This window comes from Anser cygnoides, chromosome Z (genome assembly GCF_040182565.1).
Source record: "Anser cygnoides isolate HZ-2024a breed goose chromosome Z, Taihu_goose_T2T_genome, whole genome shotgun sequence".
NCBI classification, from domain to species: Eukaryota; Metazoa; Chordata; class Aves; order Anseriformes; family Anatidae; genus Anser; species Anser cygnoides.
Genome location: NC_089912.1, coordinates 68464743 through 68536117, shown reverse-complemented (window position 1 = coordinate 68536117; position 71375 = coordinate 68464743). Strand labels below are relative to the sequence as shown.

The window sequence follows — 71375 nt, the reverse complement described above, 5'->3', positions numbered from 1 at the left end:
TCAACATTTTCAAAATGAAATCTTTCAGAATATTGCTTTAAAATAAATATATTTGTTTTTATGGTTCCATTTTTGTTTGTTTGTTTGTTTGTTTTGAGACAAAACAACATTATTATGTTCTGCTGTAACATCCTATAAAATATAGTGTTGTTTCAGTGACAGGATGAGGGGAAAAATCTTTTGCATTTTTTCAGCGAATAAATGGTTTGCCTGGAAAACTATTTTTCAAGTCTACTAAATGTTATTCCTTCCCGGAGACTGTCTATAACCTTCTGTCTCACCAAATAAATTTTGATTGACCACTGGAGTGAGAAATTGGCTAGCTGGTCTCTCTTCAGCTGTTGGTGAAGAATCTGGATGAGGTTTGAATAGTGATGGTTTGCAGTTTCGACAGGCTATTCTATACTAAGAACAATAAAAAAGCTGAAGGAAGGATTCACTGCAGCAAAGCAGTTAGGCAAAGGGGGATCATAGACACATGAAAACAAATTGTTTATGGGCAATAGGTTGGGGCTAGTTAGTTTTAACTTTCTGTTGTTTTACATGCTCTGTAGGAAAAACAGTCTCATGCTTTTATTTGAATTCCTATAAAATATTTTTGAGAATACTTGGAAAAAATGAAGAGCAGTAGCAGATCTCTGTCACATTCAATATGATTGATAAACAACTTCTTAAATAGAATTAACATGCAGTCGTGATTAGTACTCAATAAGTGAAAAACCCTTGATAAGATTAGCCTTTGACATCTTGTCTCGTCACGTACCACTAATTTATTTCATACCTTCTCATGCGTTACCACATTCCTGGTACAATGCTTAGTAACTTTGTACTGTGAAAATGATTTATAGACCCTGCAAGTCAGAACAGACATGTCACTAAGATACAGGCATAGCTGTGAGTGCTACAGTTTACTGAGCTCTTGTTACCTGTCCGTGTGCTGTAGATGAACACCTCCACAATGAACAAGACTTTGATATTGCACCTGTTCCTGCTGAGCCTGGTGGTTGGCAGCAGCCAAGGGTGCTACTGTGAACATTACCCATGGGGGCCGTGGTCCAGCTGTTCAAAAACCTGCAATTATGGCACACAGACAAGGCACAGGTAGGGCCAAATGGTCTTACTACTTTTATGGTTCTACTTCATGTCTTAAAAACAAAACAAAACAAAACAAAAAAAACACTTTGGGGGAGAATGGACTGTGTCTGAAGCTCCAGCTTCCATAATATATTGGGAAAGAAAAGTTGTTTTATCTAAATGTTTAACACATTAATGGATTTTAACTGCAAGACTTAAAAATTACAAAACTGCCTGTAGAATCCTACAGGGCCTCCAAATGTACCTACTACTGCCAAGACACATAGTGAGGTGAGATCAGCCAGGTCCTACGATGGCCTTGCCAGCAGTGGGCATTGGGCAACCAGCCCCTGTGAACAAACAGGGCAGGTGTCCAGTGCAGAGCAATGCTGTGGGAGGAGAGAGCTCCAGCATGGCAAGCCTACAGAAAGCTGCTCCTTGTACAAACAATTTTGCAATGACAGTTAAGTCGACTAAATATTCAGCAGCACCAAACTAGATGCAGTACAGGGGTATACTCTACACTTGCTGGAAATCCCCTCTTTCATTCCTGGCTTTTTCTGTTGCCATTCTCTTGACGGGATGAATTGAAGTTTTCTGCTCTGCAAATTTAAGGCATTGTTGAATTTTTTATTTCAATCAGCATTCCACAACTACCTATTGTCATTCAAGTTTTCATTGGGTTCAAAGCATTATCAGCCTTCATCCACAGTTCGAGAACATTTACATTCTGTTTCCTTCCTGGTGTAACTCTTTCAATTACATTTTTTAGGCAAATAAGAATGGATGAATATTATAACCAAAACTTCTGTGACCAGTTGTGCACGAAGATGGAATCTCGTGCTTGTAACCAGCAAACATGTCCTATCAACTGTCAGCTTGGAGACTTTGGACCTTGGTCAGAATGTGACCCATGCATTAAAAAACAAGTAGGTAGAAAATGCATTATGTGGGCTAATTACAAGAGATTATGCTTAAGAACCTTCTTTCTTTCAGATATTCGACTTCAAGGAAATTGGATCTGCAAAATGACAGTTTAAGTTAATATGGGTAATTGGTTACAAATTATAATAGTAGGAGCTGGAGGGAACAAGTTAAAATAAGTAGATCAAAATAGAAAGGAGTAACTCAGTAGTGTAAATCCATTTATGTGAAATTCCTTCAAAAGTGCCGTTGTCATTATTAAAGATGAGTTTCCTACATGAAGGATAAATTAAGATAAAGTTTACATGTCTGTTTAAGCAGGACCAAGTCATGGGATCTTTAACATAGCATAGCATCTTATATGTTCTAAAGATGAAAAATAACAGGATCAAATCATGCATTGAAAAGAGTTAACTGGCAAATCCTAACCAGTACGGGCTAGAAATGCTGTATCTTACACTGATGGTCAGGATCTGTCTGAGATTGCTGTTAAGAAATCCAGAGTACCATTTTTCCAAGCCTTATAGCCTACACAAAACCCAGGGGGGTGTGCTTAATATCTGTAGAACAAAATACTCCAGTGACCAACTCCCTGGGCCTGCGTTTATTCCCTGATGGTAGAGTTAGGAGTTAAGTGTGTCTTCCCTGGCAGAGAGGGAACGGGTGAAAGGGCAGGTTCAAGTAGGTTTGACCTAAAGAAACCAAGCCCTGTCAAATATAAGGTTATAGGGAGTGGAGCACATTTTGTTTGGGGTATTTATGTGGCTGGTGGATCTGAGCTTGAGGTTTACCACAAGAGTAGCTTTGAGTGTTCGTGCAGACATAGCCTACAGCTCTTCTGAAGGTCCTGCCCAGCTTCAGAAATCCACACCTGAAGAGCGATTGCAAAATGCCTGTTAGGTATCATAAGTATATCTTTACACATATATATACGTACCTTGATGTCAGTGGAGGACAAGAAAGACATAGTGTTGGATGTTCATAAAGAAGCAGTTCTAAATGTGAGATGTGGACCACCCTGTGGGGTTCCCATCCTGCAGCCAGGATGGAGAGTGACAGCAGAATGGGGAGAAATGGTGGGAAACAGCAAATAAACCGTAATTACTGAAAACAGATATTGCTCTCATTCAAACTGATTTTTGTGATCAGTATCCTCTTGTTAAATTGTTGAGTTTCTTACCTACACATATGTGAAAGAATTGTTCATTTTTATTAACTTTAAATATTGATGCAAAGTATTTGCTGCCTTTTTTTTATTTAAAAAAAAAGGGTGCTTTTATGAGCTAATCTGTTTTTTTCATCCAAACTATAAAGATCACTGCTTCTGACCTTTATAAATATAAACAGCCATCAGAATAGAGAATGTGACCTCAAGATGAATATGAAGACCAGTGTAAGCAGGCTCACAGTGAATGGGAGGGGTGAAGAGGTTAAAGCTCACACAAAGAATATAATGAGTGCTATAGATCCCAAATAGAGTGGTTATCTTGCTTTTAGATGGTCTGGTGCTGCTCCATGCACCCTCCATTCATAGTCACTGAGTTACTGCTATTTCTCGGAGGTCATTCTGCATTGATTAACTTCAGGGTCCATCTACAGAAACAGTCTGTAGATGTTAAGTCTGGTTATCAAACGTCTGATAAGTCTGGTTATCAAATGGGAAAAAAAAAAGGAACTGGTTATCAAATGGGGAAAAAAATCCTACCCTTTTTTAGGTAAACAACAGTTCAGTCAGATGCAGATCAGTTTCACCAGCAGTCCACTGAAGTGAAATGGAAGACGTATCTGTCATTATTTTTCTAGCAGCCATCAGCATCATTATTCTGCAAGTGGGGTTCTGATTTGGGGACAGAAAACCAAATGAGCTTGAGATTTTGCTCCCAGATAGAAACAATAGAAACTCAAGAACAGTTTCTATCCTGTCCAGTTCTCCCCAGACAAGAGGTCCCATGAGTGGAAGCCAAACCAGCTAGTTTTGGGATGGGGATACATGCCACTGTCATGGTACTTCTGTTTCAACAGAGACGATAAAAACATGAAAAAAATCTCCACTAGCCTGTTCACACCCACTTCCTACCATACCTCTTTGACTGAATGTGCTGGGATTGAACTTTTGATTCCTGCTGTGATGTAGCTCATGTTGTCGAAAGCTTCATTACTTGTGCTCTGCCATTGAGGCTCTTGGATTTCAGGTGCCTACTTGCCTTACCTGGGATGAGGATGTGGTAGGATGTAAGGGAAAGTCAACCAATGAATTTCTCCAGGTCTCTGATTTCAACAAAGCTTCAGCATCACAGAGACATGTGGCTCTGCCTGAGGGGCCAATCAGCTACAAAAGAGCTCAAATTTATTTTTTTTTTTTTTAAAAAAAAAGCTTTCATTTCTTCTGCCTTCCAAAAAAGTTTTCTTTTCTTCTGCCATCCAGTTTCGTGTTCGAACACTATTGCGACCATCTCAGTTTGGGGGTCAGGCCTGCTCTGAGCAACTGGTGGATTCCCGCCCCTGCTTTCCAGCCAAACTCTGCAACATAGTGGAGGTCAACTGCAAGAATAAATTCCAGTGTGAAAGTGGTAATGATGGCTTCATAGCTTAACTGCTGCATTGTTCAATAGTAAAAAAACACTGCTTGAGGTGAAAAAAGAAAAAAAAAAGAAAAAAAAAGAAAAAAAGAAAAAATAAAAAATAATAATAAAAAAAAAGGTCATGATTTTCCTTATGTATTCCCTGCACAAATTCCAGGGAAAGGGGCAGGGAGAAATCTTTACTAGAGTATTTACATATGTTAGTAGGAGCTTATGTTTGCAGTTTCTTCTGTAGCTAAAGGGAATAATTCAGGGTAGTGCAATCTTTAGCTTGGGTTGTCAGCAAAACCATGGCAGCTAGAAAGTATCACTTTTCCAATGAGATATTTTTTTTGCACATTTTTTTCTTACACAAACATATTCATACATTTTGTCTGAACCCAAAATTGCACTATTTCTGTTGAAACTGCAAAACATTTTGTTGGTGTTTCTTGCTTGCTTCAGTTTAAGTATACCTGACTAGGTTCTATAACTTTATCATCATATCCTTTTGCTAAAACTTAACTTAAGCCGTTGCGGCTTCAAAGCAAGTCAAACTGGCAGAATAGAAACTACTACATTTATAGGAGTAATCTAGACTTTATACTGCCTTGCTGTTAATTTCTGCTGCAAGTTTGCACCTTTACTAGGGAAAGAAACTGCCTTTCTTTGCATTCAGATGCAATGAATCTTTGCATAAGGATTATTGCTGCTGCTTTTTCTCTGATGCAGGTCGCTGCATTGCAAAAAAACTGGAATGCAATGGAGAAAATGACTGTGGGGACAACTCTGATGAAAGAAATTGTGGGAGGAAAAAGACTGTGTGTGGCAGAAGGTTTGAAAGCATCCCCAGTGTGCAGTTAATAGGCAATGGGTAAGCCAGCTTTGCTTTTCATAAACATGAAATTGTTGCTGAGTAATTTACATAAACTAGATAATACCCAGATTTGCATGTGAGAGTATCTCCAAACACATAATGTCTCAAATTAAAACTAGCAAGAGATTACAAAAATGCAACCAAACTGTCAGGCTAGGACTTGTCAGCTGCATTTGTCAGTCCTATTCTGCACTGCTGCTGAGGAGCCATCAGAGAATGTTGCTGTCTGAGGGACCTTACCTGCCCTCACAGCACCAGAACATCACGTGTTGGCAAATTCCAGCTCAGCTATGCCAAAGAACTTCAGAAATGTGGATGTTCCTCTACAGATGTGTGACTGTGCGTGACAAACCACTCACAACACAAACCATAACATCTTCCAGCCTACCAAAAAAAGCAGTTGGACACTTAAACACAGAATCACAGAATGGTTGGAAGGGACCTTAAAGATCATCTATTTCTAACCTCCTGTCATGGGCAGGGATGCCATGGACCATGTCCCAGGTCTTCTGGTTTTGAATGGACTTAGTGCACTCTGGAAGCATCGCTTGAAGCAGAACTGCTTGTTCATTTTTCTAGGCTATTTTTGACCTCTTTACCTGAGTAAGAGCAATTGTCTAGGGAAGTCTTACACTGACATTGGTGTTATCTGGAAGGTTAGGCACTACTGGAAAGAATAAAACAGAATTGCTACTGTAGCCTGGGTGTGTGTTTTTTTCAGGTGAAATCAGTGTGAATTAGAAATTTGTGTAGATAAATTTCATTCAAAACAGTAACATTGCCTTTACACTCACATCCTCTCATTCAAACATACAGTATCTTCAACATAGCTGTATTCCAATGAAGAATCCAAGTTTATGTCTTCCTGACATTGTTTAAGAGTTGTTTTTGTTTTGTTTTGTTTTTGTTTTTTAGATTTCACATTTTGTCAGGAGAGAGCCGAGGGGAAGTCCTTGGCAATTCATTCAATGGAGGAGAATGCAGAACTGTGAAGCGTAACGAGACAAGGATATTATATCGTATTCCTGCGAACCTGAAGGATGTCAGCTTTCAGGTACTCTCTAGCAGCAAATACTAGCTGAAAAACCCTTGTCATAATTGTAGTCCAAGTTAAGTGCTGAAGTCTTAAGAAGTACTGCATGTTTTAAGGCAAGATTTCTCAATGTGGTAAGGCCTGAACATGCTTATGGTGATGTGTGGAAATGGGATGAATTGAATGGTGTTGGGTGGCTTACTTGTGCCTTTCTGGTCTGCTTTTACCAACTGCGCTATATATTTGAGTGAACGTGATGGATTTAGGCTTCTCTCCTGCTTCTCATGGCCATGCCTCTGTTGTGACTTGATACCAAGGGTCTTGATCCCAACCCGGACATAACCCAGCCAGAGGTTTGATCAAGTCCAAAGCTCATTTCAGCATCACTGCTGTGTCCTTCTTGTACCAACAGCTCTCCCAGCTGCAGCTTCCCTTTCAGTCATCTGCAGCCTTGGGACAAGCTCTTCCTTGAGCTGTTTCAGCCCCTCCATCCTGCCTGTTGCCCTTCCAACCCTTCCAACAAGCAGTGAGAAGAGGAGGCAGATACAAAATTTGGCAGGCAGAAAGACAAGAAACACATGGTCTGGGAAGGGGTTTTGCAGGAAAAGCCAAGGACAAAAAGGTGCTGGCTTATATTTTTTCGAAAATCCCTGAATCTGATTTTTAGATAATATATTTTAGATTTTTAGACACGGGTATTTAGAAAATAATGTGAATAATGTGGTTAGTGCACAACATCTGGCTGCATACATATGACAGGCTGTCTGAAGCAAGTAGCTACTGCGTTGAGAAGGAAGAGATGCAGGACACGAAAAAAGGCTCAAGTAATGTGTGAAATCTGAACTGCTAATTTTTGTCACAAGTGCTGTCAGATTTTAGAATTACTTTAAAGGAAGCAATTTAACAAAGGAAATCCTTTTTATTCATTTTCTTCAGTGGAAAATTTAATGAGTTTGGCTATTCTTCTGTTTTGTTCAGTGATGATGAAAAATCACTACATGCAGAAATACTCAGTCAGGAAAGCAAGTCTTGTTTTGCTGTGGTTGTTTCACACTGATGTCCAATTAGACTTTACCACATGACTCCCTTACTCCTCCTTCTCAAAAGAAGGGGGGGGGGGGGGGGAAGGCTGAAAATATGATGGAAAAAAAAAAAAAAACTCATGGGTTAAGATAAGGATAATTTTTAAATAAAGTGAAAAGGAAGAGGGGGAAAAAAAAGAGAGAGAGAGAGAGAAAAAAAAGAAGAAAAGTCTAGGTGGAAGCAAAGAGAGAGAAAACAACTATTTGATGTTCAGCCATATACTGGGAAGCAGGGCTTCAATACACATAACGGTTGTTCAGGAGGACAGATGCTTTCTTAATGAGAGCCCACTCTTCTCGTTCTCCTTTCCCAGCTTTTATTGCTTTTTCTACAGCTTTTATTGCTGAGTGTGCCATCACACACTATGGAATGTCCCTTGGTCGGTTCAGGTCATCTGTCCTGGTGATGTCCCCTCCCCACCTCCTGCCCACCCCCAGCCTGCTGGCTCTGGGGTTTTGGGGAGGGTCTTCTCAGCAGCAGACACAACACTGGAGTGATACCAGTGCTGTTCTAGCTACAGGTGCAGAGCACAGCACTGTATGGGCTGCTGTAGGCAAACTGAAGTCCGCTGCAGCCAGACCTTGTACATTGGCCCACATCTCCTCAAAGTTGTGTGCTTTATGTTGTTATTAATGTCCATCAGCAAAAATGTTCAGTGTTTGTGACTCTCACTAGGTTTGCACCACTATTTCTGAACATTTAGAATAGTCTTTGGTATAGAAAGGTCACTGGTTCAGGTTTTCAACTCCGTTGCATTTTCATGCAAAAGCATGTGACTTCCTGAAGAACAGAACTGGATCAGGGGGATGGACATCAGTGCTCAGGGTCCTTTGCAGCCCTATTAGGTGAGCCTAAAAGGGAAAAATTTAATCTTTCTAACACCCACAGATCTTGGGAGGGATTTGCCCAAGTTTTGGGAAATCAGTTACTTTTGAACTGATGCTGAAGTCATCTTCGTGATACTGCTTTACACAACATTACCACTGAGACTTACCAAGTTTATCAGGCAGGTTCATCCCCTGTTCCCCTTCCCCTACCCCTAGCTCATCATTCAATATGGGTGCTCACACTGCAGGTATGCTCTAGAACTCCCCCCTGGATTAAATGTTTTCATTCATCTAGCAGGCAATGAAGAAGAAAGGAAAAAAAGGCACCAAGTTCTTTGTGCTGTACACACAAAAGCCATGGGAATGGGACTTACTCCTGGTATCAATGTAATGTGCAGCTCTGAGAGTCTTTGAAAAGTGTGATGAAATATTTGTTGAAAATTATTCCTAAGGTTCAGATCAGGGAAGCTGGGGAATTTTGTGAAAAATCTTTTGAAAGAAAGTGATCCACGCTTACCTTTTTTTTTTTTTCTTCCCTTATAATGTACCTATTCATAAATCTACTTATCCTTTAAGTATCTCACCTATTAACTCAATTTATTATTTTTTTTCCCTTTAAGGACAGCTTTTAGCTTATTGGCAAGTCTAAAAAACATCAGGCATGTTTCTTCCAGAAAATGTCAAGAATTCATTGTTTAGTAGGTTGGTTTGTTGCAAGTTGTTATTTGGGCAAATCCATTTTGCTTTACTGAATCTCCAGGTAACAAATGAAGAGGATGATGTAAAATCACATTTCTACAGAGATTTAACTCACCTGAGTGATGGTGATCAGCGAAGTAGTTCATCCTCTCATGAAGCTCGAAAAAGATTTAGCATCCCAATACTATTCTCAAGAAAGAAACGGGTTCAAGTCACATCATCTTCCTCCTTCAAGAAAGCCATAAAAGCCTCACAAGAAAAGGTAATTGAATGTTGCCTTCAATTTCTTCGTTTCTTTGAGTTTCCACCTGCATGTTTTAGAGAACTGAGCTACCAAAGGTCACTGTCCATTATCAAGGCACTGGCATTACATTTTACAAAACTGCTAGAATAAAACATAAGGAAGGTCAGAAAACAAAATACGTCAAAAAATAGTCTCAGAAATAACATATCAAGATAAAAGTTTCTAAGAATAGACAACCCTCTCCCATAAAATTCTGCCCCTTTAATGCAGAGGAACACTGTGGCATATTAGATGCACGTACTTATAGAGTTTAATGTCAGTAAAGGATCAAGTATTATTTTGTTTACAATTCTGCCTGGCAAAGGCCATAGAACAGACCACAATTAAGGTCTGTTGAAATCCAAGAGTTGTAATAAAATTAGAAGGCATCTTTTACAAAAATACCAGTCTAAATTTTCTTCCTATGACAGAAGCTTTATTGTGAACCTTGCTAACTTGTCCTAATTAGTAAACCTGACTGCTTAAAAAGTTCATTATTTCTAGTTTGAATTCATCTGTACTAAAGTTCTGGCTACTGGAAACCTGTTTGCTTTCATTCCCATGTAGACACCTATATACAGATCAAGCTGGTCTTTTGTAGAACTGGTAAGTTTATTTTGGTAGTGTCTTCTTATTGAAGAACCCATCAGAACTAGATGAGTTCAGAAATTATCAGATGTTCATTTCAATAAAACTTTCATGAGGAAGATTTCTTGAACTTACGTTGGTTTTGACTATTGCCATGCAATTTCAGAGACCCACATGAAATATCTGATAGCTTAGAGCTGTTGGCTCTAGACGTAACAGGTTAAAATCCCACCTTAGTATGTCCATGGCAAGAGTTTTATCTTGGGTACTCCTCATGTTCTCTACTGTATTATACAGGATACAGTATGTTTTTACCTCTGTTTTTACCTGTACCTGTCTGTATACAGTTTATTTATAGGTGTATATACCAGTAGATATCTATATGTATGTGAGACCAATTTATAAATTTACATTGTTCACTTAAATAGATTAAATAAACCACTTAAAAGGAGTGAGAACTTGGGCTTTGGGAGGTCAAATTCAGACCTATATTTTAAACCGTGTGTATATGGTCTTCACATGAGCATCCCAGGGTCTCAAGCCCAAGTGACTTGGAAGATCTTAAATTTTTCCATGTTAGAATGGATGAAATATGAAAACAGTGCTTTAAAATTTATATTTGTTTTCCATAATTCTTTTGCTAAGCTGACCTTTATAGGTCCTCTAGTATGCCACTTTGCCATGATCTCTCTGAGGTCTTCTGCTTATGTTAAGGTAACCATCTAGGGTGGTCCATCTTGCATATCTGTAGACAACAGCAGTTCTACAGAGATCTGCATCTCCCTCCTTTTGTATCAATGAAGAGAAACTGGGTGGATTTCTACATGAACGTGTGTTCACTGAATAGTGTCTTAATGGAGCTGTGGAGGGAGCCCAGGTGACCAGTTCTCACTCTTCTCTACTTCCTACTGTACAGAAAGACTTTTACAGTGAGGCTGGAATATCATGTTACATGCTTCACTATGAACTACTTTATTAATCTTGCCCTTCCTGCTGCATGTTGTTATTTTTATACATTATTTTCTTCACTTTTTTGTTACCGAATTCCTATGCTGTCTAATTTGTTGAACTCCATGTTGCTTCGAGATTGGGGAGAGAGCTCAGAAACTGGCACATCAGCACCTGCCTGATAGCATGTGCACTGCAGTCAGTCAAAGTCACCATGGACCTTGAACCAGGCTTTGTGCCCAGAGCCTTAGCTCAAGTTCCTAGTATTCTTGGCTGCAGTTAATTGAGTTGGATGGCTTGAACCACAATTCAAAAACTGAGGGCTGAAAGGTGTGAAGTCTTCTCCATCCTTGGGGATGTCAGGCATGGACAGGCATAATTCCATGGCAACTGTGCTTACAATACTTGGAATTAAACATCACTTAATTAGCCAGTATATTCTGGTGAAACTCTACTTTGTTAGAAATTTTCCAATTAATTAAAACTACTGATTTCAACACCAGCCCATCTCAGCTTGCGTTTGGCTGCTTTTTTTTTTTTTTTTTTTTTCATTGGAGTAGTTTTTATAGAATAAATGAACTATCTAAGTGTTTACACTTGATTTAGATCAGTTTTTTTGGCTGACCATCTCTGGAAATGATCAGCTCTGATCTACAGCACTATAGTTTGTATTAATAGCTGGTATTAATGGGTCAAGATAGCCACAGACACCAGAGGCTACCAGTACGTTTAGATGTGTGCCCAGAAATAACTGAAGACATTGGAATCCAGTTTCCTGAATTTCTTCTGTAAGTAAGAGCTTCCAAGTTTGTTCAAGTCTCGGGGATTTAATATAGAAATCATGGGATAAGGTAAATTGCTAGTAAGAAATGCGCTTAAGGTACTTTTAGTAGCAGAAAATATAAATGTGAGATGTATGTCAAGCAAAAATTCTTATTTGGTATGCAGAAGCATTTTATCCAACTGAGCATTTAGAATCAGTATTTGCCAAACTGGCCTGTAATTTTGTTCATCATAATTGAAATGCTAGCCACCATGGCTGAAAAATCAGGATCAGAACCCAAAGGAAGTCCTTTTTCTATAAATGGTATTACTACAAGGTATTTTAGGAGCTGAGTACAGCCTGGGGACTGTTACATACCCTATTTCTTCCATTCTTATTCTCACTGCAGCAAAAAGCTGAGCACCCTTAGCTTATCTTCCAGTGTGCAAATGAAAGCACTGAAATGAACAGTGCAGAGCTGTGCACAGCTGGGAGCTGAGATCCAGCTCATGTGTTTTGTTGATGAGTCCTGGCTGGATAAAGTCCTTATCTAGATGCTACCTTGTGTCTGCTAAGCCAAACCAGCTTGAAGACTGAAGGGGAGCAGAAACAATGTACCCACAGCAAAATTCAGCAGAAGAACTCATGCATCTTTTTTTTATAATGATTTTTTCTATCTGCATGTTACTCATTTGCTCCAGTTTCCTGTCACTCCTTTTGCTCTTGATCTCTTTGCTTCAGCTTTTTTTTTTTTTTAATTGGTCCTCTTTGCTACTTTATATATTTCTTCATTCAGTATTCTATTTCTCTCCTCTCTTTTTAGTTAAACTCCCACATTGACAACTTTTAGCATTGAAAAAAAAAAAAACAAAAAGGAATTAACTGTCTCTAAACATGACATTGCTCAATGTAAGAGGTTACATTTCCAGTTTCTGAACTTTTGCTTTTGCTTTTTTTCTTCTCATATCACTCTCCAGCCCTTGCCTGTTAACAGCCTGACACTTAAACTGAACGAGATCTTTATTCCTGTGGTTGTAGTTTTAGCAGACTGATAAATAGTGTCTGAGACTTCATGACAGTGAGGCACTACACAAAATACCTACTCAGGATTAGTTTCAAACAGCCCACAGATGTTTATAAGCTGCAGCCTTTCCTCCTAGCTTTATGGGTGTCTTACCAATTTCAGGTGTATTTGTTATAGCAGGAATCATTTTACTTTCTGTTTTTCTAGTCCTTAAGAATTCTTGTGTTGGAAGGTTATGTCTTCTAGTGCTTAGGAATTCTTATGTTGGAATCCAATATACTCCCACACCGTAAAGTAGTAATGAGCATTGTCTTCAAGAACTTCACAGGGCTCTTGGGAACTCAATGGCTATCTTGTGTTCATTTACTCATGATTAAAGCAGCACAACAGACAGGATGAAATAATTCTTTCAGTGTAGTTCAAGACATACTCTTGGCCACTCTACTTTCTGCAGTTAACTACCTATTAAGACTCTCTCTTTTTTTTTTTTTTTTATTTCTAGAATTCCAACTTTGTTAGAGTCCATAAAGTCATCTCTGTTGCAAGCTTCACAATGAAAGAGTCAGATCTGCAGCTTTCAGATGTCTTTCTAAAAGCACTTAACCACCTGCCCCTGGAGTACAACTACGCTTTATACAGCAGAATATTTGATGACTTTGGCACTCATTACTACACCGCTGGGAAGATGGGTGGTTCCTATGACATTCTTTACCAGTACAGTTCAGATGAATTGAAGAACTCAGGTGTGTAATCCTCAACAAGAAAATATCATGATATGTTTACCAGCTTTTCTTATCACTGCTTGGTTTTAGGGCTTACACCACATAGTAAACTCAACAAAAATCCTTTAGGCTTTCACAGGCACAGGAATTATCCACACTGCCCAAATACAAAGCAAGAAAAAAATCATATCCCATGTTTTATTTTGAAAAGTTCAAGATTTTCCTTACTTGGTAAACACCACTGTGTTCAGGGACATCTCTTAAGACCTTCAGATCAAGGTCCTGTGACACTAGGAAGAGGTATTCCAACATACCCCAGTATGGGACAGAGGTCCAAGAGGTATAAGTACTATCTTCTGAGCTGCAGTCAGTAAAATTATTGATATTGATTAAAAATGAGTCTGAAACTGTTCCCATGCCAAAATGAAAAAAGAACACTATAGAAGTGGAAATCTAAGCTTAAAAGCTGTGAAAATTAACACCATCACTGTAACTTGTATAGATACGGGAGGATACCTGAACGATGTGGTATGAATCAGTATAATGCTGTTTGCACCTAGGAAGTGGGTACCTGCAGCAGTGATGTCTCCTTCTAGACTGGTTAGTGCCGTATGCCCAAAGTGCTGCAGGAACAGGTACAGCCTTTTGCCATGACCTCAGAGAAAGGTTTGTTGTTCCCACCACCTCTGACTTCTGCAAAGCAGCACCTTGGGAGAGTGTGGTTGGGCTGTGAACAACAAAGGATTGTTCCACGGTGTACCAGTAGCAGGAAGGAGTGTCAGATACCACAGAAGAGGTTACATGGGAGAAATACCCAGACAGGAATGGGAGGAGGACTTTGGAAGAGGGTGAACATGGTCAGAGCCTGATGGGACTAGGGAGATGAGGAGCAGAAAAGCCACTGGCAGTGGGATCAGTGGTGGCTGAGGAGCTTGAGTGAAGAACAGAAGTCAGAAAGAAACCAGTGAGCAGGGAGACCTGGGGTGGCTCACCTTGATGCATGAGCCTTAGGGCATGATGTGGTCATGTAACACAGGGTGATGCAGCTGCTGCTCTGGTATTTCTAGGTCTGACAGAGGATGAATCAATGGAATGTATCCGAACAGAAACATCGCGGCGTGTGCTCTTCAAAAAGAAGAAGAAAGTCAATACCAAATGCGTTACAAACAAGATGACTGTGAAACATGAAGGTGACTCTGCTGATAACAGGGCTGTTATCCTGTTAGTTACCCTGAGAGATACCACCCCCCTCAGCAAGGCACCCCAGGTGACCTCCCAGCTTTGAACTAGCAATGCTCTTCTACCACAGTCAGAGAAACCAGCATTTCACTGTTTCCCTGAAGCAAGCATCAGAAACATCTACTTGCTAGCAAAAGAAATTATGACGTAGGAGTGCTCATCCTCTGCTCTGGAGCACTGTCACTTGAGATCCAGTGTCACTGGCTCTTCCCAGCAGTCATGGATCTGACAAACATCCCCCATGGCCCCAGAGCCAGGTGTGCCAAAGTGGGAAATGGGCACAACTAGAAATGTGATCGCAGCCAAGTCCCTGATCCTCTCTAGGGGTTTCTCAGGGCTGCTGAGAGAGTTGGGCAGTAATAATGCTCCCTGACCTTTCCCTCCCACCTTCCTCATGCCAGGCAGACATCTAGGTGCAGAAAACCCTCAGCAATGTGTCTCAAACTGCAGACAGCTGGTATAATTTCTGCAAAAATGGGAAGAGTCACGTTCTGCATCACTAAAAACAGGGATTTCCTCACCTCCACTGCTTTTACGCTCTTTCTATGATCAAGTCCAGTTACTCAGACATTTACTCCTGGGACTAAAGAGCCTGCCTAGAGGAGCCTTCTGTATCCCATGCAATTTCCACAAGTCTTCTGTATAGTTATATCTCTGTGGTGAGAGTCTTGCACATCCTTCTTTGGCAAACTATGGCACACCACTGAACAGAATAAGGATTGTTTTTCTGAGCTTAGACTCCTTTCTTCCAAGGATAACTTTATAAAATTAAAGATAGTATATTCCTTTCTATCCTTTCTAACATTTTTTGTTGTAATGTTGATGTTACATCCACTGTCTCTGAAGGCCTTTTTCTCACAGTTCTGTGCTGAAATCTCCTTTCAGGTTCCATTCTGGAGTCAGCTGAACAGTCCATCTCTCTGGTCAAAGGTGGCAGGTCAGAATTCGCTGCAGCTCTGGCCTGGGAGAAAAAGGGATCTTTTCCAGGGCACCCAGTCTTTGCAACATGGCTGGAATCAACAAAGGACAATCCCATAGTGATTGACTTTGAGGTAAGAGAAGGGTAAGAAAAACATTGATTTTACAAAGAGCTATGCAGATGTTTCCTGTCTTTTAAATCAGGATGGTGGTGTGTGTGATATAAATTATATGTGCACACACATCTGAGCATGATATAAAAAACAGTGTGCGCTTTCCTTTGTCATGTATAGAATACAAGGTATGGCACATAGCTAAACTGAAGGTAAGTGCTAACTGGATAGCTGTTTTACAGGTGTCATCCATTGTGGACCTGGTGAAGAACGTGCCGTGTGCCGTGACCAGGCGTCGCAACCTCAGGAGAGCCCTGAGGGAATACGCAGCCAGGTTTGACCCGTGCCAGTGTGCCCCATGCCCCAACAATGGCAAGCCCGTGCTTTCCGGGACGGAGTGCCTCTGTGTGTGCCAGGCTGGCACCTACGGCAATAACTGTGAGATCCGTGCTCCGGGTTATGATTCAGGTGTGTGGAGTGATACTGTCATGATACGTGTCTGGTCAGGCCCAGAGAGAGGTGGTGAACAAAGTGAAATCCAGCTGGCAACTGGTCACCGGTGGTGTTCTCCAGGGGCCAGTGTTGGGACCCATCCTCCTTAATACCCTTATTGATGATTTGGGTGAGGGAATTGAGCACACCCTCAGTAAGTTTGCAGATGACACCAAGCTGGGGGAAGTGTTGATCTGCCGGAGGGTAGGGAGGCCCTGCAGAGGGACCTGGACAGGTTGGGTCGATGGGCAGAGGCCAGTGGGACGAGGTTCAACATGGCTAAGTGCCGGGTCTTTGGCCAGAACAACCCCATGCAGCACTACAGGCTTGGGGCAGAGTGTCTGGAAAGCTGTGCAGAGGAAAAGGCTCTGGGGGTGTTGGTCAATGCTCACCTGAACATGAGCTGGCAGTGTGCCCAGGTGGCCAAGAAGGCCAATGGCATCCTGGCTTGTGTCAGGAATAGTGCAGCCAGCAGGACCAAGGAGGTGATCAAAACCCGAATGATTTTAGAAATGTGTTTATAAATTTATACATGCAATTATTTGCAAAATAATAAATGCATCTGTGGATGCACAGATTAATAAATGTAGCATATAAATGTTTCATGCAATTAGCTGTCTAATACCTGAATCTTTCTCTGCCATGTTATTTCCAAATCACGTTTCCAGTACCTATCAAAAATTGTTTTTCTTAATACAATGTTATGTAGTCCTGAATTTAGAATAACTGAGAAGCTGTTGCCAACAGAGCTGAGACCATTACAAAATGCTGAAAGATTAGCCCTAAAACAGACTGTCCTGCTCCTGTCTGGGCTGCTGTTTTCACAGTGCTCAGACTCTGTAGGCGGGACATGCACAACCTAAAACCACAATGATGTTATCTGTTGGATAGCACACACAGAAGACAGCTGGAGTTTAGCAAGATATTAGGATAAGCATTGGTTTGTTCATTTTCCCTCTAAAAGCCCAGGAAGTCTTTGGCCAGGGAAGCATCAGCCAGGTGGGGAAGAGCTGGTCACAGCTGCACTCTGGGACAGGTCCTTGATGTTAACTTTTTATATCCTTATCATATTTTTCCAAAACACACATGATATCATAAATTCCCATCATACCTTTTACCTGAAAATCCCCTGGCAATTTTGTCAAAGATAAATCTGATATAAGCTTCCCTTACTAAATCCATGGCACTTCTTGTCCTATGCTGATGATCAGAAAGTATAAAAATAAAGAATTAAATTAGAAAAAAAAAATAAATCATAATGAATAGGCACAGCTCATGGAAGAAATTACAAGACATGGTAAAATATTCCTTAGCTACATTAATAAGATAGTAGGAAATTAGTTGTTTAGCAATAAGAATGAAAATGAGATCAAAGATAATTGATGCACACATTAATAAACTCATTCCTTAGTTTTCCTATAGCTTATTATGCTTAAGACAAAATAGCTGATGGATATAAGAATTTTTTATTACAGTGTGGGAGGAAAAATCAGTTTAAAATGTCTTAAGGATAGGGATCATAATCATTATTCTCAAAAATAACAAAGAACAATTTCACACAAAAGCAGTTTTTGAATGATTTTGACACTAATGACATACATATAGAAAAGAGAAGAGACTTTCAGTATATTATTACTACTATTGTTACTGTTATTATTATTATTGTAATACAGAACCAAAAGAGGGCAGAAGGAAAAGTGATTCAGGCAACTATAGACCTCAGAAAGAAAATAACAATTTAAGGTATGCAGCTATAGATATGAATGTAGATAATATATATTATGCAGAAAAGAAATGACATGTAAATAAAAGTCCTTATATAATCCTTCATGATGGCACAGACAAAATACCCTGGTGGGTAAAAAAAGACAGTAGCGTTTTAATTTAGCTTGTGTGGGAGGTAGACTTGGGTTTAGACTTGGTGTTAGAACTCACATTTAATTTGATAGCTCATCATTTCACGAGTTATCTAAAACAATAGTTGGTACCATTAAAACTCAAACATCTCTGTGTGCAATAGAAGTAGAAAACAAGCTGCTTCTGGGTTTAAATGTGATTTGCACACAAAACTGAAAGGGAAGGTGTGTTTTAGGCTCTTATGAAACACCTGGAATTTGGCTGAATCCTCTGGAAATGGCTATCATGAATTTACCCTCTCATATGTGACCTAAGAAGTATGATACAGATTTCTCAAAAGACGGGATTTTCTTTTATTTCTTGCAGTTGCTGTAGATGGCCGCTGGAGTTGCTGGTCTGAATGGAGCCCATGTGACACTTCCTTCAAGAGAAGAAGGACCCGGGAGTGTAATAACCCATCCCCGATGAACGGTGGAAAGCCCTGCAAGGGTGAACAGGAAGAAGAGGAGGACTGTCATGTCTCTGTGTTCATGGACAAGTAAGGAGATGCTAGATCAAAAGACCTCTGTAGTCATGAGGCAGAGTTACAGAGCCCTCCAGGGCAGCTTTGTGACTACTAAGGAGAAAGGAGACAGGCAGATCTCCTGTCTGAACATCTGTGGAAGGAGCTGAGAGAAGGAAATGTCTGAAAATCATTGCAATTTGCTTCAAGTTTGGATTTATTAATTGCTTATTCATAGAAAATGGCTGATCAATTACATACTAAAGTATGACTGTAGCTCTCTTAAGCTGTTTTGTATGACTTCCTGTCCAAAGTCATGGAGAATTCATCTACTTCCACTCACAGGAGTTTGCAGTGTTTTTTTTTTTTTTTTTAAATACCACATCCTCTTCTCTTAGAAGTTTAGGTCTGAGCTCAATGCCTCAGAGAATTCCAAACTTTTCCAAACTTTTCAAAACTACCAAACTTTTCATATTCCTGCTTTGATTGTGTCTGATGTACCAGTTTTGCAAGTTCTCTACTTGAAATCATATCTCTAGCCCCAAAAGTCACTGAATTTCTTATCTCTTCAAGAACAAGACTTTATACAGGTTCATCTTCTCTACTTGGAACAAAAAAAGCAGAATGAGAAAATGAGTCAGGTTTTTCATCATCCTTGCTGTAATGACTACAGAGGAGGTTCTGGAGCAGACAGGAGAGGATGAAAAGCAATGGACTGTGTGATTCTTTTTTACTCATCTCAGACACCAAGCTTTACAGCCCCACACTGACAGAAACCAGCCTCCTTTAACCACTGTCCGATAGCAGCAGCTGGGTTATGACCATGCTATCTGCTTTGTAGTTGTTGTTTTTACAGGGAAAATACTCTGAGCATTCCTGTCCAAAGCTTCTGACATTCTGCCATTGCTTCTTGGTGACTGCTTAAAATGTATCCTTAACACCAATTTTTTACTTTTCAGAGGGGCTCCCTGTATTAATGATGATGAGGCAAGAAGAGAAGAGGATATCATACCTGGTGAACCTGAGTCTGGATGCTCCAAGCCAGACCCACCAGAAAATGGATTTATAAGGGTAAGAATGAAAGATGGAAGGAAAATGCAGTAGTTGCAGAGCTATATATATATAGCTCTATATATTATATATAATATTATATATTATATATAATATATATATATTATATATATATTATAGTTTTTATTTTATTTATTTTACTTTATTTTATTTATTATATATATATATATATATATATAATATATAGTTTTATAGTTTCTTTGCTAGGAATGGCCAATACCCAAGCTACATAGTGTGCTAGTGAGCATGTTGTGTACATGGTGTGTTGTGGGACTGCAGTTCACCAGGGTCCACTATCAACTGAACCAAAGGCAAGGCGAAATCCATTTCAAACAGCGGTCTATGAATACTTATTTTGTAACCATGGCATTAATTAGTGTAGCCAGACAAATGTTCTTTAGGTGAATGGATGACTCCTGTTTCAGAGAGGGAAAAGCAAGCACTTATTTCAATTGAATAACATCAGGCCTTTGTCGTTGTTTCTTTTGGCAATGTCAATTTTTATTACTGCAGATTTTTATTTTTTATTTTTAATTACTGTAGGCTTTTTACTTTGTTTGTTTGTTCTGGTAGAATGAAAAGAACCAGTATGATGTCGGGGAAGAAGCTGAAATAGCCTGTGTGAGTGGTCATGTCCTCAGTGGCTATCAGTTCCTCCGGTGTCTGCCTGATCAAACCTGGACACAACAAGTAGTTGAATGCCAACGTAAGAAATAGAAAAGTAATTTGGCCCTGCAGCAAAACAGGTGGAAGAAAAATACACAAAATTTGTTTTAACAAAAGAATCTGTAATGATATCTGAAGAGGTAGCATTTTAAGAAGGTATTTTAATCATTCACACTAGACTTGGCAAAAACCTGCTGAGTCAGTACATCATTCCTCTTTCAATTCAAAAGTGTTGCTGTTATGTGCCTTGTAAGAATATTGCAATGTTAACTGCTTCAGAAAACACTCAGATGTTGCAAGGTCCTTCTCTCATCTAGCTTTAAGTATCTTTGAGAGGACCCATCTCTTGTTTCCAGACTTCCATAGATAATCTTTAAGTTTGACAGTTATGCTGAAGAAAGTGTTCTTGGAGGAATCTTACTACCACTTTTTATATTAAATGGATGATGTCTCTAAGTCACCCTTACACTGCCTTGAAAATCCCCACAATAAATCAATGCCTTGAAGTATTTACAGTCCAGTCAACAGTTATGGATCAGAACTGAGCTGATCTTGTTAAATGAAAAGATTCCAACAGCTTGCTGGAACTCAGTGTAATTTGATTATTTAGTGTTCATTTTATCAAAATAATTTCCCTGAATATACTTTTGAGTTTTCTAATGCCATTCATTTTAATTATTTTGTTTATAACTTCATTTATAAAAGAAAGATTAAAATACACTGTAAATGTCAGCCTTATTTTTAACAAACTTTAAAATTAAATTACTCTTACTGGCATACATTAGAAGTTCATTGTAATTATTCAGTTATTGATTGAAAAGTATTTTTACAAAATACATTGACATGACAGTGCACTGAAAATTTCTAGACTTAATTATGACAAATATTAGTTTGGAATGTCAGTCAGCTGTTAAGTGTTATTGTGAGTGCCTTCATGGCTCTTCAGCTGAGGCATTATGACTTGCTGTAAATATCCCTACACCATGAAAACAAGATATGTTTTTTCTTGTTTATTACAGCCGCAGTATGCCTCAGGCCACCAATATCTGACAGTGTCACAATTTCCCCATTTAAGCAACACTATGACATTGGTGAAACCATGAGGCTAAGCTGCCAAGCTGGGTTTATAGTCACTGGTCAACAACAGTACACTTGTGGAAAAGATCTGTCATGGATGCCACCTGTTTTGAGACATATTACCTGTGAAAAAGGTTAGTATCTCTGCAAATGCATTACTGTTCCTATAGTGCTGGTATCCACATAATGGTGTATTATAGCTAGCTAGAACTAGGAAGCAACTGACTGTTTTTTAGATGTATGGCAACTGTTCATTAATTTTGCTTTTACTTTTTTCAAAATTCTTGGTTGCAATGTATTGTACACTTTAATCGTGGAGCTGAGATGCTGACACTGTTATTGGGGAAAAAAAACAGCTGTATTAACATGGCTTTGTGAAAGTAAAGTAGGAGAATTCATTCTGTTGAAACTTGTACAAGTTTTTGCAGTGATTCTTGCAAAGAGCTTTGTTTCACTTTGTTGTTAGTTACAAGAACTCTCCCTTGTTTCAGATGAACAAACTAAGATTAGAGGGTTTTGCGATCCAGGTCAAAAACAGGTTGGATCTGAATGTGTTTGTATGTCTCCAGAAGAGGACTGTGGGTAAGTTAAGTGCTTTCATTAGAAATATAAAAGTCACCGTTTCCCCAGTGACAGACAGAGAGTCCATTGTGAGCACAAAACAAAAAGTAGCGAAAGGCAACAGCAAACTCAAGGTTACTGGTCTCTGTGCAGATACTAGCCAGTTATGCCTCTATATTCAAATTACAGCCTTCTTTATAGGTCTATGAAATAAATGAACAATGACATTAACCAAATGGCACACCATGGTCTGTCCTTCTACTCTGCTGCCACTGTCACCTGCTACTGGAAATCCCCACTCTTTCTTTTCTTCCTTTTTTTCCTCCAGTTTCCTAGGCATTGTCATCACCTCCCTATAATGGGTCTTACTCCTTGTACTTTAAATTCACATTTTTCAGGTGAACATGCTGCAAAATACATTGCATATTTCAGACTTCAAAATCATATAAAACACATAAGACTTGGATTTACTGTCTCTCACAGAACACAACCTGCACAGACCTTTGAGACTTTAAGTTAATAGAGGATTATCCTGGAGGATTTTTAGTAAATTGCTGGCCAGAGTGGAGGTCATGTGGGGCTGGAGATGGAAAGAAGAGCATGTATTGAATATGAGCTGGGCTACTATCAGGCTGAGATCATAGGGTCTGTGCAAGTATCCTGTGCCTTGAGGAGGCAACAGCATCTCCTGTTTTCTTGCGCAGGAATGTCTTTCACTTCCTATCTCTCGGATGGGAACAAAACTTCCTCAGCTTGCAGCACTGTGCTGTATCATGGGCTTCCCAAGGTCCAGATACTGCAGTAGCTAGGACAGCCTTAGGTCTTTAGACAGATATCCAGCCTGGCCATGTCTTTTCTGTGTTTCATCTTATGCTGGTGGAGTATTTAGAAGCATGGACTTGTTCCATAGCCTACTAAAATAATTTTTCTTTTTCCTTGGGGTAGCCACTACTCAGAAGACATCTGTGTACTACATGCTGTTTCTGAACAGAACATGACGAAGTCCAGCTGCCAATATTCAGCTGAAATGTGCCTTGGAGAGCAGTCATTTCATTTCTTGCATGCTGGCCCTTGCCTTGGTAATACCAACATACACTGGGCTATTGAAAGGGCAAAGCTCTCCACAAACAGCATGAAGAAAGTGCCCTGCGGCTATGACACCTGCTATGACTGGGAGTACTGTCCAGGTATGGCTTCTGAATGATGGCATTTATCCCAGCCCTTAGGCACTGAAAATAAAACATGCTGGCTCCTTCACTGCTCTAAGAACAGAATTTACAGGCATTGCGGTCTATTTCAGCAATTTATGGTGAGGGGAGTGTGGAAGTGTGGTCAGTCCCGTGTCCCTGCTAAGATGTTTTACACTCAGGTATGTGCCTTTTCCCTTAGGCACAAGTGGTGTAGTGTTGCCACTTCCTATCAGTAAGGGACAAAAGGAACTTGAAGATTAAGGGAACTTAATCTGCAATCACAGAGATGTAATCAGCAATATTATCACCTATTCCCTGTGAGGCTACTGAAATCATCAGCTTGTGCTTCAGGAGTAAACCTGAGCCACACCCTCTATACCATGTAATTAAATTATAAAATTAAATCATAAAACTACTTAGCAAGACAGGGGCCATCAGGCTTAATGGGTTTTTAATGGTAAAAATTATGAATACCCATACATGAAAGCTGTGTTTATTAGGAGTTTTAATGAACTAGCTAAGCTGTTTGGTGAAACCCCTAAAAGGATTATTTTATAAACACTGTTGTGCAACTTGGCTATTTACTTTGTAACCGGGTGATAAGAGCAGTGGGTTTTCCTGTAAATGTCTGAGGTGCTGGCTGGCTCCACGCATATCACACACTTGCCAGGAAAAGTCTGAGTGGCAGCCACGCTCATTCCTCCACTTGCTTCCAGAGACAAACACGATCCCTATCACACCTTGTCTGCTCATGAAAAAACAAGCAACAGCGGTGGGAAGCAATCTTAAAATCCCATTTTGCAAAATGACTTATGCAGCACAGGATTTGAAGTAGGTGGCTTAAAGGTACTACACAAAGTATTGCTCCTTGTGGGGCTGAAGCAGGGGTCAGGACCAGGCGTGCCACTCAAGGGGCACAGTGTGGTGGAGCCTCCAGACGCATTGGGCTCTTGGGTAGGTGGCTATAATTTAAAAAAGCATTGGGCTTATTTCTTCCAGAGCCTGTAAAAAGTCTATATCTGTTCCCACTGTGAAATTGGCTTAAGGCTGGATCCTGTGGCATCACCTCAGTTTTGTTTTTTTTTTTTTCAAAGACTCACAGAGAAGCGCTGTTCAGCAAGCAAAAATGATGGTGAGCAAGAGTACCAGGAGAAAAAATACATTAAATAAGTTTTCATTGGGGTACTCAAGGGGTTTGAATTGGACTCTCCTCCTCACTGTCTTCACAAAAGTCTTCTTTCCCATGAATATGCACAAACATTCAGCAAAAGGAAGTTTTGGTGTTCCTGAGAATGAGTAGTTAGTATCAACATAGAGGCAGAAAATACTGTGGAACTATATGAAAGCAGCTAAACTGAGGGAAATGCATGTTTTTCATATGTTTTCAGAGAGGAAAGGCAGAAAGTTGGTTTCCTGCCTAGGGAATTTCTGGGAAAGAATATAAAGAGTCAGAATCTGATTAGATCAGAAATGGGTAATGAAATAACCGGCAGGACTGAGTTTACCACAGGCCAGCAGCAGGTAGCTTAACATTCATAAAGGGAGCTGTAATGAAATAGGAGCTGACACAATACGGACCTTAAGACTCCATTTCACAGCAACATTGTGTGCAAAGATAATTGGGAACAGAAAGTCAACTTAATATCTTTTTGTTTAGAAGAAAGGTCAGGGAAAACCAGTGGATAAAAATAGTTAGATAGTTCATTTCTGCTCCTGTATAGGCCGCTGCTGCAAAACCTGGTATTTAAAACTTCTTTTGTCTCTATTCCTAATACCCTATCACCTAGTGCATGCACTATAGGCCCTCCAACTAAGGTATCAACAATCTGCAATAGCATTTTTCCCTGTTGGTTTTTGAAATGTTGTCACACTACAAAATGTTTTTAGTTATGACGTTTGCAGCTAAATCTCCAACACATTCATTCCCAGAGACGCAGAGCCAGTGCTCCTGCCTGATGCCTTACCAGTGTCCCAAAGAAGACAGACGGCTTCACTGCATCCAGATGGAGTCAACAGGGAGAAGGAGGACAGTTGGTTATTGCATGCTGGCAGCCATGAAGTGTTCTGGCATCAAACTGGAGGTGCTGGAGGAGAGGAGCTGCCTGGGGTAAACCGACGTCTCTCCTGGTGGCCACCACCAACATCCCACTACAAATGGGCTGAGCCACGTTGGGGAAAACTTGACTGGTTATGAAAGGACAAATGGATCAAAAAGGATGCAAAAAAAATAGAGCTCATTTAGTGGGAAAATGGTGGCAGTGGGTTTTTTATTTCATGAAGATGATGTGGGGTTTGAGATACGGGGATACTGCTCTCACGGTCAGTAACTCTGCATGTGCAGAGGGAGGCAAGTGAGAGATGGGCACAGAGGAAGGCGAGTGCTGCCTCTCATTTCCCTGGTGCTGGATTAGACTTTTCCTTTCCTCAGCCATTTGTTGCTCCCTCTCTGCACTGGTGACTGCTCTGCACCCTGGTCATCTTGCTGGCTGAGCGCCCGTTGGGCAAATCAGGCACTTCAGCATCATTGCACATTCCCTCTGACACCTAACAAGTTCTTGACAGAGGCTACACGTATGGGCACTCACCATGCAAATTCAGGGAGCAATACGAAATACTGAAAACCACTAATACACAGTGATTGTGCGAAGTCTTCTTCAAAAGTATGAGATATTTTTTTTTAATTGGTGTAACTGAAGGGAGGAAGGGTTTGCTTTCTGGGTTTGTTTGTTGGTTTTGAGCCCTAGGCTCAGGATTTTACAAAACAGAGGATTAGAAACCTGCCTTCCAAGCAGGGGAAAGCTGAAAGTCAGTTTTTTTCCACCAGCAGTCAGAAAAACAATGAAAATCTGTGGGGGGGGGGGCAGGGAAAGCATCCAGTGTCCATCCATGAATAATGTGCCTTATGCATAACTGTCACACCTATCCAGAAGCTGGGCAGAGTCACTTGGAAGCAGGGAGTGGGCTGTATATGAAACGATTATTTCCCCTTCAAGGAGGTATTATACCCCTGCATTTGGGATGCTGCCAATCTCCCTAAATCTACAGTAGTTAATTTCAACTGGATGGAGCTCAAGGAAGAGAAGCAATGAATCCTTCAGCTAAATACAATGAAGCATTACATTTTCTTGCTTAAAATGTACTAAAAATGATTTTAATAAAAAGATAGGTTTGCTCTTGTAGTTCTGTACTTTTTTTTTTTTTTTTTTTCCAATGGAAGATTTATACTAATATGATGGCAATGGTCTGGGGGAGGGTTGCAAATTTGATTGTCCCTGGCTTCTGGTTTTTGTACCCTTATTTCATATTGCTGTTCACATCTTGTAGGGAAATAATCACTCAGAATGACTTCCTCACCCTCAACAAGCACTGAAGATTTCTTGCTCATGGCCTTCTAACCTCAGTACTGGCTTTTCATTACAGGACTATGACTTCAGTGTGACTGTCTAGCAGTGTTTGCTGCAATGGGGGGATTTTTATTCCCTGATGCTTCTCACCATAACAAATTGCCAGATAAAATTATTTCCTGGCAAACAGAAGGCAAATGATGGCTCCCTGACTGCCCCTGTTTCTCTGACACCTCTAGTCTCAGAGTGGTTGTGTGCTGTGTGAGCGTTCATATTAAGACTTGCATTGTTATCTCTTGCTGATTGGGATAACTCCCACAGTTTCTGTTTTACAGCTGAGCATTATTGCACAGAGTGGAGACATCATCTGCTGATCACTACTAAGGTGGTGATTCAGCCATAATCTGAATCCGAAGGAAATTTTCAGCTTGCTGAAATTAGTGGGAGTTTTGCTGTTGGTTTCAGTGCGGTCAGGATGGCACTTGCAATGACTTGAGACTCATTGCTATGTTCTGTGACAGGGGTCCCCAACCCTCACATCAAAGACTGCAGCTTTTGAATGTTTCCTGTAACATACATCTTTTCTTATTGGAATAAGCTTTCTTCTGCTGCTGTGATAACATATTCAGTAATGATAGAGCTTTCCTGTTCACTGGTGGTAGGAAATGCCTACCCTCTTCTGCCATTTTAAGCTCCAAGTAACATTATCTGGTTTGATGGATTGTTGCCTTGGGTCATAAATTATAATTGGAGAAGATGAAGCAACACCTGAACTGAATCTGTCAGGGTAACCAGGGTCACATGGACCTTACCAATTCTCAAAGGACAGCTGTTTCAGTAATACAGCTTCTCCACTGCACAGAAAAATCTTGTCTGTTTGTTCTTAATGTCAAAGAGGGAGGCATTATCCAAAATGAATATAATAAGCCTTTTCACTGACGCAAGAAGTTCCATACAACGTCCCAGCATATCTAATTTTTCTCTAGCACAACAGTATGTGGAGTGTACATAGAATACACTTACCACAGCTCAACAGCTGACGCATGATTCAATGGCTGGACAATTAGCAGCTGCTGTTCTGGGCTTTTGTATAAATAGTCATTGCAATTGTAATGTAGAATGCAAAATTTGACCAAATATAGAATAGAACTGAATATAGATAGATAGATAGATAGATAGATAGATAGATTGTTCAAGTTTGTCCTTATGCATCTCCAGAAAGGGGTAATCCAGAGTTTGCTTCCATGGAGTTGAAGGTGGGGTAGGTGCAGGTTTCAGTTGTACCTGGATAACTTTTAAGAGAGAGCCTTTGCATATTTATTGCAGTTTCTGTTTCCTATTACAGCTACAAGAGAAAAAAAAAAGGCACTAAATGTTTGAGTCCTGCTGTCTTTATTTCAGCTGTTATATGAGAGGTAGGTATCTCTTAAGAATTTGGTACAAAACAAATGGTGACTATCAAACACATATGCAAGATACATGTGCATGGAAAGTTAAGTGCATGAAGCCACACAGTAGATTGAGTAACAATGCTTTTCCTAGTGCCATTTTCCCACTGAGTGATAAACAGGAGGTGATATCAGGTGCTTGTTCCTGCTGGATTCCTGCAGACCTCACTGCCATCCAACATGCTCCTCAGCTGACACTCAGGAATGCACCTCCAACAGCAGCATAAGGTGTGGTGTTCATGATAGCTCCAGTTCAACATATTTGGGAGAAAAGGTCCATCACATTTTCTGCTCAGAGAGCCCTGAGTAGTAGGCTTTAGGTAGCTGTGTCAGAAAACAGCCGCTTCGGGTGCATCTGTGACAGAACTGATTCAGCTCTGATGACATTTTATGGGATAAAGATGCTACTAATAATATTGTCTGTCACTTAAAACTTAAGTGTATTTAACAAACTCTCTGCTCAGAGGGGTGAGTTTATTAAAAAAGGGTCTTTCAGACAGCTCTAATGGCTCTGAGGGTTTTTGTGTGGGTAGGTCTGAAGACATCTATTGTTGAGGGGTTTGGGTAAGCTGATCTTCCTTGATTTCTGGGAGTGAGATGCCTCTAAAGGTGTATGTCAGATTCTATGGTAGTCATATTTGGCCGTCCTTTTAGTCAGGGGAATAGAGAAAACAACCCTTAGAAGGCATGATTTCTGTTGTCTTAAGCAGACTCCTAAAAACAGGCCAGGTGAGTCATGCCCTAAAGGTGCCTGTCTTCCTGAGTTGACTGTAAAGAAGTGGGATGTGACTAGGCCAGATACAATTTTGTTGTTGTTGTTATAGATGTCTAAAAGCAGACTAAATTAAACCTACCTCTTCTATTTTTAAAATTCTGCATGTGTGTGTATTTAATATATATATATATATAAATAAAATCCTAATATTTAATTTCTAGCACTGCATTGTTTGATCTTGTAGATCAGAACCATCCATATTGACACTTCTCAGGAATAATTGAAAATGCTTTGAGTTCGATACATAAAGAACATTACTTTATACATGAAGCTTCATTGCCTTTACTTTTTTCTTCCTAGAGCCCAGCTATGTGCTAAGTTGAGGGTGAAGAAGTCTTTAATGGGACACAAATGAGCTCATAGGAAATCAAGAAAATACTGTAGAGAGATATTGTAACATTCCCATTTTGATTTTGGAAGTTGTTTCTTCCATAACTTCCAGGCTTTCACCTAGAATAATATTCAGGTGACAAATCAAATCCTCTAACAGGGCATAAAGGACATCTCAGGTGTCAGGGCCTGAGAGCACCAACAACACTTATGTCCCAGGCCAACCCCACACAGGCCTCCCCCACCCTGCCCCTGTCCCAGGAGCCCATTTTGGCCTTCACAGGGCTACCGTCAGTGCCTGCCCTGCCTGGCCACATCCCTTGCTGACTGGGACCCCCATCCTTGGGTTGACAACTTGTTCTTGGCCATCCCTGTCCCCACGGAGGTGCCCAGGGCCTGGTCGGTGGTAGGCCCTGCTCTGCTACCCCAGGGAGCCTCAGAAGGCCCCAGGAAGCCCCTGGCCCTCACTGCACCCTGGCACCAAAGTACATAAGGACACATTTAGCTCAAAGTCATAAACATGTCAGCAAGTGCAAAATTCTGGTGCTGTTTTCTGTATGGGGGATCAAAACCTAGTTTCTGGGGACTTTCTCCCTTTACTGGTCTGTGCTGCCAAGAGCTTGACAAAAAATAATAAAAATTCTTCCCCTTTTAGTAGATTCTTCTGTGAGCATGGTGTAAATAGTGCAGCTGATAAGAGAGATTCATTTTCTGTCGTGATATGTTACTCTTCAGACAAATTGAAAACAACACGTGATTGCTGATAATGGGGCACCAACCAGGAATTTCAGATCCTTAACAAACAAGTGGGTCCTATCAAATGCTGTCTTGGAGACCTCGGGCCCTGGTCAACATGACCCTTTCTTAAAAAAACACTCAGGGAAAAAATAAAACTGATTATCTGTTGTTTCCTCAGCCCACCCACTGTTTACTAGTACCTCAGAAAGGCTTTTTGAAACAGCACTGCAAAGCAGCCAAGCCGTAGCTTCAGGTCATTGGTCTATAGGGACAGAGCTGCAAATAACAGCAGAAATTACAAGATCTGTTCCTGGAAATCAGTTCAGCTGGAGAGAAATGGAATGTATAGCGGAACAAGCTATGTTTTTTGTTTATATAAATATAAGCTGGTTAAAACCATTTGATATTTTCCCCCTAATTTCCATGTTTAACATTGATGTTGCAATACAATTAGGTTATAAGTACAGGTAAGTACATAGGTGCCATTGTCACAGTTTCTCCAGAAATAAGTCCCTGAATGTGCCACCAGACACTGTGGGGATTGCAAGACTTGCCTCACTGGATCTCATCGATTATCCCCGCCCATGAGAGCAGCAAGTACTATGTTTGTTGCCTCCCACTTCCTTATGCCTTGCAGGTATGCTCAAGGGATAAGTGTAAATTTGGAAAAGAAGGTTGGATCATAATGTATCTGCATGACTACAGCTGAAGACTGGTGGTAGGAACACAAGGGGAAATTAAAGTGTTTCCATTCCCTTAGACTATTACTGCATGAGATAAATAAAAATAAATAAATAAAATAAAATAAAATAAAAAATTAAAATTAAATAAATAATAAAATTAAATAAAACATTAAAATTAAATATATAATAAAATAAAACAAAATAAAATAAACAGAAGCCCTGCTGCAGATGATGCAAAACAAAAAGTTCATTAAAAGTGAACCATTTTTGCAGGGGGGTGACATGATTTCAGACGTGAATGTGTGCTGGGTAGTGCTAGATTGCATTACAGAAAATTATACAGCATGATGGACTTGGTTCACCAGGGCCATGCACCAGAAAAAAAACATCTTTGCTAAAAAATACATCCAAGGACTGAAACAGGAACAGGGACAAGAACCATGACACACAGCAGTTGGGCTGCTGATTTTGATGAGTATGCTTTAGATTTCAGGAGGGAGACGAGCACTCACATTTTATGATTGTTTGTGGAGTGAGGTTTTTTTCTCTTCATTTTAGGTTTTTCTCCTTTCACAGTGACAGCTCTGGAGATATTTGCATTACTTGCATCCTTGTCAAAGTCCCATAAGAGAAGAGAATGAAGCCACTTTACCAGCATTTAGCTGAAAACACCTAGATGACTGATAACTCTGCTTTCTGTGTCCTGGTCCCTGTAACTGAGACATTGACATGAATTGGGCTATGAAAAAAGCTAAAATCTTCATTGAGGTTTGGAAGGAAACAACCCTGCAGGTATGACACCTGCTACAACTGGGAAATATGTTAGATATGACTTTCAAATGCCTTGATTTAGTTCTGATATTTTCAAAGCTAAATTTGGTGGCCCATCTTTGTATTCACTGAAGTTACAATTAACTGTGGCCATCCAAGAAATAAAAATGACCTAGCAAATGGCACTCCAGAGATGGACCTTAGCAACAAGCTATTTTTCTGGAACTATTTCAGAACTGTTTCTTTATAAAGCAGTTAAGATTTTATTGCTCACGTAATATTTGTTAACTTTCATTGCTCAGGATGTTTTGCAAGTGGAGCATTTTTAGTTCTGGGCCCTTAGAAGCAGCAGTGTAGGGTCACCATAATATGCTGCAGCTGACTGAACATGTTTCTGTCCTCTGTCAAACAGTCTGGTTGTGTCTCTGCTGCTAAACTAAAGACCACCAGGTCATGGGATTCAGGAAAGGGCACATGATTATCCTTCCTGTTGAATTATTTAATGTGGTTTTGGCCTGTGCTAGCTATCCCTCCCCCAAACTGCACTTGGGCCCAGTGCAATAACTCAGATGGACCAAGGGCTCTTTCCAGCAGGACAACTGTTTTTGTGGCAGAAGGTTAGATGACTGGATGTGAACTGACCCATACTCCTTTGCCTCTGGGGCTGTAAAATGAAGCCTGACCTGTTTTATTTACTGGTATAAACACTGGTTATTTGCTCTTTCCCAGGAATTCCTAGACTTGATTTACTTTATTTGCACGCCTGTATCTGTTTTGAAACTCTCTATTGTGCACTAGGGATAGAGAGTTAGATAGATAGAACAGTCCAAGGGGTCAGTGTTCAGGGCCAGAGAAATATTCCAGGTTTTGAAATATAAATGAAACCTAACGGTAGTGTTTCAGTCGTCTGGGATCTCTCAATGAGGATGGGAAATTTTGAGAAACTGAGATCTCTTTCAAGTATTGGCTGAAACCTCAAGCAATGTTTTATGTGTTCCTTCAGACTCTCTTAACTTAAATCTGCAAAGGACGATGTGGGGTGATATACGATGATTTATGATAATTATCTCATATACTTGGTTTATTTTGTTAGGGCGTAATTTCTGCATAAATACATGTGAAATCCCTGTTTATTTTGTTATCATCTCTGAATACAGGGTTGTTTTGTCTGTGAAATTCCTCTGCAAGTTGCTGTGTCAATATTTATTGTGCAACACTGCTATTTACTGTGTAACAGGGTGAGAACGGCAGTGGGTTTTCCTGTAAATGTGAAATTTTTCTTGGCTGACATGATGTGCAGAGCTCTGCCAAGAAAAAGCTGGGTAGCAGCTTCATTCCTTCTTGGCTTAATGGTTGTGCTTGGTGTGTACAGGCATGTATCTTCACACATGCATAAAAACATAAGCTTTTAGGAGGGACTAGAAGCGCTTTAGCAGTGGCCAACACCACCATGTGCTCCCACCACTGTTCGAGCCATGGAAATTGCAGTCTCCTTTTAGGTTGCAGTTAGCCTGTGTTTGTGGGCATGCACAACAGAGCAACTCTGTCAAAGTACTCATAGAATGGCTTGGGTTGGAAGGGACCTTAAAAATCACCTAGTTCCAACCCCCCTGCCATGGGCAGGGACACCACCCAGTAGATCAGGTTGGCCAAGGCCCCATCCAGCCTGGCCTTGAACACCTCCAGGGAAGGGGCATCTACAGCCTCTCTGGGCAACCTGTGCCAGTGCCTCACCACTCTGTGAGTGACAAATTCATTGTTCTTGCCCCTGTGTGTAAGAATTCAGTGTAGGATTTTGGCTTGTTTTTTTAGTATTATGATACATGTTCTCAATTTCTAAAATTATCAAGACTTGTAAATAGTGAGCAATGTCTTGAGTGCAGCAGCAATTTTGTACAATTTTGTACAAGCAATCAGTCCTTGCTTGATACAGTACTGGCTGTTACTCTGGCTCTCTTTTTTTTTTTTTTTTTTGAGCTACCTCTTTCCTCCTGAATGCTGGCTTAAGTCTCAGAACACTGCCCTGTGCTCAGGTTAATCCATCCTGATCTCCCCAGCACTTATTTGCTCAGCCACTGTATTACCCTAGCAAAGCTAGATGGTCCCCAGATCAGGCTATCTTCTGTCTAGACAGCTTAAAGAGCAGGGAGACTAGGTATGTACAACCTGAAGCCATCTTTGTGACTTCTGGGGATTTGGGCTTCTTGGAAAAGGTTTTTATTGATGAGCTGCCATAAAATCTGGTAAAAAAAAATAAAAAATAAAAAGGAGGAAAAAGAAAGAATAATAAAACTCCAGCTACTCTGTAGATTATGTCCCCAAAGTTTTCCATTGAGAGTCAAAATGCCTATTCCTCATGCTCAGCCAGTGTCTGAAGGATTAGACGCAGCATTATTGCATCTTGGTGGGAGCTTCGTGCTGAAACACAATATCCAGCATTTGTGTTCTAGGAGCATTGGCATGTACTGAAATAAAGGTGACAAACCTATCTTGGGGGAGAAGTCAGCATCTACATGTCCTGGGAGATGATCCAAACTAATTCATTCTCAGTCAAGAAATCCAGCATTTGGTGTCTTTTTCTGTTAGTGGAGGGTTTGCAGAAGCCTTTGCTGCTACATGTGCCTAGACTAATTGCACAGGTAGAGTGCTTGCGTGTTGGTTACCTGCATACGAATAAAGGCAATATTATGAGTAAGGTCAGCTGATGTTACACATTGGGTGCATACTCAGGGAGTGAATACTGCAATCACTTTAAGAGTCTCAGTGTAATTACTGTCAACAGTAAGATATAAAAGCAGGATTTTGCTTTACCAGAAGCTAGTGATCCAGTCAGTTTAAATTATCACCCTGCTCAAAAGCAGTATTTGCAGACCGGCAGGGTGAGCCCTGAGCAGCTAACATGTCCCCTGAGTTTAGCAGGAAGAGCTGTGGTGCCAGCACCACTTCTGCTGGTCAGAGACATCTCCTCTGTGTTTTGCAGTACAGAGAGCAACAAATAAATCGCAGTTTATATTTCTGAATCTTCTGCCATATACATTAATGCCTCTGCTATTACAGTGGTGGCTTGTCATGGTGAGTAATGCAGTGGGGCCACAGTGCAATGGAAACAGAACTGATCTGCAATAACATAATGAATATGGCAATGCAATGGGTTTAGGTGGTAACAAGACCAGGGCAGGAGGTTAATGATTAAGCTTCTGTTGGGGTTGGAGAGAGAAACAACAAAGAAGCAATGCAACAGCTCCCAGGCTGGAGATCGATGGGCAAAATCATCGGGTTTAGAGATCCTTCCACAAAGAAATTGCAAATGTTTCTCCTCATGTTATGAACTTGTAAGAGTTAATTTGCAAGTTAAGCCCTTTGAAAAAAGGAGTGGAATAGTGGAAGTGCACTTGACCAAAGCTGTCTAGGGAAGACATAAACAGAACAGGAGAGAAGAGAGGCTTTTTAGAGGCAATCTGAAAAGATTATCAGCGGTGCGAAATAGTATTACTCGCACAAGTTATTAACACCAGCTTTTTAACGTTTTCATGTTATGTTTTTCTTCATTTTTTTTTTTTTTAATTAGTGATGTTTTGCTTTAGTCAGGCACTAAACTGCTTATCCATTGTCACCTGGGCAGTTCCTGGCCGGGCTGCAGTGCAGGGAAGTGCTCTGGAAACAGCAGCTTCCTGCTCCATTCACCTCACCCTGAGAGCTAGAGGAGACCTATAGCTGCAAGGGGAGAGCTCTGGGAGCTGTGAGAGCACTCTGGGGATATGCAGTCTCCAGCGAAAAAGGGTTTTGCAAGTGGTAGCACTTATGTTTAGTGCCACCATTATTAGTTCAGCAACAGCAGGTTGTTGGACATAACTTGCTTTCCTTTTGTTCATCTCCATGTGCACATTCATCCCAAATCTTTTCCATGCAGACAGGCTGGAATATGAGGGGGAATGTGGAAGCTCCTCCAGTGTCACTATATAGAAAGGCAAAGCATTTGCCATTCTTCAGACATTAATTTTTTGCTCCCAGATTAGAAACAGAAGAGCACATCAGAAGAACTTTATTCTTTCCTTTTTGCTAATTACTTGTCTGTCCTGCAGGAAATACTCCATTTCCTGCTTGGAAATACACCTGCATGATGTTACACCAGCTGAGGTTAAGAAACAAATGGAGTTTTCCCACTGAATTCCCTCCTCACCTGAAATCACCTACTCCTCTTATGCTTAATCTGTCTTCAGGGCCACTACTGCTCTGTGCAGTCCCACTGTAGCCTTCCCACCTCTGCTTCTGGGGCATTTTATTCCTCCTTTTCCAGCTTCTCATTTTTCAGAAAGGGAGCCTGTCACAAGGCCATTTGGGCAGTGGTCTGTCTACCTGTGTTGTCCCTTCAACAGTGTTTGAATCCCTTGTCTACCTTTTAGCAACGTGTAACTGAAGGCTAGAGGTCTCAAAGGCATTGGCTCCTTAATAGCTTTCGTGAAAATGGACAGCTGGACAGAGCAAGATCTCTCCTGCGTATTTCCCAAGGGAAAGGATGCAGTGCAGAATAGTTCTTATTTATCTGGGAACCTATGCAAAGAAATAAATTCCTAGAAAACTCGGATTTGGTATTATTGCTGCTCAGGGGACTGGTTCTTTGCAATGAGGCTACTAAAGCTGATTTTCGCTCTGCATGCTGGTACTGTTTTTCAAATATCATCAGCTAGGAGGAAATTTTCAGTGTTATTGTTTAGTAAAAGTCCCTCTACTGTCTTTGTACCTGTGGCTCTGCATCAGACAAACATTTTTACTGAGCATCTTCTAACGATATCTTCCAAGTCACTGGCCTCAGACAGACACGTGAGTCTGACTTATCAGTATGGGTAAGTTCACCTCACCTAAACCTAAGTTACATCTGCCACAGCACTGATGAGTCTCCCCATAGATTTCTGTCTCTCAACAGCTTCTTATAGGTGTTCTTTTCTTTGTTGAATAATATCTGCAAAAATTTGCCAGCTTGCTGTAATTTTTTTCCATCAGAACAATCACACGATGTATGAAACTGTTGGTCCCTCTATGCATCCCTGGAGGAGCTCATGTCATTGATAACAGGGGCAGATATTTACTCTGCTGCATGAACACTAACATCAAGATGTTCCCCCTTGTGATGTCTGTGCAATGTAGGTCTCATTGAATCTGGCCTCATAGACTGGGAAATGTGAGAGCAAGACAGAACGATGCTGCCAGCAGATAAAAGAGCCCAGGTCCCATAAAGGCCTGTTGACAGCCACTGAAGTACCCTACAGCTCTCTATTTCTGCTCACAGTCCAGCTACCCAAAGCTCGGGTGATCTACACCAGATTCCTCCCGAGTGTCCTGGACACAGTGACAGGGCAAAGGCTTGCCCCAGAGAAGCATGTGGCCATTTAGTCTAGGTGTTAGCAATCTCCCTCAGGTAATTTTGCAAGGCTGGCTGTCTCCCTGCAACCACTGTCCCCTCTTTACTTATTCTTCTCGCCTGACACTAATTCATGTGACTCTGCTCTCTCAGCCAGAGAAAACATCCTCCAGCTGCTTGTTAGTTTAATGCAGCATCATGATGATGAAGAGGGGAGCAGCACTGACTGGGGATCCTTCTGTACTGACAGGGCCAAAGTGTTGCCAGCAGCTGTGTGTACACACCGTGGGGATGAACAAACAAACAATTAGACAGATAGTCCTCCCAGACACTGGTCCTACACGAAATCAGTTTTCCTCTTTAGTCATGTTTCTTTGAAGAAAACTACCTACTTACCTTACTTCTTCTTCCCTTCCGAGCAGTATTAGGCAGTCAGCTGGATTTTATTGTTGTTGTTTTGTTCTGTTTTTTAAAAGGCTTTATGTCCGTTCTAAAATGCTGTAAGGTGTTCTCAGGAGGGATGAAGTACTTTCTGACCTGGGCAAATACAAGACTGAAAGCAGAATGCGATGGGAACCCAGGGGAGAGGACTGTGGGGTCATGGCACAAAGGGGAACAGAGTTGTGCTGGACACCCACGGACAGGAGGCTGGGAGGGAAAGGGCCTACAAGGTGGTTACGGGGAAGGAGCTGGCTGGGGTGAGGAGCAGGAAGGGAAGAGACAGAGTGAATAATAAGAAAGAAAGGTGAGGAGCAAAAGAGCCCTGTAAAGATTTAGATGTGTCAGGTAAACAGTGAGATGTAAAGGACTAGATGAAGGATTTAAAATGCAGTCTTCATCAATATTTCGTTTATCTTATCTTGGACTACTTCATTTCATGGATGTGAAGAATTGTTCCGGCTGGTTGTGTCAAGATGAGTATCACGCAACCTTACTATTTTTTTAACTGTTTCTTAATCAGGAATTCAGAGGCACTGGCACAGGCTGCCCAGAGAAGCTGTGGATGCCCCATCCCTGGCAGTGCTCAAGGGCAGGCTGGATGGGGCTTTGGGCAACCTGGTCTGGTGGGAGGTGTCCCTGCCCATGGCAGAGAGTTGGATCTGGGTGATCTTTAAGGCCCTTTCCAACCCAAACCATTCTGTGATTGTATGATTCTCAAGATTTCTTGACACCCTATGCTGGTTTTCTACATTTTCTTCTTTGAAGACGTGAATCACCAAGTCACTTTTCTTTTCAGTGCTCTCTATTTAGAATTTTCCAGATGATTTTCTTTGCCTCCAGCAAGTATGGAGGCTGTTGCCACCTAGTGGGCTCATTGTCAAATCACGTGCTGTGCCTGCTGGCACAAGAAAAAGGCCAGGAACTGTGAGAAAGAAAGCTGGTAGTAAACGGGGGGGCAAGCATTCAGCAGCTCCCCCAAAATTCTTCTCCTTCATATTCAGCAAGTAATTCAGAGAAAATAACTGATTAACTTGGCTTTTATGCTATTTATTTTCATCTGTAAGCTGTCTGCAAAATGTATAATTTTCTAAAAAAAAACAAAAGCCATTAAGTTCCAGAGAGCATAAAGGACAGGAGGTCCTCTTGGTCACTGCTGTGGAAGCCTTGTCCTCCACCAAAACTGCCCTTGGAAGCAGAAGTCTCCACAGGAAAGCAGACCATTTTTGCTCTGGCTTAATTCTCACTACCACAGAAAGCAAGCTTTTATGATTCAGGGTAGGGTTTATGTGAGAAAGGTACAGGTACAAACATAAAACCTGAGAGAGAGATTTTATCTGGTAGGCATTTATTAATAGTAAGAAGTAAAATCTGTTAATTACAAAGCATAAAAGCTTCTTGGTGGTAGTACTGCACTGGCTTGATCATTTACTAACCAGCCCTTAGTCATTATTTGCATCTGACAATAGTCAGGAGGGGATCATACTGCCGGGATGAGAACCTCAGCTTGCAAGGTACACCCTATGTGAACCAAGAAGTCGTTGCCTCATTATGCTAGACAGCGTGCTTAGGTGTATAAGGAAAGAGTGTAAAAGACTCCTCTTATTTAGGAACAATCTTAGGAGATTGTCAAAGGTTATCTCCAGGGGAACTATATGCAGAGTGTCTCCATTCTGGTGAGGATGTGTTTCCCTTTGAGAAAGTTGTGGAAAGCTGTGGTGGAAGACTTCCATGTGCAATGGTCTGTGAGCAAACGAGTTTGGGCACAAACGTAAATGTATGTGACATGCAATGCAGTTATCTGCGCTTACAAATGTAGCTCACAGTGTTAGCTATGACAGTGTAAAATGGTGATTTTTCATGAAGTGTTTCTGTGTACAAGAGGCTGAAAGCATAGGAATTCTCATTACTTTAAGCTGACTTTACTGTTAATGCACATTGTTTTGACCTTTAAAAGCTTCAGGCTCAACGACAGTTTCAATGCCATGCATGCTTTTTGCTCAACTGAGTAAGGCACATTAGGAAGAAGTTACTTTATTAAAAGTGAGGAATCATACATCTTGTTTTGTAAAGGCTATTCTTCTTCTGAGAATCTAAATATAATCAGTACATGCATATGGTTGTGTGGCTTTCAGAAAAATGTATTTACAATGTTAGACACTGTAATCCATCACTACTTTGGCAACTGTAGTTCAGGAACATTTTTAAATTGTGACAGGAACGCGAAGAAAACCTGACAGTGCTAAATCAGGGGCCTAAGCCAAAAGCCCTTGGTCAGCAGTAGCAGTGAGTGCAGCTCTGCCTGGTGAAGAGCCTCAGGCCAGAGCCAACTGGAGCCAATGCACACGGTCTCTTTGGCTGCAGTAAACTTCACGGCAGAGCTTACATTTGATAGAGCAAGGTTTGAAGTATGTCCTGCCCAAGAGCTGACACATTTTGACATATCCCATGGCAACACACAAAACGAACCACAACACATCTTATTTGCTCTGCACATTGCAAGGCCTTATGCTGACAAGGGTGACGGTCTCCCCGCGGCACCTGAGCCGCCCAGCCTCGCACTCCGTCATGGTCCGATGGGCAGTGGAGCCGCTCACTTCAGCACAGATCTGGATGCCTCCCTCTTCACACGGTGCATCTTCGTCGCAAACACAGCTGTTGGACTCTGCTGAGTAAAGAAAGAGAGGGAAAAGCACTCGGGATGGCATCCCACTCAACGGAAAACAGACCAAAACATTCCTAGCAAAACTGCAGAAGTAACAGAGACGTGTGGAGGGTCATTCTCCTAACGAGAACTAACTTTAGCTAACATTCAGGTTCCGTGGAAAAAGCAGAAGCAAGAACAAGTGGTGCTGGCTGTCCTAGGAACGCAGTGCACCTACTGGGGCTTCCTCTGCTCAGAAAGTCTGGTTGTGCTTGTGGGAAAAGCTTCACCAAGGTGCCTGAGATCCTGCTCTCAAAGGTATCTCTGATGTTTCTGCTTGAAATCTGCTAGCACCTGTTCACGTACCTACTGCTCCACATTCCAGGTGACATGTAAGATGAGAGGTCTGTCCTTGGAAAGTAACAAAACGGTCATGAACGTACTTACCACTTCTATTTTTATTTACATGTAGGTAATTCACTATGATCAAAGGATCTGCTCCTAGAAATAAATATGTAGCTCTATTGGTGACAACAGCTAAACAACCAGATAAGAAGGTCTGAGATTTATCTTTCATAGTTATGTCTTTGTTTTGGTGTTCTATGTTTAACAACACCACGTATGTTCTGTTCGTCTCTGCTGAGGCTCCTGCCAATTTTGAAAATCTATTATTATTATCTATTACCTATTATTATTATTATTATTATTATCATCATTATTACTACTATTATTGTCCGTTCAATGTCCGTTGGTAGACAAAATAGACAAACTCCTATCAAGTGATCTTTTTTATTGTCAAAATATGACAATAACTTTGCCTTCTATCTGAGGCACTTCTGAAAACCTAATTTAGTCCTTTATCTTCCCATTTCTGCCAACCCTCCATTAAATGCAGTGTAATGGAGGACACTCAGGGAAATTAGATCAGGGAATTTAAGAAGTTCCACTAAAGACAGATTGCAAAAGTCTGGGCCTTTTTTCTCTGAGGGAATATTCCTTCACCTTTGTTCACAATATGAGAAACTGGAGATATACGGTGAAGTACAAACAAAAGCAAGTGGCTTTTCTAGACAGTACAGAATGAGACTGTAGTCTTAAGCTGAAGAAAACAAGGAAACCTTGAAGAAAACAGTGAGACTGGTAGCCTTGAGCTAGCAGAAGCAAAGGGGATAAGGGATGAACACTAAAAAACAGAACAAGGAGGAAAACAGCTGAAGGAAGATTCCAGACTGACCTATGAAACCTTCTCTGGTCATTAAGGGTTGATAACATATTAAAAAATACACCCATCGAAATGGAAATGTGGGATTTGGTGTTGTGTTGTTCTCCTCCTCCTTTCCCCCCTCCACCATGCCACAGAATTTAAAATGGGTGGAGTCGGTGAAAAAAGTATGGCAAGGGTTTCACCCCAAGCTTACTGAAGCACATCACATTGGGTAACCTACTCACAAGGGAGCAGAAATAAGCTTTTCCCAAAGACAGCTCATCCCATTACAGTCTCCTGCAGGGTTTCCCATGTCTTTCTGCCATATTTAGCCACCAAATACTGGGCTGATGGTTCAAACCAGCTCAGCAGTTTGTGTGCACCTGGTGCTGCTGGGAGGGTTGGAAATGCCGTCCCAGCACAGAGCTACCGTAGTGTGTAACTGGGGATAAAGATTTCATTTTGTTTGTATAAACAATTTCACTTACAATCATGAAGAATCTTACCATCACATCTTTCCCATGAATGGCATGATCCACATGATTTCTCAGTGGCCTGAGGAGTTTTGCAGTTGTCTGAGCTAGTAAGAGAATATTTTCTGCCCGTGCACTCCAAGGCATACATCTTGCAAACAGTTAAAGGTATGTTTCTCTTGGTTCTTTGATCTGTGGCACAGATGTCCAGGGAAGGACTGAAAACAAAAAACACACACAAAAATACATTTAAATGTGTTTTATCTTGGTGTGTCTTAGAAAGAGCTGAGAGATGGAAAACATTCAGTGTCTGATTCTGTTTTCCCTATTCACTGAAGTAAATCCTGAGAGTGCAGAGATGAACTGGAGACTTAGATGCATGAATAATTCAGACTTTTTTATTTTCCACAGGTTGCTGCTCCTCAGCAGACACAGCACCTGTCCAAGGACAGGAACATCACTGGGTATTTTGCCATTAACCTCAGTGGCACTGAGGGAGAGACTTCTTGTTTAAATGAGTTCAGATCTCGGTTAGTCTCTAATATACATGCATACACACAAGTCCATACAAACAAAATATTTCATATACAAATAATGATATATACTCACATATATTAAATTATTTTATAATTATTTCTAAATTGTAAGAGATGAGAATATACTTAAAGACCTTTTCTCTACTGTCCTTTAAAACCTGAGTTTTTACCAAATAAAATGTTGTGATCCAACATCAGAGACCAGAGTTATTTCTGGAAAAATGGATACATGTACACAGAAATTTTATGAGAAATCTTCTCTATTTATCTAGGGAGTTTACATGTTTGTTTCTTGAATGTCAGATATTGTGCTAATACCACCAAAATTAGCTTGTAAAAGTGGTAATAACGATTCTTGGACAACCTTAGATAGTATTTGCTTCAGGGACAATTCCAGGAAATAGTTATTATTTGTGTTTCATGCTGTAAGCATAGGAGGGGGGAAAAAGCCTTTTTTTTTTTTTTTTGTAATCTCAAAACCCAAGCTTCTCCACTTGCTCTTAATTCACTCCATGACGTCTGTGTGGGGTGAACAAAGCCCTGCCTCCTCAGAGGTGGCCTTCCCATGCTGTCCTGGCTGTGTGGCACAGCCAGAGGTAAGGCACTGCACAGGGTACCAGAGAGCAGAGATACTCCTAGGAGATGGAGAGCTTTAGATGCAGAACCAAAGACACCTCTCACATTCAGCACAGCTCCTCTGTCTGAGCTCACAAACACTCCCACAGAAAAATTAAGTACCTAACAGGTTGGTTCTGAGGGTCAACCTCAGCAAAACAGGTGGTTTAGCGGGGATGAGAGGCTGATAATGAATGGGCAAATAGCCCTAACAAGCTCCACAAGGCTTCATGATGGGAAGGGTAACAGGTCATGTGCAAGTGGCTCATCAGACAGGGGAAGAGGAATTTGGGAGAGGGAAGCTCTGGTAGGAAAGTCCTCACTACAACTTTGTTCAGTTGATGGTCAAGCATTGAGGTATTTTTTCTTTTTTTCTCCTTTTTTTCTTTTTTTTTTCTTCTTTCTCATCTTTTTTTTTTTTTCCTTTCTTCTTCTTTACTTCTTTTTTCCTTTTTCTTTTTTTTCTTTAGAAAAATCCTTCTTAGAGAGGTGATTCTGAAATGTCTTGAAAAGGTTGGATTTATGGAAAACTTAAATTATCTGTAACGTACTGCATCTTTAAGATATTTAAAATTTGGTACAGTTTATCAGCTGATCCTGAGAACTTTGACTGTTGCATTTACCTGCAACTGAATATGTCTTCAAGTATTACTAACTGTATTATATTCCTTAAGAAGTTAGTGTCCTCACTTGCAGTGGGTCTCTTAACTGTGGTGCTTAGTCAAAATATGAGCTGCTGAATCCCTAATAAATTTTTATTGCCTACATTTTCCTTACTGCTCTTCTGTTAACATAAGGAATAAGGTTAACTCTTATTCTGAGGCACAGCAAGAGGACAGACCAATGGATATGTAGCACCAAGCAGCTAATAAAGGAGCCCATACATCTGTCTCCATTACATCATTTTCTTGTCTAGTAGCACAGCCTATGAGATAGTGGTGCACTGATTTATGATGTGAAAGTTATCTTTGCAGACAGAGGTATAGGAAAATCTTGATTTTGAAATACCGGCTTAGATTTGGAAGAACATAGTGTGATTCAGGGGAAGCATCTAATCTGTAAAGTTGTTTATCACATCTAAAATTGCTCAGAGGCCTTCTTTATTTGCCTTACAATGATAAATCTCAATATCTGAGCCTTAAGGACAAAAGCTAGTTTACAAGGCAAGTTAATTTAGCTGAAAAGATAGGAGTGTGTTAATGTCTCTGCTTTGCACCACTTTTGTGACATCCAGCAGAGGGGAGGGAGGCCAAAGTAACCAGCTGGTTGAACCTCAGAAGGTCTATTTGCTGTGGAAGTAATGCAGGGAGTGTGTTTTCTATTTTGTCTAGCTCTAGCTGTCTTGAGACTGGTGTACATTTTTGCTATGGCTGGGTCACCTGGGGAAATCGACATGTTAGTGGAAATCGACATGTTTAGATGCCTAAGAAAAAGGATAGAGAATCTGTACTCATAAGAGTATTTAATATTTTCCAGTCCTTGTTGAGGAAGGATATTACAGGGGAACAATAGTAGCACAATAAAAGTTATTAGAGACAAGGAAGGGTCCTTGTGCAAAGGGAATCTGAAAAATTCAATACCTTTTACCTGGGAGAAGAGAAAGAGGAAAAAAAATAAAAAGCTTGAGTAAGAACAAGCATTTAATAAAGTACATATTATGAGAAATAAAATAACTGTAAGTCAACAAACAATGTCTCTCCCTTTCACTTGCTATGAGAGGCAGGCAAATTTCAGTGAAACAAAAAAGTGAGAAATTGAACTGTAAGTTATTTTAACTTCTAAAAATTGTATTCAAGACCATAATTTTTAATCCAACACAGGCTGAGAACCCCTAATAGAGACGTGTGCTACACAAATAAATGTGTATAAAAAGATGGAGTATTGAAAAATTATTGAATCCCATGCTTCAGTGTGGAGCTGGTCTTTAGCCTCCGTGTCTTCATCCATACTAATACACTAACTGTGCTCTGACCCTTTCCTGGCCATAGGGCCAATTCATACAGAGTAGAACAGCTGGTGTTCATACTGTTAACTCACTGTCCACAGAAGGAGGAGACCACGTTAGATTCATGTTAGGAATGGTCTCTGACCCTCATAACTCCTGAGCTGTGCCTGGGAATTATCTGGGAGCTGGCCCTTGCCAAAGCACTGCCAGGAACTGCTTTAGTAATTCAGCAGCTCCATTGTTTGGGATCGTTCCCTGGCTATAACTGGGGAAGACAGATGTCATCACCATGTCATGAAGGATGACAGAGCCCTCAACAGCTTCTTGTGGGGTTCTTGTACCTAGAAGTCTCTGTTGCTGGTCTCTTGAAAACTGAAAGGATGTATGATGGATCTGAAGCCATGGTGCTTCTGCCTTCCTGTGTGAACTTCTCACCTCCTGAGCAGAGGCTGCTGCTGAAAGTCACCACCACAGCAGTGTAAAACGTGTGTTCTGAGGAAGGACCAAGATCTACTTACATGCCTTAGTCCTACAGCATTAATAGGCTGGTAGATTGGTCTGCTTTGACAGACAATGATTTATCCTTCTATTATTAGATGTGTTATTTCAAGACAGTGAAAAGACAGCATCGGGTAACAAAAATGACTGCTATCTATCTTCCTGCCATTTTGAATGTAATTAAAAAAAAATAGAAACAGGAGCCAGTAGAATAATTTTAACTGAAGCCTAAATGCATAACTGAACGTAATTAATTTAATTTCAAAGTAATTGTGACTCTACTCAAGGCCTTCCCCAGCATTGTGGACTCCCCTCAATTTCTATGCAACTAACTTCACTGCACCCATGAACCTGAAAGGGGGTTGTTGCCTCACTTTAATCAGTATTGAGACAAAAAGAGTAGGACCTGGTTCATTAAATACCTAAATATTTTAAATATAGAAATAGACTCTTGACAGATTTATTACAAACCTGGCACTTAGGCAAGACAATGGCCTCAAATTCTAGGATAGTGCCCAGTGGATCTACAAAACCTGAACAAAGCTGACCAATATTAATTTTGAGATGTTCAAATTGTGGCTTAGAATTAGAGTCTAATTAGAATCTAGAATCAGCTTAGAATCTAAGCCCATTTTGGCTTAGAACCTGAGTAACCATGCAGGGCACCCTTGAACTATATGGCTGATGGAAAGTGCGTGTACTCCAATGAGAAGTTCTGTAACCTTGAAATCTGGAGAGGACTACAAAATTTCTTCCACCTGCTACATGAGAATGCTGTACTGAATTTTTCAAACTGCTTAGCTCCTGCTGTGACATAAACTGGCCAGATGTCATGTCCAGAACTCAGTGGTGACTTCATAGGAAACTTTATCTGGTCTGTGAAAACCAGCCCAAATGTTGGAGTGCTGAGCTCTTTGGCACATCTGGCCATCAGCGCCAGGTGCTCTTAGGCCTCTTCATGTTACTCTTCTGTTTTGGTCCTGTACCCTTAATACTTAGCGAAGAACTGAGAGAGTGACTCATTTCCATACCTTTATCCTGCATTGTTTATTACTGAATATAGGCTTTGATCAAATAGGAAAAAATATATTCTGGTCTGCAAGTTATGAGGTCAGGAAAGGTAACATGACTGGTCTGTGCAAACTGCTGTGTAAATGGGAGATTAGATTATTTTGCCGTTCATAACACTCCAGTCTCTCAGCAGGGAAAAGAAATCTGTATTTCACCAGCTTACTGCTTTGATGGTTTATGTCCCAAGGGTCTCTGTTCTAAGTTTTCCTCCATCTTCTAAATCTTCAAAATATCATCTTATCCTTTTCCATCTATTTCACAGATCAAGTGGAGCTGAAATTATCCCTTCACCTTCTGTCATCTAACCAAATTCCATCATCAGTAAAACCCAATGACAGCTCTGACAAGGCAGGTAAGTAATGAGCAGGACATTGACTGAGCTGTAAAGCAAACAAAGTATAATGCCTGCTTCTCATGAGTAAAGCTTTCCAATCTGTCATAGACTGAAAATTTAAGAAATTTAATTGGTCTTGAATAAAGTGAGAAAGCCTTTGCCAAATTCAGCCTGAACTTACCCACACTCATAGGGCATTTTGCACACACATTGCGACTGCTGCACTTTCTCCCATGGCTGACATTTAGGCTCTGTCACTTCTGTTTTCACACTGGGTTCTGAAGTAGAAGAGCACAGACAATGCTATTAAGGGTCAGGAAAAACAAGGGCTGTTAAAGGTCTACTCTGAAATTATCCTATCAGTTGAGCATAAAAGACACTGGATTATACAGCTGTGACATAAAGTCACATCCTGCATGTTCATTAAAAGTATGTACTGCACAGAAGGAATTATAACTATTAAAAAGATACGATACGCTTTACAAACTTACTGAATGATAAATTATCCATGGGTCAAGAGTCAGATAGAAGGAGACAGGCACAATGTTCAAGCTTTAACATTCATCTCATTTCTGTGCAGCTGTCTGTTTCTGCTAAACTTAACAGTGCTGCCAACAGCTTTATCATTAGGTTTCAGAGTTACTGGCTTTACTACTGTCACCAGAAAAGCTATGGCTCCAAAGCCCCATGTAGAAATAGTTAGCCTTAAAATTGTTATGCACTGTTGGTAATGAAAACAGAAAGTTCCACCATGTAGTTCTTAATTTGCAATAACTTAAAAAACAAAAGCAATAATGATTGGGGTGAATGGGGGGGGCGGGGGGGGAGTGGAGGGGGGGAGAAGGAAGGAGTACTGTACACATGTATGTTCTGTGACTGCTGAGTTTTATTCCAAGCTTTAAGATGAAATAGGCCTTTGCTGCACGTTCCTCTAGAGGCTTCTATAGCAAGTAATGGCATGACTCTATTAAATCCGTACGGACACACTTTCAGAGGAAGGTTTATCCTGATTTGTGTTTTAGATTAGGTGACTCTAGTTTTCTACTTTAACATTGAAGTTTAATATCCCTGAACATTGTTGCTTTTATTTTTTTAAATAAATCTCTTGTAAGGATTAAGACTTACCAAGCAAAATAGACAAGCAGAAATCGCCAGAGAACTAAAAATAAAGCTGTAGTGCTTTGCAGTACAGATAGCAGACATAACCCTGTTTGCCTGCAGAGGGAAAATTTTCACCAGAAATTACTTCCTTGTTTCCAGATCTGGGGCTCTTTGTTGTATAGTTGACTGTTACCAACACTATTACTGACTAAATACTCCCACCCACCTTATTTCAGTACGGTCAAATATATGTGTACCACCATGGCTGCATATACACAGATCATCTTAATTTTTGCCCTTTTTATCTCATATCCCTTGTTCTTTTAAATGATTAATTTAATTGTTATTCTAATCTAATTGTTTTAGATTCTAATTTCCTTTTTTTTTTTTTTTTAAATATTGTACAAAGGTAATGCTCCCCTAAGCAAGGCACATGGTTTTCTAAGGATGGAAGCAATTGAAACTAATTGTTACTGAAATTTGAGTATGTGATATAACAAACAAACAAACAGGGTCACTAAGGCTAAGCCTAACGTGTTGGGAATTGTCGACAGTCGTACTTTAGCTCCAGTACTTTTGTACTTCAGCAACAGTGAGCTGTGTTATGTACAGGTGTGTTATTCCTTCTGAAATCCTTACTCTTGGTGTGCATGTGGATGTGATACAGAAAAAGATGACTAGGACTGGGAATCAGCAACAGGTGGGAATCAGCAGATGACTGAGACTGGGCTGCTACAACTTTGTAGTCTGAGCCTGATTGTCACCTGCCTTTTGCCTCAGATCAGGCCGCTTTGGGCAGCAATTGGCTGCTAAAGAGAGGACAGACATGAAACGTAGGAGTTATGCCTAATCAGAACAGCCAGGGTTGGAAGAGACCTCTGAAGATGATCTCGTCCAACCCCCCTGCCTAGAATGATCACCTAGAGCACATTGTGCAGGATGGCATCCAGGTGGGTTTTGAATGTCTCCGGAGAAGGAGACTCCACAGCCTCTCTGGGCAACCTGTTCCAGTGCTCTGTCACCCTCACAGTAAAGAAATGCCCTCTCGTATTCAGCCGGAACATCCTGTGCTTCACTTTGTGCCTGTTGCCTCTTGTCCTGTCACTGGGCACAAACGAAGAGACTGGCTCCATCCTCTCAACACCCTCCCCTCATATACTTATACACATTAATGAGGTCTCCCCTCAGTCTCCTCTTCTCCAGGCTAAACAGGCCCAGCTCTCTCAGCCTGTTCTCATAAGACAGGTGCTCCAGTCCTCTCATCATCTTAGTAGTCCTCCTCTGGACTTGCTCCAGTGGTTCTATGTCTCTCTTGTGCTGGGGAGCCCAGAACTGGACACAATACTCCAGGTGGGGCCTCACCAGGGCTGAGTAGAGGGGCAGGATCACCTCCCTTGACTAATCTATCTGGTAACAGCAGTGGCTGTTAGTTGCCTCCAAGCAAGGGTCTCAGCAGGGATGTGACAGCATCTGAAACCTGGGGAGAGGATGTAGCTGGCTTGAAGCAGCATGCTGCTTGGATGCTTCTGCATCACTGACCAGCATCACAGGACTGCAAAAGAGAAAGTCTTGTCTGCCCTCCACAGCTGGAAAAGATGAACTGAGACAAAGCTGCTTTATGCTATACGCTGTTTCCCTCTCTGCCACAGACTGCCAGTGACTGTTGACAGCTTCAATATCTGTTATCATGAACCAGAAGAACCATTTCCTCCTTGCTTCCAGTTCCTGGCAATTTACTCCATATCAGCTGTGGGACTGTCAAGCAGGCAAAAGAAGCCATCAGGCCCCGTCCCTTCTCTGTCATGAGATGCTGTGGTGCACTGAACAGCTTCCAGATAGAGAAATAGTATCTGTAAGGTGCAGTTCATGTGGTGGTGGCATTACACAACTTTGGTGGAAAGTCAAGTATATTTGGGTGGCAGAATAGGCAACATTTATCCCAAGTAATGTCTTCAAATATTGTTGATGATAATGCTTGTTACAAGTATGAGTGGGAATCAAAAAGCCATAAGGAAACCTCAGAAAAAATGTCTTAAGGCATCTTGTTTGAGGAGCCCACAGAAAGCATGCACTCGTTTTCTGTACGTCCTGTGGGCAATAAAAATGCAATTTCTCTATCACTATATCAGCTATAGTGCTGTGTCACTTCTGTATTACCAGTAGTCTGTCCAGGAAAGTAAAATCTTGAGCTGCATTTGGAGGATTGCAATGGCTTACCTGTTTTTACACACTGAATAGTTTTCATGTCAGGAGACCACTTGAGACTGGGCTCACACAGAATGGAGTGTGCTCCTTCTAAGCGCATGCCTTGTATACAGGACAGAGTTATTTTCTCACCAATCTCATATGAAGGTTTCCATGGGTCTCCTTGCAAGCCATCCTCCAGGACAGGTAGGAGACAAGAAGTTTCTGAGGAATGAAGAATTTGAGACAGTCACAGTGAACCAGTGGGTTGCAGAAAGTGGTCACGTCTTATTTTCTCCTTAATTTCTTAACAAATTGAACAGTAAGATTAGCTGATGTTCCCGTAGAAATATATTGATCATGTTAACTCAGGCTATCAACTCATCATGCCAAGGATGGAGTGATAATATCTCCTTCTACTGCCTGCAGGTCTGGCCCTAGCTCATACAGAGATTCTCTGTTCTTAGGATCCATGCTCCTACTAGTGGTTCATACAAGTGAGTAACAGCCTAGTAGGGATAGGCTACAAGGTTATTTGAGAACTTTGTGGTTGCCCAGTACTGCCCACTGGACATTTTACTCGGTTTGCTTTACAAATAGACAATACCAATTGTTCTTGGGTATAGCCACAGGATTGAATTAAGCAACAAAGGCTGTTCCCACAGAAAGTAAACCCTGGACTGGAATTTAGTCTCCTTGTTCCACTTCCTGTCTTTTCACTTCTTTAAAACTTGACTGTATGGACGTTTCTATTTCAATATAACAAAATGTGGCTTCAAAATAAAAGTCAACATAGACCCAGTTCTGCCTAAGGATCTGGGAAATACAGGTGAAAGCAGACATTCTGAGACGTTTCACTGGAATTAAGTTGTATTTCAAAATGGGAATCCAACATACCCTGGCAATATCTTTCTCCAACTTGCCACTCTAAATTACTGCCACACTTAGCAACAGGATCACCGACAAGAGAATATCCATGTCTGCAAGCGTAAACAATGCTTTTCCCAACAGGGTATGAGTTTTCAGCATTCTGGAAGAAAAGAAATAGATTAAATATTAAATATATAATCTAAGAATCACCAGCAGTGTTGAACTCCCTTTGATACTGGGATGCTGAGGACAGTGAGAAGGATTAATGTCACTTTACAGTGTACTGCTGAGAGTGTCTGGAATACTGTGGGCAGTGCTGGTTATTGATAGTCAGAAAATGTGATCAAAATGGAGGTGTTACCAAAAGATTAGCAGAATATAGAATATTTTGGTTACCTTAACTTAGCGAAGGGAGGGCTAAGGTCAAGGGTACCTGTGCCAGAGGTCTGGCAGTGATGGAGTGGTGCTCTCTTGGTAGTCCATAAGTTGACTGCAAATCAAGCACTGTTATCAAGCACTAAGGGAGGAACATAAGCTCTTGAACAGCCATGCAAGAGGGATCAGTACAGTGTATAGGGCTTTGCTAATTTTTAGGATGGCATGTTATCTGCTCCCTAAAGGTTAATATGATATGGTCACTCAGAAGAACTGAACTTAAAGACACAAGTCTTTTGTCATTTTATATGACCTTCTGTTCTAAGGAGAAATCTTATGAAAAATTGAGACTACACCTAAAAGCGCAGCGTTTTATCTTTAGTTTTTGAACCAAAAATATTCATATGGGAGGCAACTATCAATTACAGAAAAGAATACGAGCAAAAGAGAGAACACAAAATTTAGGACCTTGCCTCAGTTTGCAGTTGTGCAGTGACAACTGAAGGATTTGTAACTAATCCTTCTATCTATTTATTGAGGAGAAATAGAGAAGACATAATTTATACCCTGAAGAATTTTGTTTCCCTTGGTAAGTAGGCCCAACTTAGTCAGCCCAAATACCCTGCCAGATCATAGTTACAACAAAGAATAAGAAAATTCAATGGTGATTCACAGGATGCAAACTAAAGATTGCTAAAATCTGTTTATAATTTTGCTAGGGATTTGCTGGATGACCTTGGACAGTTTATTCTCTGTGCTGCTTTTTCTCCAGTTTTGTGTACTTTAATATGTAATTTATGTAGCACTTTTTTTTTTTTAATGTGTATAGGACAAATAGATTTTTTTTTCTATAGCCAAAAAGAAAAGGAATCCAGAAAAAGATCCAGATCCAGAAAAGCAAAGATTTTCTTCTGACTTCTTGATTTTCTTTTATTCTTAATACAAAGTCTTGTAAAAGTCAGCCAGGGAACAATGCTGAGAAGGCTGCTATACAGTAGCTCTGGTATAAAGCTTAACAAGATAAATACAGGTCTACAAGCAAATCTCTATATTAACTGCAGTTGAGACACTGCTGATAGGAATAGGACAAAAATAGAGAAAGAGAAATAGCTTACTTGAATAAATCCATTTGCCAAGAGAGGAGGAGGTGAACAGAATTCTGTTGGAGTTATGGATGTATCAAAACAGTGTGGTTCAATAAAGCTATAAAGAAAACAAAAATACAATTAAGTTTAATTTAGTCTCTCTTCCTCCCAAAATACTACACTTCCCAAAGCCCATTTTCAAGACTATTATATGTCCCATTTACATCATGATTATATTTAAATCAGGCACTGCCAAGCTATCTGAGAGAGTACTAAACAGAAAGGTGCCAAGTTTACTGTTTTTTTACCCCATTTTATAGTCTTACTTTGTATCAGAATCAGAGCTTCTAAATTTCATTTTGTTTCAACTTAAATGTGAAAGCTCAAGAAGTGCCCTTGAATTCAAATCCCTGAATTCAACAGCTTATGTGCTCCTTTGGATTACTTTAAAAATTCTTCCTGTATTCATTATCCGACTGTTCCTTTTCTGCCTACCGCAAATGCTGCAACTCTTCATCTTCACAGGGTCTGCTTTCATGGTGCTCTCCTATGCAGGCCTTCCCTCCACCACTTGGGGAGGGGTTGTTGCAAGTTCGACTCCTTGATTTCCTTTCCCCTGAACAAGAGCTCCAGGAAGACCAGCAGCTCCAGTGTCCATCAACAACACCTACGTTACATTTGAGAATATTTGAGTATTTCACATTAACCACTCTGTAGGATTGTTGTCCTTAAAAAACAAAACAAAACAAACAAACAAAAAAACCCTGCCATCTACTTTTCAAAGCTAACGATGAGCTAAAATGCGACCATACAGAGAGGTCCAGATTGCAACTATCTAATTTCTCCCAAATTCACCTTTTTCTTAAGAATAATTCCATTGAGTCTATATGACTTACCCATTTAAGAAACCACAGAATTAACTACCAGCTACAACTAAGTAAAAATCAGAGAACAAAAATTTCTGAAGTTATCAATACCCAGTCATTTAGTGTGTATATATTTACATATATATTTTTTGAAGGTTGCCTTATGAGTTGTTAATATTGTCCACTGTATTTAACAATAATAACACAAAGGGTTCTTTGTGAAGTACTGCTTGGATGTAATAAACAGGACTCAGACTCAAAAAGAAGACCATCCCCGTGCTGTGTGTTGGGCAGCAGCCACTGCCCAACATCAGCCGCTTGTTTGGTTTTTGCAGCTGGACAAAGAGACTCCAGAAGCAGAAGAGCACACACACGCCACTTCTGAACACACACAAGGTTAATGAGTGCTGACCTGCCTGATCTTGCACAAGAGTTCCCTTCTCACAAGCTGCTCCAAAGGTGTAAGGTTTGCAGTAACACACGCACTGAGTTCCATCCACAGCCGCCTCACCCCCATTCTGGCATGGCCGACACTTGCAGGGATCATTTTCAGCCATATATTCTTCAATGGCTTGTTTTAGGTAATGCTTTTTGACTGAGGAGCAGGGCACTTCCTTTACCAGCTCGTATAATGGTGTTAGCTACATACAGTAGAGAAACATTTATATTAAGTAGTTATATTGGGGATATAAGTGTTCATAAATGTGCTTTTCATATGAGATAATTTGTGATGTACGTTCCTGCACATGGGGCTTGAAAGATGCTCTAATTTCCTAACTAACTGGCTAAATTCTTATGTTAATATTTAATATTAGTTTTTTTTCTGGAAAGTTGGATTTGCTTAACAGCATCTCTTAAAGCTAATGCTTTGACAGGTTTAAAAAAATGAGATATGTGACTACAGCTGAGATAAATGTGTGTCTTAACACAGACCACCAATGCACAATAACACTTATCCTCACTGAAGCTATTTTCAGTATAAAAAGCTAGAGATTGTAATTTCATTGACCAGTGATTAAAGGCAGCAATAACCAAAAACACTTTTGCATTTCTATTGCATGATTTATGATATTCTGTGTTTCTACATTTCATTGAAAACTATTTGACAATTCTTTTGGTTTTATAACATTCTTCAGTTTTGGGCAGCTCGCAAAAGGGACTTAAACAAGGTAGCAGTGAATATGATCATGCTCAACTTTGAAATGTCTGGCTCACAGAATACCCAGTATGCCAAACTTCTGCATGCAGAGAAAAGGGAGAGAGATAAAAAGCATAGAGAGAAGTTGGCAAGCTTAGTGGAAGCCACACAGACCTGCCAATATATATTTCAGAAAAGGGGCTTTCTCCAACGTTAGGGTAACCCTCTATTCTTAAGCAGAACTCCTCTAAAGTCACTTAAGGTTTGTAAAATTGTAGGTATTGACTTGCCAAGGACTAGATTTATGATTCAGCTGATCACTTTATATTAGCTTCATGAATTTTTGTCCTGTGATTTTTTCTTTATAAAGTGACCTGAATACAAAATGATTGCAGACTACAGCCTGACTAATCACCAGCTATAACTTAATCATTTCTCCCCTTGAGGTTATCCCATCTGCTCATCTCTGCTCCAGCAAAATATCCTTACCTTTTGTTTAATTACTTTGGGATAGTCTGTCACTGATCTGGCCCAAAAGGAATATTTCTTACTGTTCCCAGCAGGATTATCCAGTTCTAGATAACTAAGGCCAGCAACAGCACTTGGGCTTCCTCCTTCTACGTAAGGGTCTCCTTTAATCTTATTGCTGCTGCTTCCTGGAGATTGGGATGAGAAATACAGAAAATACCAGCATTGCTATATTCACAAATGGAAGTAGAAACAATACACACAAAATATGTATTAACGAGTAGTGAAAGGACATGTCATTGCAGATGAAACATCTGTGCCTGGATCAAGTGCTCCTACATGGATAATATATCCAAGGGGTGCCTGTTTTCCATGTGTCCAGAAAGTAATCACTATTGGGAAAGCATTAGCTACGTTTGATGGGAGCTGGGGAACCTTTCAATCTTGGCACTTGGTGTCTGGGTTCAACTTGTTAAAATCACAGATACATAGAATGACAGTATCACAGAGTGGTTTGGGTTGGAAGAGACCTTAAAGATCATTGAATTCCAACCCCCTGCCATGTGCAGGGACACCTCCAAAGCCCCATCCAGCCTGGCCTTGAACACTTCCAGGGATGGGGCATCCACAGCTTCTTTGGGTGACTTGGTCTAGTGCCTCACCATCCTCACAGTAAAGAATTTATTCCTAATATTTAATCTAAATCTACCCTAAGATACAGTTCAACAAAGCTATCAATACCTGCTCCTCATTTTGACATTTGTTTTGAAGGACATGGAAGCTCTAGACATGACAACTATATAAGTCACTATGGAGCATTTACCTGAAGAAATCCGTAGCATTTCATCCAGCTTGGAGCACTCTGTTTTCTTCTTCTTCACAATGAATAAATTCCAACCTGATGAGGTGCACTGGTACATGTCCGTTGTGCTCAGAGCTGCAGATCATAGAATCATAGAATCATTAAGGTTGGAAAGACCTTCAGGATCATCTGGTCCAACCATCCCCCCATCACCAACATCACCCACTAAACCACGTCCCTAAGCAAGACGTCCAACCTTTCCTTGAACACCCCCAGGGACGGGACTCCACCACCTCCCTGGGCAACCCGTCCCAATGCCTGACTGCTCATTCTGAGAAGAAATGTCTCCTAATTTCCAAACTGAACCTCCCCTGGCACAATTTCAGGCCATTCCATCTAGTCCTATCACTAGTTACCTGCGAGAAGAGGCCAACCCCCAGCTCCCCACACCTTCCTGTCAGGTAGTTGTAGAGAGCAATAAGGTCTCCCCTGAGCCTCCTCTTCTCCAGACTAAACAACCCCAGTTCCCTCAGCCGCTCCTCACAGGACTTGTGTTCCAAGCCCTTCACGAGCTTCATAGCCCTTCTCTGGACATGTTAATCCATCTATTTAATAATCCATCCATTAATCTAGATAGATAATCCATCTATTAACAATATTGCACATGTAAAGTATGTTGGGTTCATTTCTGAGTTTCTTGTTGACTACAGATGTGGTTTAGAAAGAAAACAGTTAGAAGGCAGCTAAAAAGCAGGTCCTGTGAGAAGGTCCATGTGTTGCTAAAGCCTATATGCATGGAAGCTGACAGATGGAAGGTGTACTTGGAAAAAGTTTATTGCTTCTTTCATTCTTTTTCTCAGCAATCCCGAATCCTACAGCACTGCTCCCCACTGAGTACAATCATATGTGTCACTCTGGTGTTTGCTCTGTTTGTAATTTATTCTACTTTATGCAGTTTTACCCAATCTCTAAGTAACTTTTAGGCTTTAAAATTACTTGAAATTCAGATTGGCACTAGCCTTGTGAGGTCCTGAACCAACTAGCAAATCTTTACTACCCAGAGCACTGCAGGTCACAGATGCAGATCTGTAACTAAACATTTTAGTTTGACCACTTTTAGCAATCTTTCTTTTGCCTGTGAGGAGAATGTAGTGACAAGTAGAAATTTCTTACTAGAGTTTAGATATTAGCTGGAAGAACACACAAAGAAATTTTTATTCTTGTTTGTTCAGTTTGTTTCTGATAACAAATACTCTACCTTCTGCTTTCATTTTGTCAGTATCCATATAAAATATAAGTTTGTAATGTCCTCCTAGAGATCCAGACTGCAAGAAATGAGTCCCAAAATACTCAATAAATCTTCGGTAGGCATTGTAATCGTAGACAACTGGAAGGTTGGCAAGTTCCTTCCAGAATGGCTCCGCAAGAGTGAGAAAGTCTGGGCGGTTGTTAATAAACTGAGCAACTTCCACACTGTTCTCAATAACCATCAGCTGCCTACTCTGGGGGAAGGAAAAGAAATCAGTCATGCTCCATTTCACTAACGGTATGGTTTCAAGCAGCCAGATGATGTGCACGTGATATTGGCTGCTAACCAAAACTACTCAGCTTGACAGAGTTGTTGAAAGCAAATTGGAGGCTCCAGAGAAGTGTTCTTTGCACCCTGATTTTGTCTAGAGAAGCCCTTTTCATAAGGGCCTGTAGCCATTCTGAGGATGCTGCTGAATTATAAAATCCTATATGCCTACACTCAGACTCTCACAGTTGCTTTTGAATTTTGTTACACTAATTCTCAAAATATTTCATTGTTAGTGCAGTAAAGCAAGCTTGTTCTCTGTCAGCTTGGGTGCCATAAAATTTATATGTTTGTTGCTTGAGTTTATTTCCTGTAGGATAGAAGTTATACTTCTTAATGGAGAGTCAGTTGGAAATTATTTATCTAATGCTTCTTTTTAAGTAAGTCAAAGGCATAAATGCTGTGATTCCTGGCTGCCTAAGACACTAGATTTCTCTCTTATGGTATTATAAAATAACTTAGTTTTAATCACAGAATTACTTATTTTTGTCACTCCAAGATAGTGACAAAGGTAGTAGAAAAAAAGTGCAGTAAACTGTTAGAAGAAAGTGGAAAAAAGTCAATTAATTATGACAAGAAGACGATGTTTTTCTTTCTCAAATAGGGAGGTAAACAACTAGTAAATAAATAAATCACTACTAAGAAGGTAAAATGGAGAAATAAAAAACAGCAGCCAACTCATCTCAATTGGTAACCAAACCAGTGATTTCTTTGTAAAGGTTATATGGGATTTTTTTTCTGTCATGCACTTAGTGCCAAAAATATCTGGATAGAATAAATAAATACATCTCACTAGAAAAGTGCCTGAGAAAAGTGACGAAAACTTTTATGCAAAATAATAAGCTATTGTGAAAACTTATACATACCTTTTGCCCGTGCTTCTTATTTTCATTTTGTGTATGATAGTGTCCACTGTTTGATGTTTCATGCCTCACTACGTGCTTCATATAAGACCAACTACTGTTGAAAAACTCATAACTGAAATCATTCTGAATTTTAACCTAGAAGATTGAAGATAGAATTCTGTATAAAGGGCTTCATGAAAAAGCTTCGTGTTAAAAATGATAACTTACAGAATAGAGTGAGTCCTTCCTGACATAAAAAAAATAAAAATAAAAAAAAAAGATCTGTTTTTCAGGTTGAATCCATTTCAGATTTCACAGAAAGTAGTGAAATCTATTGGAAAGAACATTACATATATATATGCATATATATATATACATATATATATATATAAAACATACTTATGCTACAAAATAAAGTACTTTAAGGATTGTTTGGCATGCTTTTGATAAGGGGGAGACAAACCAAATCTCTGAGACAATGACTTGATGGAGATCAATGGAAGATCTCCATGAAGCATTTCAAAGCCAGGTGCCCATCACATTTCTTAGGTTGATTCAGACCAATACTTATTCTAAGGAGATGATTTTACATTCAGTATAATCGCGAAAGAATTAGAAATCACATCCAAGAAATTACTTTTTCTTTCTTTCCATTTTAGCAAGATATAAATCAGTCTCTTTCAAAATAATAAGCTTACGTAAACACCTTCACAATAATTATACATTCTAATTTATTTATTTTAGCTTTTAATATACCAGATTCTCTCAACATGAGCTGACACAACTTTCACAGAGCATCTGGTGACATATGGCCCTAAACACTATGGTGGCACTGATGTTTTTTGCTAGTGGCAGTGGTGTTTGTTTGATACAACTCCAGCCAGCTGACAGCTGTATACAGTGCCACAGGATCCTTCTATTTGCCTTTAATTTTGTGAGAGATGAAGAGCAGCCACAGTTATGAGAGTCTCTACAGAGAGGGAATAGGCATCATTCAGCTTTATTTAGGGAAGCATACCTGCCAAAACACCCTACAAGCTTTGCATCATTCTCTGATTTATAATCATTACTTTAGATACAAACGTGTGCTTAATGGAAACATACCTGGAAAGTATATGCAAGAACACTTTCACTCAGCCTGTAGTATTCTCTCCTGTCATTGCTGAAGACCTTTCTGCATTGTCCTCCAAAGTTTTTTGTATGAATGACTCTTCCCCTAGTCTCTCCAGTAATGGCATCAAAGCTATGAGAGGAAAAACATGAAAGATCATTAAGACAGAGAGGTAGCAAATCATTGTACAGGAGGTAGAAATTACCAAGCCATTGTAACTGAATGCTGTATCTGCAGTTAAGATTGAAAGCTTATTTATCTACAAAAAGGGAATATCAACGGGATGACCCCTTTTATCTGAAGAACTGCAATGTGCATAACGTGTTAGAATACGGAAAACAAAATGTTCTTGGTTTGTCAACACAAACAAACACATGTCAGTATCTGTTAACATTAAGACATTCACACCTAACACAAGTGATTTTATTACTTTTTTCCAGCAATTAATGCAAAACTGAAAAAAACAGGACATGCATTCCAAAATCTTTTGGTATTGTATCTGAATTATATCACATTCCAAGTGATACAAATACGATAAAGAAAATTGAGATAATTATTTTGCTAGATTGCAGATGGGATGAATGAGTAGAAATCCATATGGATCCACCGTACCAAATGCAAGAGCAATAAGCAGAAAGAATGGGTATTGTTGGCTCATTTTATTCCATGCTGATGGTTATGTGCTATTGGTTTATGCTTTGTTTCACATCTTAGAAGATGTGTGTTTAAATAGTGGGATAGGAAGCTTTATTCTGTGCTTCAAATCAAAGGGCCGGTACATCCAAGCCACACTGAGCCACTGGTATGGTGGAATTAGCTGTACTGCACACTTTTGCATATTGGATGCTTTACCATAGGCCCAGGAAGTCTATCTGTACAGGCAGAGCTTGTAAATACAACCAAAACTTGAATGCATTTGGCACCAGTACTGCTGAGCTCTGCACAGAACATTACCCTGTTCCTGTAAGCTCTGCATTTGGAGGTGTTTTATCAATATCACATATAGTCGTCTTCTCTTCACATCGATCTTCATCAGTGCCATCTTCTTCACAATCCTGATCTCCATTGCATACAAGAGATCTGCTAATGCACTGACCTAAATGAAAACAAAAATGCATGGGGAAAGGAGAAATGTATGTTCATTTAAAATAAATCACCTAAAATCAAAGCAAAAATCCCAGTTATCTATGATGCTAGCTTGTCTACTCACACAGTGAACAGTCTGTGCCCAGAAGGGCTTGTGAAACAGCAGTAAATGTAGACATAAAGAAGTAGTGCATAATTAGCCTTGAGGGATCACATGTGATTAACTTTGATTATCTCTCATAGCTCCAAAACATCATATTCTTCTGTGATATATGTCTACCTACTGACGTAATTGTTTTTTTCTTGGTGTATGTGTGTGTGTGTGCAAGTGACCTAAGTTGTTTGGATTCTAGCACTGTTTTTGAGTCCCTCAGTTTTCAGGACCCAGGTAGTTTCCAGGATGTTTGGATATAATCTAGAACAGCTTTGAACAATCTTATCTAAGGTTGCATTCCTTAATTACCTGCTAATAATAACAATAACAGTAACAATAACAATAAAAATAACAATAACAATAACAATAATAATAATAATAAAGAGTACTCTGGGGCATAGCAGTAAATTAAAAATTAAAAACACGCACATCTATGGCCGAAAAAAAGGAAAATTCTTGCTGAATCAAATTTATATGTAGGTCAAGGGTTTTCAAATGGTATTGCCCATTTATAAATGTAAAAGACAACAAGGTTATCTTCTTAAATTTAAGGACCAGAAAATCGTGAAAAAGATCTTAGTACCTGAAAAGCACCTGAACCGATCACCACAGCCATCCTCTGTTGGGCATCCCCTTGTGGGGGTGCAGGGTCTTATTTCAAAAGCGTCGCCAGAGCAGGGATTTCCCCCATACTGCCCATAAACTGCTACTGTCCGTCTCCGAATCTGAATGCAAATCAAAGGAGATCTTAGAAAATCTAAATGCGAAGAAGAAATAATTTAATAGTGTCAAGACAATGCTGCTGCTCTACTGCTGAAAGGTAATGAGGCATTCACTATTTTTTTCTAAGAATAACCACAGTTTGTATTACTACAATATGGTAACTAACTCACAGGTTAGTGGTCCAAACTCACAACCGTAAGGTCTTGATACATAAACTTGGCTGGTTTGTTCAACAGTCTAATACATAGCTGAAACAAAGAGGAAGCTGCTGACAAATTTCAGTTTTATTTTACATTTTTGATAGGACCAGTCATGCCTGATATAAATTTTCTTAAGTTCTTCAAAGTGATAATATCATTATGGAAGATGATAAAACATAATATCAACTGGGCTACTTTTTGCTTCTAAAAAGAATAAATACAGTATCAAGGCACATTTTTAATTTTGACCGATCCCTCACTAATTGATGCAACATCAAAGTAAATGAGAAAGAAAATCAAAGGCAAAAGTGTCTTGCACATCAGTAGAGTTGCATTTAAAAATCATCAACTTGTTTTTCATTGAGGACAATATTTTGTAACAAAATTTTCTTGCTCTGAGATATGACACCTCTGATGAAAAATGAGTGGAAGTGGTACAAACCAACATCAGCTGAGGAAAGTCTCAGTTTACTGGACAGTTCAGCTGAGCTTTTTGGAGCTATCACCAAAATAAAAACAGTGCAAGTTATTTTACAACATGAATATCATAGCTCTGAAAGAGAACATAGAGGGGACAGACTGGAGGATTTTCCTTCTCTAGGGCCCAGCAACTTTTTTGTTCTTCTGGGAAGAGGCACTTCAGGTGCTTTTGTTTGACAGTTGATTTGGGTTTAAAGACATGGCAGTTTCTTAATGTCTTGGGGGGGGGGGGGGCGTGGAAGAGAAGGGGTGAGCATATGCTTGCAAAATCATGCATACATAAAGGTGCGGCCATCTATACCTGTTTGTGAGTACAGCCATCACACTCGGACCAAGGGCCAAAAGAATTCCAGCGGCAATGGACTGGATAGGAAGGGCTGCTCCAGTAAGTTGTTTTTTGTTTTTGTTTTTCAGTATAAAAGCAAAACAGGGAGATTGTCAGTGATTTCCATTCATAAGCATTAGTGCAAAACTTTCCAAAACAGCAAAGCAGACCTTCAACATAAATTACAGGCATCAGGCTCCCTCTAAAAACCACTGGGATTTGCTTTTAAAGTGCAAGAACAAAATCGCTTCCCACCTGGACATTCTGGTCAGTGAACAACAGAAAAGACTAGGCATGTTCACCTGGCCTGACAGTCAGTAGGGACTCTTGAGTCCATATGGACACCTTCAGAGATGAGCTCCACATTGCAAAGCAGAGAGGGGCCAGACCACATCTGGAGATGGCCAGGCAGTGGTCAGGGGCTGTGTACGTCATGGGGTGCAGATGAATTTTCCAGGCAGCTCTCAAAACGTTGGGGTGCAACCTGCCCCTGGAATGAGGGCTGGCTTGGGGCAACCCTGTGTTTCACAGGCTCATGCTACTGCTGTGCATGTTATTCCTCCACTGGACCGGGGCAAGGGACAACGTAATTCTGCACTCTTGTCATCACTGATGGCATGGGCAATGCTGACACCAAACAGTGTCTTCTCTCCCAGGAAATACATCTAAAATTCCCTTTATGCCCTGTCCCATGACATGCACCAGAACTGTCTGTTAAATTATCCATGCCTAATGTTCAGTAATTTTCTAAAGAAATATTCACCTGGAAAAAATGGGAAAGAAGCCTGTAACTTCCAGCAACACAAAAATCCCCAGCACCTGAAAAAAAAGAGGAGCAAAAGCAAACTAAACTTACTGTTTTTTTGTTTGATTGTTGTTTTTTCTGCTTTTTATAGCTCATGCAGCTATTCAAACTTTCTGCAATCTTTACACTACTCAGGTTAAAGGAAAAAAAGGAGATTGGTGCACTGACTTTCCTCATCTGTGTTGTGCAAGGTATTGTTTTTCAGTTTTCTTCTTTCTTGCAATTCTGCCCAATTACATTTTCAGCCAAGTATTTCTCCATACAAATTAATATTTCATTGCATTTGCCATATTCACTTCATCAGTACAAATTAAGTAAGCAATTGTCTTACCTTCATGTTAGATGAAATACTCAGACATCCAGCAATTACCAGGGAAAATGCACTTCCACTCAATTCAGCAGCTGAAGGAGTCAGTCAGTCTGCCTGCTACTGTATCTCTCTTCTCACTCTGCCTTGCAGAAAAGCAGAATAGCTTTTCTTTTCTCCAAAAGGCTGAACACTGCTGAGGAATTTTTATCTTGACCCAGCTAGTCCTCTCCAGGGACACAGCCAACTTTTGGAGCTGCTCAGTGTTTTTAAAACATATAAATCAAGGCTTGGCTAGGCTGAATGGGCCTGGCACAAAGTTGTGAGGAGCAGTTACTGGAAGAACATCTTTTCCTTGTCTTCTCTGTCACTCCTTCTTTCCTCTGAACAAGACTTTTCAGATATCCCAGGCCAATCCCAGTGCCACATACTCTGGACCACAGCTGTGTCCCTATCTTCGATAGGCAGAGCTGCTCTATATTTAAGCTGATGTTTCCAAGGGTTAATTGTGACCGCAAATCTTCTGTCTCAATTTGTGCAGTTGGGTTGATTTTTTTGCATCAATTCTCACACTGAAAATCAACTTACGGATCTGAATGCAAGTTTTAGCCTATTTTTAGTGTGGTTCTGCTGTGAAAAGGATCCTGAGACCACACGCAGACACTGGTTTCAATTCTACATCAACAGCTGGCTTTTTTGGGAGATGCTCTTACAAAAGTAAGAGCATTTCACTTTCTCTTTCCCCACTCTGCCATGCCCTCTTATTTTTTTCTTTTGACTTTTTTTCACTTTCCAGAGCTGATCCATTCCAGTAAGAGCAAGAAAACACTACAGCTGAGGAAATTTCCATGAATGTATCCTGTCAAAGCCTTGTGGAAAAACAAACCCTTGTGGAAAAGCAGCTCCAAGTTCTGAAATCTCTTCAGATACTACATCTTAGGCACTGTATCTATTTTGAACAGTTTAGAACAGTCCTCAGAAAAACAAGTGCTTCATGTCACAGCATCACTATATGGTGAATTTTAAATCCTGTACTCTTTCGGCACAGTCTGCTTAACAAAGTGCCTAGATCTTGGGTCATGCTACTCCATCCAGGTCAGGTATGCCTGTGCCTATTTCTCAGAAGTTAGCAACCACAGAGCCCATTAGCTAAGACAAAGATTGTTCTTGTGTCTTGGTTTCAGCTAGGATAGAGTCAATTTTCCTCCTAGTAGCTGCTAGAGTGCTATGTTTTGGATTAGGATGAGAAGAGTGTTGATAACATGCTGATGTTTTAATTGTTGCAGAGCAGCGCTTACACTAAGCCAAGGACTTTTCAGCTTCTTGCTCTGCCCTGCCAGTGGGCAGGCTGGGGGTGCAGCAGGAGCTGGGAGGGGACAGACCCAGGACAGCTGACCCCAACTGGCCAAAGGGGTATTCCATACCATCTGGGGTCATGCTAAACAATATATAGGGGTGGCTGGCCGGGGTGGGGGGCCGGCTGCTTGGGGATAGGCTGGGCATCGGTCAGTGGGTGGTGAGCAATTGCATAGTGCATCACTTGTTTCATACACATTATTATTAGTAGTACTATTATCATTATTATTATTATTATTTTCCTGTCCTAATAAACTGTCTCTATCTCAACCTACAGGCTTCATTTTCCTGTTTCTCTCCCCCATCCCAGCAAAGGAGGGGGAAGGGTGAGCGAACGGCTGTGTGGTGTTTAGCTGCTGGCGGGGTTAAACCACAACAGTACTTTTTGGCGCCCAATGTGGGGCACGAAGGGTTGAGATAATGACAGATCTGACCAGAGTGTGTTAAACTAAAATTGGTATAAGTATTAGACCTGCTTAATAGCTGCTAGTCACAATGTTGATTGCTTTAATCTCAGGTCTGCTGTGCCTCTTTTCCAAATTGAGTTATGTAGCACGTTACTGTGATGCTGTTTATCCTTTCCGGGCCCTGGTTTAAGAACATTATGGTACTGTGCGGTGTAACACTGGCTTATGATATGATGAAATTGCTGTCATGAGACTAACCTGGTATCTGTACTCACCACTGTCGCCGACTCTATACTTTGGAAACCGTATCTCAGAAACTATTAACAATTACGCCTATTGCCATTTTTCTTCAGGGAGCCAATCTGTGTAGGGGACAGGGGGACATATTTTTTCCTACTTGTTCACTCTTCCTTTCTCCTTCACTCCCCTCTTACCCTCTGAGCTAGTTACGATATTTCTTCAAGATGTTGAATATCCTTGGGATACTCAGACCAACATGTTGTTATAGTTATGTCTCCTGAATGCGCTTCAGATTCTGTTTAAGGTTAAACAACTACTTAGGAATGCCATCCAGAGGTCTGTCCTGATGCGGGATGCGTATGAGTGGCAGGGAGTGTGGGAGGATATGGGCAGGTTTCTAGAGCAGTAGGCACCTCCACTGTACTTTTCACATTTAGTAACTATGAACGTCTTTCATGTGATTCATATGCTTTCATCACTTCTAGAAATTTCAGTTTCTGTAAATGCATCATTAGCTATAACAACCTTCAAGATAAAGATATGCTGTAATTAGCTCACAGACAACACATGCAAATAAACAAATAGAGGCCAAATACAACTAGCCAAGAATGTGTGTGTGGTGGGGGTCTGATCTTAATTAATGGGTAGTAAAGCTATTGATAATGAATATCTTTTTCAAATGAGTTAATACTGATGGAATGTCTTCTTGCAAGAATCATTTAGGCCCAACAAAAATGTTGCTTTGCAGATGCTGTATTCTACTGTACAATGTAGTCCTGTTATCATACATTTTAAGGTACGTCAACCCAAAGATGTTACCTTCCTACATTTGGAAACAGGATCCTACTTTTTTACTGACTGTGGCTTCAGCAGTAATGAAATCAAAGAGACTGAGCTGGCAAGGTGCAGAGCAGTAGGAGGCAGAGGCAAACTTGTGTCCCTCCTAGGACTGCAAGCCCATGGCTCCTGTGGCCGGTTTGCAGTGGATTGCTATTCAGTCTCCTCTACTGAGGGACTGTGAATGGTTGATTCTTCTTCCATTTCATAGGGTACTTACAGCAACCTTTTTCTACTCAGCACTTAGGCTCTGAACCTTTTAGATAGCTTTCTACTTTTGCATCGTATTGCAGTGTAAGCCTCTGTGCAGTTGTGGGATAATCTTGCATTATCACTTTGTGATGAGGGACTATTCAGCACCTAGCACCGTCCCAGGCTATGACTGGTAGGTACTTCTACAATAAGAGAAAATATTACTCACAGGTCTGACTGGGGGATGTCACCAATTACTCCCCCAGCGTGCACGCTAGTGAGGAACAGTGTAACTTTCAGAGTAGATAAGGCTGATTTTTCTGTACTGTAAGTGAAAACAGCAATGTTTTACTCCTTTATTAACATTTTTTCAGTAAAAGTAAGTTTATCATAGCAACTTTCAGTTCTTGCTAAACATTTCTACTGTCTATTCAGAAATGAACTGGCTTCAGGCTTAAAAAGGAAGTTTGGGAGAAGTAAAGGAGGAGTAGCTTGAGAGGCACAAAGGGTTAGCCATAAGGCAAAGCATTTCTTGTCTTGCACCACATTCTAGCACAAGAATGATTAATGCAATGCTTCACTTGCTGGGCTAATGATATCCTGCCTGGTCTGGAGACAGCATGAAATGCTATTGTCTGTATTTTACTTCACACTAAGGTCAGCCAGAATATAATTATATCAGCGATATTTCCCTGTAGGCTTCCAGCCTTTTATAGGATTGATGCTAAGGTTACTCAATAGTTTACCAAGCTTTAAATAGTCTTGTGTCTTCATTGTCCAAGTTCATTATGCATTACGGCCCCAAAGACAGTCTGTGCTCCGTGATTGCTGCAAAGCCAAGGATCCAGTGACAACCGAGTGGAGAAAGAACATCTAGCCATTATGGTTTTAAATGGTGAAATTGACTCGAAGAGTTTTTGGATTTGTTTCTGTTTGCTAATGCCATCTAACTTTTTTTTTTTTAAGTGTTTTAATTGCCTAGTTTGCTTTTAAAGTATTTGTCATATTTCAAGGATTAATGACAATGCCTTGGGATGTGTCTCTATAAAATATGTCAAATAGCACTAATGCTGTGCTAACTGTAATACAAATGATCCTCTCTCAAGGGACCTTGTAGAAAGATATTGCCTTAGATACCGGAATGCATATGCTGCAGAGACTATGCCACACAAACAAGGGCTGTGAGACTTCTGGTTTGAACAAACTGGGTCAGAAGAGAAGAGCTCATGTCATTATAATTCAAAATTCAGAGGGCTTTAGCAGCAGTTAAGTAATAAATCAAACTTATCTAGAGCACAGACATTTCAGCCTGCGGGTACACAGAGGTCTTTACTGGGCAAACGAATCATTACTATTCTCTAGAGTTATGTTCTGATGTTAAAATACAAGACATGGTGAACAAATTTAACAGCTTGAAACTGCCCCAAATGGTGAGTTACTATTTCACATTTCCACCTCTTTTCCTGCTGTCATTTTCAGTCATCACCATGTGTTTCTTCTGCACATCTGGTGCTAGGTTTGGCACATTTTTGGTCCTGTCTGTGGAGGACCAAAGTTTAATTTATTACAAATAAATCCAGCAAATAATGTGGATGGTTTTCTGCTATTTTAATGGGTTAGATCATCTGCCATGAAGGTCTTGTGGGCAACAGAGCCAGAAAGAGGATGGCAATGTACAGCCAGGGAGGAGAGAGAGAGGAGAAAAGAAGTGGAAAGTGTGAGAGAGAAGGGAGGACAGAAGGAGAACCTTCTGCTTGCAGATCCAGCCAGACACTGCATCTGCTCAAGTGCTTGCAATCCATGACCTCACACAAATTATTCTGGTTGCTGTTACTCCTAGGCTAGTGTCTATAGACCACCCTGCAGCTCATTGCTTCATGGTACTCTGCTGGACATGAGGGTGGAATCCACCTTATCAAGTGACCAGATGCATAGATAAACCTGATTTAGTTGTTGATTGAGGCCGAACATGTATTTCTCTCTCCTACAGTTACGGATACTTGGCTCCCTAAGACATCCCTCTTTCGTGCTGAAAAAATGCTAAGGTTTCACGCATCAGCCTTTGGAGATAACTGCGACTGAAGTGTTGGTAGGAAATATGAGTGAAATTTTCAATGACTTCCATCACTGAAGGTTGGAAGCAGCATTATCACAGAATGGTTTGGGTTGGAAGGCACCTTAAATATCACCCAGTTCCACCCCCCTGCCATGGGCAGGGACACCTCCCACTAGACCAGGTTGCCCAAAGCCCCATCCAGCCTGGCCTTGAACACCTCCAGGGATGGGGCATCCACAGCTTCTCTGGGGAGCCTGTGTCAGGGCCTCACCACCCTCAGAGTGAAGAATTTCCTCCTAATACTTACTGTACATCTACCCTCTTTTAGTTTAAATCCACTCCCCCTTGTCCTATCGCTACAATTCTGACAGTCCCTCCCCAGCTTTCCTGCAGGCCCCCTTTAGGTACCGGAAGGCTTCTATAAGGTCTCCTCAGAGCCTTCTGCAGGCTGATCAACCCCAACTCCCTCAGCCTGTCTTCATAGGAGAGGTGCTCCAGCCCTCTGATCATCCTTGTGGCTCTCATCTGGACTTGTTCTAATACTTCTCTTCCCTTCTTGTACTGGGGGCCCCAGAGCTGGGTGCAGGACTCCAGGTGGGGTCTCATGAGAGCAGAGAAGAGCAGAGGTACAGAATCACCTTCCTCACCCTGCTGGCCATGTTGCTTTTGATGCAGCCCAGGACACAGTTGGCTTTCTGGGCTGCAAGTGCACAAAACCAGGTCATGTTGACCTTCTCATCAATTAGCATCACCAATTCCTTCTCAGAGCTGCTCTCAATCCACTCCCCACCCAGCCTGTATTTGTGCTTAGGATTGCCCCAGCCCAGGTGCAGGATCTTGCACTTGGCCTTGCAGAACTCCATGAGGTTCACCTAGGCCCACCTCTCAAGCCTGCCCAGGTCCCTCTGGATGGCATCCCTTCCCTCCGGCATATCGACTGCACCACACAGCTTGGTGTTGTCAGGAAACTTGCAGAGGGTGCACTTGATCCTACTGCCGTTGTTACAACAAAGGCTTTAAACAGCACTGGTCCCAATACTGACTCCTGAGGAACACCATTCATCACTGGTCTCCACCTGGACACTGAGCCATTGACTGCAACTCTTTAAATGCAACCACCCGGCCAATTCCTTACCCAACAAGTGGTCCATCTATCAAACCTGTGTGTCTCCAATTTAGACAATTGAGGTCCACCATGAGTCCCTCTCAACCTGAAAACCATGCCCACTGAGCTCACAGGGATCATGGCTTCTGCACAAACTCTTCTGAGAACTCACCTGTCAACTGTGTTCAGAACCAGAAGTACTATGACTGCAACAGATCCATATGCTCTCGCAAACCTGCCCAGAAACAGAGGCTTACACATATATAAAATAGGTGTATTTCATGAATCACAGAGGTTTCATGATTTTAGCACTTTAAATAAGCTAATACAGAAAAAGTCACATGAAACAGGCTAAAGTGGAAGTACTACTGCATTTGTGATAATAGTGACAAAGAAGAGCAAAAAAAGGCGTGTCTCAGAGATTAAATCACCCAGAGGACTGTAGAGTCAGTTCTAAGCAATTTATCCTCAATAGCAGACAAATTCAATGTTTCATAAATATCCACTGATTTAAGTTTTTTTCTTGTATTCTTCTACATTAAGTGTGAATTTAATTCATAGTTTAATAAATTTGTAATTTTTCCATCATTTTATATGACTGCCTGAGACAGCAGTATTTAGCGCTGATGATCCAGAAAGTCTCTTTTAGTCTGATGTCTTAGCACTTTTCAAAATACTGTCTAATTGTTCTTTGTAGGGCAAGTAGAATGTCAAACATCAGCTATTAGCAACCTTGCCCAGGATTTTATATTTCTGTTTCTTTCTAATTCATTGGCACATATGTATTAAATAGTTTAGAATTATTACTGTAACTAGTTGGAAAGGTAAAATGCTTCAAGCAGCAAACTTTGAACAGAAATCTTTCATCAAAATCCATCAGCCTCCCTCTGAAAATTTCTGAGCATCTTGAAATTAAAACCTAAAAAACATTTTTCAATAAGCAGAACAAAGATTCCTTTCTTGTAGAAGAGAGTTAGGAAAGAAAATTAAGGCAGGACTTCAAAGAAACAGATCTTATTAGGATGTCTTTTTGAACTACAGTGTTTTTTGGATCATCTGAAATTCATTATAATTTTATCAGCTTACTCCACAAATCAGTAGCTAACCCTAATTGCTACTGTGAAACTTCCTGGAATGAGCTTTTGTAGACACCTTCTAGCTGGAAGGAAAGTTTGACAGCCAATGCAAGCTTTTGCAAACTTTCAGTGAGGCAATGGGGATGTAGAGCATTATGCTATCAGCACCAAACCGAAATGTGGTTGACTTCTGCCTTCCCTGATTCTGGGGTGGGAGCATATAAAACAATCATCAGACTGCAATAAATAAAAACACATAGCAGTGATAACAAAGGACTAATATAGTTGCAGAGATTCACCTGGGCTCCACTGACATTCAGCTGTGCTCAATAACATTTGTTATCTCTTCCACAACCAATGTATAAATCCTTAAAATGAATATGATGTTCTTTTGCAAATTATTCTTTTTTCTCTCTGTACTCACAGCTGTGTTCAAAGGAGAAGCACTGAAGCACAGGGTCAATGTGCTGCTGTGATTTTTATTTTTCCTTTTTTTGGTAGGTGGATATGTATTTTCTTTTGTGCTAGTGTTAATGTTGTACTTTGTTTAATCCAGATATAAAATTCTCAGACAATTTCTACTTATCAAGCCATGCAATTATTGTTATGTACCATTTTTGATTGGTATATAATAAGTTGATTTAGACCTGTCTCTGCATCAAATGTAACTTGGAAAATTTTCATCTGGTAGTGAAGACCGTATAACTAAATATTTTTGGAAGAATCTGCATTCCTGGAAATAGTATTTGCTCTTAATTAACCTGTAAACCCATTCTTTTTTTGGTTATTTGGTTAAAAAGCCATTATGAGCGTGATTAAACTTATGACATTTCTGATGTGAACAGAGACAATTAATAGCTAGGAAAAAGTATTCAGCAAACAGCAATGTCCAGACTTTTTAGAGCTATCAAGTGTCTTGGATAAGGAAAAAAAAAAATGAGAGAGAGAGACAGAGAGACAGATGATTCCAAGGAGAGAATAAAAAATGCAAGGCTTGTGATAACAGCATACAAAAACCCCAATGGACAATGAAATCTCATTTTTCTTTCTTTCTTCCTAGGCAGGCTCATAGCAAAAGAGGCACACACCTCTTCCTGCTTATTGGTGACTGTATACCATACCTTCAGAGGTAGTAATGAAGCTTGCTCAGGAATATACTGCCCCACACAAAGTGCATCAGCCTTTTCAAGAAGGCTGTTCAGGAAAATCACCTTGGGAAAGGTTTGTGCTTGGCTTTGACTTAAGTCAGTAACTTGTAATTTAGTTGAAATACTCAGCAGAAAAAGTCAATTACCAACATCATTGTT

General features: G+C 40.5%; 2 protein-coding genes across 5 annotated transcripts in view; one reads left to right on the top strand and one right to left on the bottom strand.

The window, feature by feature from the left end:
• Window positions 1–26271, top strand: part of C6 (complement C6) — a 27244-nt gene extending 973 nt beyond the window's left edge. For both annotated transcript variants that reach the window (XM_013181603.3, XM_066988058.1), the window contains 17 exons: window positions 944–1101; window positions 1847–2003; window positions 4424–4568; window positions 5292–5433; window positions 6352–6490; window positions 9140–9340; window positions 13187–13427; window positions 14474–14596; window positions 15531–15697; window positions 15919–16144; window positions 18392–18563; window positions 19487–19598; window positions 20172–20304; window positions 21284–21475; window positions 21833–21923; window positions 22848–23089; window positions 25022–26271. In XM_013181603.3, coding sequence (XP_013037057.2) covers window positions 944–1101; window positions 1847–2003; window positions 4424–4568; window positions 5292–5433; window positions 6352–6490; window positions 9140–9340; window positions 13187–13427; window positions 14474–14596; window positions 15531–15697; window positions 15919–16144; window positions 18392–18563; window positions 19487–19598; window positions 20172–20304; window positions 21284–21475; window positions 21833–21923; window positions 22848–23089; window positions 25022–25203 — 2823 coding nt within the window. In that variant the 3' untranslated portion in view covers window positions 25204–26271. The remainder of the gene's footprint in view (window positions 1–943; window positions 1102–1846; window positions 2004–4423; window positions 4569–5291; window positions 5434–6351; window positions 6491–9139; window positions 9341–13186; window positions 13428–14473; window positions 14597–15530; window positions 15698–15918; window positions 16145–18391; window positions 18564–19486; window positions 19599–20171; window positions 20305–21283; window positions 21476–21832; window positions 21924–22847; window positions 23090–25021) is intronic.
• Window positions 26272–38996: 12725 nt separating this feature from the next.
• On the bottom strand, window positions 38997–63229 carry C7 (complement C7). 3 transcript variants are annotated; one of them, XM_013181729.3, is made up of 18 exons: window positions 62824–63219; window positions 62451–62506; window positions 61664–61739; window positions 60543–60684; window positions 59674–59815; window positions 58713–58851; window positions 57630–57764; window positions 56446–56689; window positions 55209–55322; window positions 54407–54573; window positions 53192–53420; window positions 52409–52580; window positions 51944–52031; window positions 50481–50613; window positions 49617–49808; window positions 46480–46576; window positions 41333–41517; window positions 38997–39643 (listed from the first exon to the last, which is right to left on the bottom strand). In XM_013181729.3, exons 1-18 carry the CDS (start codon window positions 62827–62829, stop codon window positions 39459–39461), a joined length of 2502 nt encoding a protein of 833 aa, XP_013037183.1. In that variant the 5' UTR covers window positions 62830–63219; the 3' UTR covers window positions 38997–39458. The 3 variants fall into 3 exon arrangements, with proteins under 3 accessions (XP_013037183.1, XP_013037182.1, XP_066844161.1); XM_013181728.3 differs by having other exon boundaries at window positions 38997–39646; window positions 62824–63217; XM_066988060.1 differs by lacking the exons at window positions 38997–39643; window positions 41333–41517; window positions 46480–46576 and adding an exon at window positions 47443–47513 and having other exon boundaries at window positions 62824–63229.
• Between the last annotated feature and the right edge of the window lie 8146 nt (window positions 63230–71375).

Coding starts and splice junctions, on each gene's coding strand:
- C7 (XM_013181728.3), bottom strand. Junction 57,765..58,712: donor TTCTTGCATATACTTTCCAG/GTATGTTTCCAT, acceptor TCAATCTTCTAG/GTTAAAATTCAGAATGATTT. Junction 54,574..55,208: donor AATGCTACGGATTTCTTCAG/GTAAATGCTCCA, acceptor CCCAATCTCCAG/GAAGCAGCAGCAATAAGATT.